The sequence below is a fragment of the Borostomias antarcticus genome (assembly GCF_949987555.1).
Source record: "Borostomias antarcticus genome assembly, chromosome: 12".
Classification (NCBI taxonomy): domain Eukaryota; kingdom Metazoa; phylum Chordata; class Actinopteri; order Stomiiformes; family Stomiidae; genus Borostomias; species Borostomias antarcticus.
The window spans coordinates 20,606,752-20,678,406 of record NC_140245.1 but is presented as its reverse complement, the minus strand read 5'-3'; the positions used below and the strand labels follow the sequence as shown (position 1 = coordinate 20,678,406).

At 48.3% G+C, this 71,655-nt stretch overlaps 2 protein-coding genes across 3 annotated transcripts; one reads left to right on the top strand and one right to left on the bottom strand.

Annotated features, from left to right (window-relative positions):
* Positions 1–14,996: 14,996 nt before the first annotated feature.
* On the bottom strand, positions 14,997–32,825 carry LOC311316571 (adrenodoxin-like). The gene is made up of 4 exons (XM_084447454.1): positions 32,190–32,825; positions 18,436–18,557; positions 17,945–18,074; positions 14,997–16,463 (listed from the first exon to the last, which is right to left on the bottom strand). The coding sequence occupies exons 1-4, from the start codon at positions 32,390–32,392 to the stop codon at positions 16,355–16,357; spliced, it is 564 nt and encodes a 187-aa protein (XP_084303580.1). The 5' UTR covers positions 32,393–32,825; the 3' UTR covers positions 14,997–16,354.
* Positions 32,826–33,372: 547 nt separating this feature from the next.
* LOC311316000 (uncharacterized protein) lies at positions 33,373–37,554 on the top strand. Of its 2 annotated transcripts, none has more exons than XM_084446740.1 (12): positions 33,373–33,742; positions 34,417–34,535; positions 34,632–34,713; positions 34,960–35,031; positions 35,457–35,639; positions 35,729–35,818; positions 35,951–36,059; positions 36,169–36,240; positions 36,354–36,568; positions 36,661–36,820; positions 36,909–37,003; positions 37,106–37,554. In XM_084446740.1, exons 7-12 carry the CDS (start codon positions 36,032–36,034, stop codon positions 37,229–37,231), a joined length of 696 nt encoding a protein of 231 aa, XP_084302866.1. In that variant the 5' UTR covers positions 33,373–33,742; positions 34,417–34,535; positions 34,632–34,713; positions 34,960–35,031; positions 35,457–35,639; positions 35,729–35,818; positions 35,951–36,031; the 3' UTR covers positions 37,232–37,554. The 2 variants fall into 2 exon arrangements, with proteins under 2 accessions (XP_084302866.1, XP_084302865.1); XM_084446739.1 differs by having other exon boundaries at positions 35,948–36,059.
* The last annotated feature ends 34,101 nt before the right edge of the window (positions 37,555–71,655 follow it).

Here is a 71,655-nt window from a genome sequence, read left to right as displayed (position 1 = left end):
CTCTCTCTTTCTCTTTCCCCTTCTCTCATCTCCTTCCCTCTCTCTCTTTCTCCCCCCCTCCCTCTCTCCTCTCCTTCCCTCTCTCTCTCTTTTCTCCACAGAGGATGAAGTTCCAGAGCCACCGCAGGCAGTCAGCCCCCTCCCTGGTTCTGACCAAGGCTCTTATCAGGTCCAGGACCGTCTCCAGGTACGCTGCAGCCCAGGAATATCACTGTCAAATTCAAATAAGCTTTATTGGCATGACAGGTGAAAAAACATATGTTGCCAAAGCAGTACAGAAAATGATTAACATTTACAAATAATAGAAAGTGAACATACAATAATCTACAAATATCAACAATACAATTAAAAACCATCTAACAATTATATGTATAATATAACATGGGGAACTGGTAATTGTTTTTTTCTACCGATGTAGTCACTCAGAAAGGGTACAGAACATGTTTCCCTAAATGTACGACAGTCAACCGACCTTTCTCTCCACATAGGTATGCCAGTTTCTGAGGATCAGAGAGAGGAATAAACTCATACATTTTATTAATTTTAGCAAAGAGAGTCTCTCAAATCTATATTTGTCACAGTATAGTAATAAGTGAGATTCTGTCTCTCAACATCTCCCTGATGACAATATCTCTCTCTACAGGCCTCCTCTCTTGGCTCTATAGAACCCCCCCAACACACACACACATACACACGCAAACTCAAACCATACACACAAACACAAAACAAACACACATGCTCACAGGCAAATGCACACGCACAGAAACCATACACAAACAGACCTGGAGTGACTGTCCCTCTCGAGGCGCTGCTAATCTTCTCACATAGCTAATCTGCTGTCCGATCTGAGATCTAGGAATAGCCCTAGCTTCTCTCACTTGGTCAGACGAAGTGAATAACCTTATTAAAGAGGCACTACAGGACTGTACAATACGATACAGCACCTTCTCTATCCACTGCATCTCACACATTTCTTTTTTTTTTGTTTCATTTGTTTTCTTTACTAGCAAGAGAATGCAAAGTTACAGAATACAGCTTTAGTTGAGGTCATCTGTAGTTCACTGGTTTGTGCACAGGGAGAACTACAGTAGAGCTGTCGTCTAGTAGAGCTGTCGAATGAGACGACATCTCATCTTCTGTAGTTAATCTCCTCAGAAACACTTCATTTTCATCTTTAAACAACGCTGCCACCAACTGCAACTCTTGGAATATGAAACAACTGGTTAAGGTCGGGGCTATAGTGGATAGTTAGTTGAATGTTTGTTGAATGTTATTTGTTGGTCTGTCGGAGGACACACAAACCCAGTTGTTGTTGTTGTTGTCTTTTCTCTCAGAGACAGCTTCCTGTTCCCGGTGTTCCCAGAGACGCTGCCATTGGTCCAGTCCTTCCTGGGTCCTGGGAGAGCGTTTCTCCTGCATGGCCACGCCCAGCTGAAGACCGGCCTCCAGACTCAGGACAGACACCTCTTCCTCTTCACCGACCTCCTCATCCTCGCTAAGTCCAAGTAAAGCCTGGTCCCGACTTCTCACCAACAGAGAATAGGATTCTGGAAGAGAATCAAACATTAGTGTTGTTGTTGTGGCTGTTGTGCCACACTGCGTCTGGAGTTTGACTAGAGCAAGGCTCCCCTTGATGATTGGTGAAGAAAGAACACCAAAAACAAAATGGAGAAATATCTCTTGATGATAACAGTGTGTCTTTATGGACATGAGAGAAATGAATGCAGAGAACATAAAGGCACTGACGTCTGTATCTCTGTCTCTTTATCGTTCTTTGACGTTGTCTGGCGTGCTTCACCTTCAGGTCCCCCACAAACTTCAAGCTGAAGACGCAGGCATATGTGTGTGAGATGTGGACGGCGGGGTGTATCGGGGAGGTCTGTGAGGGGAGCACTAATCCTGACTGGAGCTTTGTCATGGGCTGGCCCACCTACAACTGTGTGGCCACATTCAGGTACCACTGCATCACATTACATTACTGTACATTTACATTACAGTCATTTAGCCAAAGCGACTAACAATAATTGCATTTAACGTAGGAAGTCGGTGTACTACTACTCACCAGAACTCACAAGTGCATCTCCTTTCTAAACAAGTGATCAAGAGCATAATCTAATACTGAAGGCAAAGTGCAAGAGTAGCAAACTAAAAATACAATAGATGCTTAAGAGAGAGGATCGTGGTTGTACTTCTTGAAGAGGTGAGTTTTGAGCCTGGGCATCGACTCTTCTGTCCTGAGGTCAGTGGGCAGTTCATTCCGGAAAAGAGACATCCCTTTCAAGTAAAATGGGCACTGCACAGCTGGAGGATGCATGTATAGTTTCCGTGACGTGCTGTAAGATGTGTTTACATTTTTTAAATCTGTTTATGTTGCCTGTGACGTTATTGTGACGTGTTTCTCTCTCCCTCTCTCTCTCTCCCCCCCCTCTCCCTCTCTCTCCCTCTCTCTCTCTCCCCCCCCCTCTCCCTCTCTCCCTGTCTCTGTCTCTCCCTCTCTCCCCCTTCTCTCTCTCTCTCTCTCTCTCTCTCCCCAGCTCCACAGATCAGAAAGAAAGATGGCTCTCCTTCCTCAAAAGGTAAACAACAAAAGCATCCGGTTGGACTCATTCTTCCCTGAAGATCAGGTTAATAGAATAACACTCCCACAACATGATTATAGCTGATTTACAGGGTTTCTTCCTCCTTCCCAGTCGAATAAAAGAAGAGAAAGAAAAGAATGATCCTAAAACCATCCCGCTGAAGGTGCTTGGAAAGGACATTGGTAGTTTGATTCCCGTGAGTTCACTTTTCTTTTGGTCCTTTTGATTTTGTGTGCACGTGTGTGTGTGTGTGTGTGTGTGTTTGTGTGTGTGGGTGGGTGGGTGTGTGAATGTGTGTGTGTACAGTATGTGTGTGTCCGTGTGTGTGACTGTGTGATCTTGTGTCACAATATAAAGATCTTGGCCGGGTTTCCCGAAAAAGAACCTTCTTAAGGAACCCTTTTAAAGCAACCCTTTGTATGGGAGTTAAGAAGTACTTTGGAGTTAAAGGAGTAGTAAAGGGAAAATGCATGTTTAGCCCTGTTTTAAGGTCACTTATGATCATATACAATGGTTCAGATCAAATAATAATAATAATAATGATAATTGCTCTACCACCGTTTAGGTCATACAATGGATGTGGGTGGGCACCTTGAAAAATCATTCAAAAACATGTTAAACTCTCGATTTCAAAGACAAGAAGCTCACCGAGGGGGTAATTGGTGTCCGTTGGTGTTCTGACATCAAATTCGCCGCAAAGTATGAATCCTGTAGGGTTTTATTGATCATTTTATGAAATCCATTGACTTGTATTGAAGTGACCATTGTAGATGTGTAGACCAATCCGCAGAGGGGATTCAGGAAGCGGAACTACTTACGGTAGCTATTGTTATTGTTTATGTTGCTAGGCTACCTAGTTTGCGGAAGTTTACACACGTATGTGCTGCGACTAAATAATTATATGCTAAATATTTAAAAAAGCCTTTCCAAATGAACTAGAATCTTACTTTATGGCGAATTATATGTCAGAACGCCAACTAACACCTCGGTGAGTTTCTTGTCTTTGAAATTGAGAGTTTAACATGTTTTTTGAATGATTTTTCACGGTGCCCACCCACATCCATTGTATGAACAAAACGGTGGTAGAGCAATTATCAGACATTCTCAAAAGTGCTAGTTTTGTCAACGTTTTGATCTGAACCATTGTATATGATCATAAGTAACCTTAAAACAGGGCTAAACATGCATTTTCCCTTTACTACTCCTTTAAGTGCTTCTTAACTCGTTCAGGAAACCCGGCCCTTGTCTTTTCGAGGTCTGACAGATTGACCTTTGGTTGTGCTGTATATTCATTCTAGACTAAGACCATAGCAGTCAGCAACTCGGATTCCACCAATGAGGTTGTCCGACTAGCTCTTCAGCAGTTTGGAATCGCGGTGAGTAACTGGATGACATCACGTCACACGTCACAGTTACGAGCGTCATAGTTGTGTTCTCGGATTGTAGAGTCATATCTCTCTCCTGAGCGTTTGGGTGTGCACGGCCATCTTAGTGTCCAGCGTGTGTTTGTGTCCCTGCGTGTCTCAGGGCTCTGTGAAGGACTACCAGCTGTGGGTGACCTCCAAGAGAGAACACGCCCCCTATCCTCTCATAGGTTAGAACCACCAAAACCACCTTTGTAGCACTGCACCAGGATTGGTCAGCTCTTGGTCAGCTCCTAGCTCTAACCCCTTGACCCCTCTCCTAGGTCACGAGTGTCCGTTCAGCATCCACATGAGCCACATGCGGGAGCCCCTGTCCCAGGGCGGAGTGGGGAGGGACGCAGTTACGCCTCCAGACAGGCAGGGGGCGCCGCACCCCGACCACCTGCTGCAGGACAAGGAGTGCCAGTTCATCCTGAAGCTGCGACGCGTCACCGCGGGAACACAGCAGCCTACGGCCGGTGAGGAGACCATCTCTAGGGGTCACGGCGCCGCCAGCACTCAGCGTTGAGTCACTGGATCACCGGTCTAAGATGGAGAGTTCGGTCAGCTGTCGGATCCGTTTCTCATATTCACCGTGCTTTTCTTCTATGCTTCATCTCTTTCCTCCTCTCTCTCCTTTTCTCTTCTGCTCTCCCTCCTCTCTTCTCTTCTTCTCTCCTCTTCCTCATCTCCTCCTCCTCTCCTCTCCTCTCTGCAGACTCAGCCCAGAAGCCCTTCAGAAGGAGGCGCTCCCTCATCAACTGGGCCTTCTGGCGAGGCTCCGCCTCTCAGCTCCATGATTGGGCCAGCCTGTCCTCACCCGCCACTGGCTGTCTTTTCGGCCAACCGCTGAGTGCCGTGTGTCGGGAAGTGACCCTGCCAAAGCCAGTCATGGTGAGGGAAGCACCTTCATAAGGCCCCTCCGAGAAGTCATCTGAGAACTAGCTAGCCCAAGGCTCACAAGTCACCAGGGGTCCATTTCCATAACCTGACACGTACAGTATGGCAAGCCGTTTTAACATTTATTAAGTAGACTGGATATTCGTTGCTGATATATGCAACATAATTTTGCCTAGTCAAAACTCTAATTCAGGATATCTTTAATTATGTTTTGACTAGGCAAAACTCTAATTTTAAATATCTGCAACGTAATTTTGCCGTAATTTCGTAATTTCATAATTGCAGTTCAAGATATCTTTAATTCCCTTTAATTCAAGATATCTACAATGTCATTTTAAGATATCTTAAATGAAGTTTAAGATATCTTGAATTAAGTTGTAGATATCTTGATCCATCTGTCTGTCACCGTCTATCACACGCTAACTTCAACCACTCCTCACTGTCGTCACATTTAAACCCGCTCAGCGTAGCTGTTTGTATTTCCTCATAGAACGCTGATTGGCAAGATCATATTCTGATCTTTCAAACTAGTCTGGGGTCTTTCTCGTTCGCAGTTGTTTCGCCGGTCTAGAGCGGAAGCGCGATGACGCATCGCATAATCATCCGGTCTGGACCGGAAGACGAACAGTTGATGTAATGTTTTTACTGAAGGCTGCACATGGTGAAGTTTCGAGTAGATAACATTCGCGATGGCATCACCAGGCATAACACCGACGAAAATTGTAAAAGAAGATGCAAGGAGAACTACCGGTTAAGGAAAAATAAAGCAAGCGGATGTTGGAGGCGGGCTCTACAGGCTCGAGCCGGATGATGGGGCGGGCTTAAGGCAGTGAAGTAAAAAGATACCAGGCTCTTCTCCCCGAGGAGAGACTGGTGACGCGAGGCTATTTCAATCTGATCTCTATGGAGAGTGTCCAGGCTGATTTGCTGCTACCGTTTCCAGGCCACAGATTAAGTCTAATCTAAGAACCACTTTTCCCAAAATAATAATCTCCATTGACTGTTTTGTAGTCCAGTCTAGGGATGAAAAGCCAGTCCTCTCCCTCTCTCTCTGCCTGTTACTCTCTCTTCCTCTCTCTGCCTGTTTCTCTCTCTCCCTCTCTCTCTCTGCCTGTTTCTCTCTCTTTATCTCACTCTCTCCCTCTCTCTCTCTCTCTGCCTGTTACTCTCTCTCTCCCTCTCTCTCTCTCCCTCTCCCTCCCTCTCTCTCTCTGCCTGTTTCTCTCTCTCCCTCTCTCTCTCCCTCTCTGCCTGTTTCTCTCCCTCTCTCTTTCTCCCCTCTCTCTCTCTGCCTGTTTCTCTCTCTCCCTCTCTCTCTCTTTATCTCACTCTCTTTTTACTCCCCCCCCCCTACTCCCCCCCCCCTCTCTCTCTCTCCAGGACATGGTGGTGTTCCTGTACCACGAGGGGGCGTTCACCCGGGGGATATTCCGGCGGTCTGCTGGTGCCAAGGCGTGCCGGGAGCTGAGAGACACGCTGGACGCCGGCGCCCGCGAGATCCCGCTCGTCCGGGAGCACGTCTTCATCATCGCTGGCGTGTTCAAGGTACCGCCCACGCCCGTCTGCCGGACCAGACCCGGGTAAGACGGGCGACTTGGTTCACCTGCCTGAGCGCGCCCGGAGCGCCAGATGGGTGGGGTCGGTTTGCAGCATCTCTCTGCTTGACCTCTAACCAAGGGCTTCGTGACAGATGTGGTGTGTGTGTGTCTGATGGGCATATTATGTGACCTATATTTGAAACATACTTAAGCTTATCCGAGCCTATCTTATCCATTTAATCATCATATGAGTGACACACATATCCATGGCAACCCGGAACAGGCTATACGAAAAAAAACCAGCTTTTTATTATTTATTTATTTATTCTGGCTCATAATCTGTTAATCTGCCTCAGGGATCTACAGAATGACAAGAGGCTATTCTGAGCATACAGTTAAAGTTGATCAGCAGCTCATGACAACTCATTTATAGGTTTTTAAATGAACCATCTCCTTTCAAGCTCATGTCCTGGTCTCCCTGACACATAATATCTGGTCTAGAATGAAGAGATCCTTTGACGCTGCTCTGACAGATAAATCATATAACGATAGCTATCATAGTATAGTTAGTATAACATACAGTATAGGTATCTATCTATCTATCTATCTATCTATCTATCTATCTATCTACTGTATCTATCTGTACCTACCTATCTACCCACCCATCCATCCACCCACCCATCCACCCACCCATCCATCCATCCATCCATCCATCCATCCATCCATCCATCCATCCATCCATCCATCCATCCATCCATCCATCCATCCATCCAATAGATGATAGTTATTCCTGGCGGTGCCTGGCCTGTGTTCTGTGTCTGTGTGGACCCCAGGACTTCCTGCGGAACATTCCGGGCGGCCTGCTGTGCTGTGACCTGTACGACCAGTGGATGGAGGTGATGGAGGAGGACGGGAAGGAGGAGGTGGAGCAGGCGCGGGCCGTTCAGAGGTCAGAGGTCGTTTGAGGGGGAAACGGGTTTCTGGTTTTATTATTCAGAAAAAATGTGACAGAGTCAGATAAGTGAAGGCAGAATAAAGTCAGATTATGATGTAACTTTCAGTCAACATTTAAAAAATAAAGTAGAAGAAAAAAATAATGACATAATTTATTTGTTCACAAATCAAATCTCGCCCTTATCTCTCGGCAGGCTGATTGGTCAGCTGCCCATAGAGCATGCCCTCTTGCTACGGTATGTGGTCGCCATGCTGCACGGTATCCAGGGAAACGCCCATGACAACCAGATGAATGCTTTCAACCTGTCGGTGTGCATCGCTCCCAGCATGCTCTGGGCTCCGGGACCCGGCAGCCGCGAAGCGGAGGGAGAGGGGGCCAAGAAGGTGAGGCGCCGCTAAACACCCACAATGCCTTGCGGTCATCCTGTCCAGGGGGTGTACTTGTACACCAAGCTGACTCACACTATAGTACGCAGAGAGAGATTTCGTCCTGCAAACTGTCCTATGGGTCATTCTGGACATGGTTTACAAGGTTTTTATGATTTTGGTTGTCAAGTCAAAAGTTAGTTTGGGAAGTTTCAGTGGAGGGTGAGAGTTTCCATGTTTACCTGTGAGCAGTGGTGACGGGGAAACACATCCAGCGGGTATCGTCATAGGTTCCCGCGACGCCCCAAACAAACGCCCTCTCACACCCCTCGAAGTGAGGGCAGGAATCAGCTGCTAATTCTGCATTCTGTATTAGCTTGTCTTACTAGCAGCTCAGCCCCTAGAAATGTATTGTTGCAACATTATAATATGGCCTCAGCCAGGTCATATATAGTTCAGATGCAAAATTTCAGCATTTCACAAGCATTGCATTGTACACGGTATCTTATACATATGACCGATAAACATTCTTGAAAACGTGCAGAAAAAAAACAGCAGAGGCATTGGCTTGCGAAAAGCATAACTTCAAAGATTCCAAAAAACACTGTTGTGTTGCAGCTGGCTCTTAGAGAAGCTCTGAGAGAAGACGGAATATAGTGTCCATTTTTCCTTCAGCGTCCTGTTTGTGTGTCCTCTGAGCCTCGGTTCACGGCCATGTCCTTAGTGTTCTTCTCTCGGTATGCGACGTTCTCTCCGTTATCTCACACAGCCACACCCTCACGCTGCCGTAGGTCAAAAAGCTGCAATGTTCCAGAAATAGACAAACTGTACCTCTCATTCCTGGAAGCTCATTGGGCTGATTCTATTGCGGGGTAAAAAAAAAAAATTGCTAGGGCTTAGGTTTGCTACAGTAACATCTACGTTCACCGAATGACACATGATATGGTATCTCTTCTCACACAGAATCCATTGTAAGCCAGCTGTCTACATAGTGACATTAGTCACTAGGCATTGATCAGGTATCAGCTCACCCTAGACAAGACAAGATAGATAGATACTTTATTGATTTCCCCAGGGGGAAATGTGGCGTTTCAGCAGTTGAAACTACAGCAAGGTTGGAACGAAAAGGACACTAGATACAGAGTAATGAAAAAAGACACTAGATAAGAATAAAAAGAGGACTAACAGGGACTATATATATCCATATGTACAGTAACTGTGCATTATAGAATAGAATAAAATAAGATACATATGTACTTACATACATTGAGTCAGTATAAATCTAACTGTACAAGTATATAAGTCTAGGAGTACACAATATATACATACAACTGTCACCTAAAGTCAGGGTATGCCTACGGTACCTCCGGGTGTGATTTTTTATTTATTTATTATAGTATTCAGACATTTTAGTATTTCAAACAGAGCTCCACTCTACCTTCCTGAGGTCAGCGGCTGGTAGGTGTGTGTGTGTGTGTGTGCCATCTAAAGTGGCTGTTCCTGCCTGGCTCCATGCAGGTGTGTGACCTGGTGCGCTTCATGATCGAGCACTGCCAGCAGGTCCTGGGAGAGGACGTCACCTCCCTGTTTGGAGGACCACCGCTCTGGGGCCGGTACAGCCAGCAAGGACCAGGTACACACACACACACACACACACACCTACTGTACACACACACACACGCTCACACACACCTCCACACACACACCTACTGTAGGCTACACACACACACACACACACACACACACCTATTGTACACACACACACACACACCTACTGTACACACACACAGACACACCTTCTATACCCATACACACACACCTTCTGTACCCACACAAACACACACCTACTGTACACACACACGCTCACACACACCTACACACCCACACACACACACACACACACACACACACACACACACACACACACATACATACACACATACATACGTGTGACACACAAACAAGAATACATTTTTCGTCATTGACTCTTTATCAGTCACTCCCGTTCTCTCTCACCCTGACATCCTCTGTTCCTCCAGGCGCGTCTTCCTTCCAGCTGGAGGACTCGTCCTACGACAGCCTGGAGAACGAGCTGAACGAGGACGGCGGCGAGTCCCCGGGCCTCCGCGCCAGGCGGGGGCGCTGTGTGGTCAAACCCCGCCAGCGGAGCCTGGACAGCGTCCTCACCCTCAGCGACTACGAGCCCGACCAGCCCGGTGACGCAGACGACGACCGCGACACCGCGTGCGCACCCGACGGCCAACCTGGCGACGCCAACCACCGCCGCCGCCCCCTCCAGCCGTCCCCCGCGGCCCCGCCCAGCAGTAGGAGGCTCTTCCCAGCCGAGGCTGCCCCCCTCCACGCCCCCCCTGCCCCAGACGGGGGGCCGCCGCGCAGCCCCGACCCACTCTCCATGGGGGGTCCGTGGAGGCAGAGGAGGAGCTCGGAGCCGGCGATGGGCCAGAGCATGCTGGGACGCAGCAGAGGGCTGACGGGTAGCATGGAGACCCTCAGTGATGAAGACGATGATGAAGAGGAAGAGGAAGAGGGGGGCCAGGGTGCAGGACGGCGCGGCGGCGTGGCGCTGATCCAGCGGGCGAGCTGCTCCAGCCTCTCCTCCATCCCCAACCGCTCCTCGGCCGACTCCCTGGACAGCCTCCTCTCCCCCTCCGCCGCCTGCCCTCCTGCCACCTGCGACACCTGGCGACCCGTAACCGGGGCCGGCCGCGCCGCTGAGCGGCCGCCCGCCTCTGCCGCGCCCCTCCACTCCGCCCCCGGCCCCCCTGTCGTCCCCTCCCCTGCACCCTCCTCCTCCTCCCCGTCCTCAGGCCCCGCCTCCCCTCCCTCCCACGCCCCGGTCCCAGCACCACCTCCACCTCCACCCCTGTGCCCGGTCCGGTGTACTAGTCTCAAAAGCTCCCCGCCTAAGGAGGCCGTTTCCTGGGGTGCCCTGAAGTGCGGCAGGGGGCTGCACCCCAGCACCTGGTTGAAGAGGGCTCGGAGGCTGTCTCTGCAGAAGCAGGAGGAGGAAGAGAAGAAGGTTGCAGTGAGGCCCGCGGTACCGACCTGGTGTTGTTGTTGTTGTTGTTGTCACACAGGCCCACATCATGGCACTGGTAACGTGAAAATGCGGTACTTTCTCTCTTCGTTCTCCCTCTAATCTGTTCCTTCCTCAACCCTCTTCTCTTCTGGTCAGGAGCGAGCGGCGAGACAGACGTGGGTGGACTTGCCCAGGTCCAGCCTGCCCAGTGGGCCCTCTAAGGGAGGGAGGGGCGCCCAGGACCCAGGTCCTCACTCCCCCAGGCAGGACCCAGAGAGCGCCCCCTCACTGGGGCAGACCAACCACTGCGGGTCCCCCTGTTACCAACCCTCCGACAGGCCGCTCACGGTCCGAGAGCTGAGAGAACTACACAGCCAAGCCTGCCTGCTGCACCAGCACAGCAGCACAGGCAGTGATGTCATCAACAAGCGCCAGCCAACAAGAAGAGATGCCATCAAGAAGGGCCCGGCAACAGGAAGTGATGTCATGAAGAAGGGGCAGGCAACTGGAAGTGATGTCATCAACAAGGGCCAAGCAACAGGAAGTGATGTCATCAATGAGGACCACGCAACAGGAAGTGATGCCATCAACAAGGGCCAGGCAAAAGGAAGTGATGCCATTAACAAGGGCCAGGCAACAGGAAGTGATGCCATCAACAAGGACCAGGCAACAGGAAGTGATGCAATCAACAAGTGCCAGGCAACAGGAAGTGATGCCATCAACAAGTGCCAGGCAACAGGAAGTGATGCCGGCACGTCCCAATGTCCGCCACAGGGTGTATTATTCTATGGTCAGAGTGGGCCCTGCCTGTCCCTGGACAGACAGAAGTCCAACTCCCTCACCCCGTCCACGGAGGGCTACCAGGGGGGCAGGCTCTTCCAGAGAAGGGCCTCTGCACCCGGAGCGCCGTGTCTAGACGAGGCCCTGGGTCTGAACCGAGCCTCGACCTTACACCTGGAGAGGCTCCACCGAGAGGCCCGGCTGGACCAGAAGCTGAAGGCGGACCCGGGTCTGAGGGTGTCTGAGGTGGATTCGCAGAGCAGCCGGAGCTCGGAGTCCCGCTTCTGTCTGTCCCCCTCTGCCACCAGAGTGGTGAGGGACTATTTCACCTCTCACAGGCGTAGCAATCCCCAGAGCAGCCAGCAGGTGGCGCTCGCTCTTGTCCAGGGGAAGAGGCACTGGCTGAGAAGGTGCAGTGACCCCATGTTTGAGCCGGACTTTGACCAGCTGCTGTTCGCTGAGGAGTCCTACGTGTGAGACAAGTCAAACAAGCGTGACCGTCGCTATGAAGCTGTCAGACTAGACAAGGCCACGCCAGAACGGAAGAAAAATACTATTTTGCCAAGGCTCATAACCAAGTGCATAAGCTATAATTTATAAGTCGTAGATGACCATATTCATGCTCTTAATGACCACTGTATAATACTCATAAAAGAATCAATTGCATATAATGGTCAATAATAATGCATCTTTTTTGTAAAGAAACAATTGGTTATTTGACTCGATTAGTCAAGGTTTAAGTGTGGTCTCTGACAGGGGTGTAGTGATTACTAAAGAAGTGGGTATACTGTAGCAGAAATGTTAGTTTTTATATTAGTGGTGTTTAAAGAAGTGGGTATACTGTGGGCCCATGGATAAAGAAGTGTGTATACTCTGTATACTGTCCACTATACCCCTGCTCTAAGAGGAGTTCACTGTAGTGACTGGGAAAGAGAGGTGCAGTAGATCTGTCTCTAAGCCTGGACAGAAGACTGTCAACACATCAAACACACTGTGAACCTGAGGCTTGAGAGAAAGCTGACATGCAGCAGTACGTTATGCAGTAGATCACAGAAGCTTACTCAACTTTCCTTGTTATTTTAGTCAGTTCAATTCTAAGGACAATTACTTGCATGCCCTCCCGTTAGTAAAGTTTTAACTCTCGTCTGACACTAGTATCACATCCACTTTTGAAGTATAAAAGAGACTATAGCCAGATTAGCAACCGTTTGCACTTAGACATTTTACTGCAAATGGCAGAGAAGATAAAATGTTGACTGGCAGTTAGATGAGGATTAAATTGTCTGCTTGCAGCTTACCAGCTTGTAGAACCTTTCTCTTAATAGATCACCCTTCTGTCTCTCTGAGATGTGATGTGTTATGTCATCAAAGTGCTTGTTCAGCTTGTGTTTGTCTGCACTTGACAGAAGCTCATTTATCTCTGGATTCCACAAATACCTACAGTACCGCACAGTTGATATGTAGCTCAGAATAGGCAGTATAAGACAGAGCTATTTGTTTTTTATTCTCTACTTAAATTGCTGCCAATGTGTGCATTCATTTATATATTAAGAAGCTTTCTAAAACTATATTTCTCTGTGTAATTCTGATGGCATCGCTCTGTATTTGTGTAAATAAGAAATGATTTGAGCATGAAGCGCTTTATGGCGTTTGTACAAGATACAGCTGCTGCTCTCTGCCATTCCCTCCTTCCACCATACTGTGTGTATGAGTGATATGTAATGCTTAAGGCTATAAGATATAGTTATCCTGATAATAAAATGAAACCACCAGTGGATTTTGCTGTTTGTTTACTGCTGAGGCTGACCTCCCCTCACGACCCCCAGAGCAAATGCTTCCTGCCACTGCCTCAACCAGTGACCTACAGTAGAGGAATGACTGGGACCTACAGTAGAGGAATGACTGGGACCTACAGTAGAGAGGACATGGACCTACAGGAGAGAGAGGACAGGGACCTACAGTAGAGAGAGGACTGGGACCTACAGTAGAGGAAGGATAGGGACCTACAGTAGAGAGGACATGGACCTACAGGAGAGAGAGGACAGGGACCTACAGTAGAGAGAGGACAGTGACCTACAGTAGAGAGGACAGGGACCTACAGTAGAGGAAGGATAGGGACCTACAGTAGAGAGAGGACTGGGACCTACAGTAGAGAGAGGACAGGGACCTACAGTAGAGAGAGGACAGGGACCTACAGTAGAGAGAGGACTGGGACCTACAGTAGAGAGAGGACTGGGACCTACAGTAGAGAGAGGACTGGGACCTACAGTAGAGAGAGGACTGGGACCTACAGTAGAGAGGACTGGGACCTACAGTAGAGAGAGGACAGGGACCTACAGTAGAGAGAGGACATGGACCTACAGGAGAGAGAGGACTGGGACCTACAGTAGAGAGAGGACTGGGACCTACAGTAGAGAGGACTGGGACCTACAGTAGAGAGAGGACATGGACCTACAGTAGAGAGAGGACAGGGACCTACAGTAGAGAGGACTGGGACCTACAGTAGAGAGAGGACTGGGACCTACAGTAGAGGACTGGGACCTACAGTAGAGAGGACTGGGACCTACAGTAGAGAGAGGACTGGGACCTACAGTAGAGAGGACTGGGACCTACAGTAGAGAGAGGACTGGGACCTACAGTAGAGGACTGGGACCTACAGTAGAGAGGACATGGACCTACAGTAGAGAGAGGACAGGGACCTACAGTAGAGAGGACTGGGACCTACAGTAGAGAGGACTGGGACCTACAGTAGAGAGAGGACTGGGACCTACAGTAGAGAGGACTGGGACCTACAGTAATAGGAAGACTGGGACCTACAGTAGAGAGGACTGGGACCTACAGTAGAGAGGACTGGGACCTACAGTAGAGAGAGGACTGGGACCTACAGTAGAGGACTGGGACCTACAGTAGAGAGAGGACTGGGACCTACAGTAGAGAGAGGACAGGGACCTACAGTAGAGGAAGGATAGGGACCTACAGTAGAGGGAAGACTGGGACCTACAGTAATAGGAAGACTGGGACCTACAGTAATAGGAAGACTGGGACCTACAGTAATAGGAAGACTGGGACCTACAGTAATAGGAAGACTGGGACCTACAGTAATAGGAAGACTGGGACATACTGTACAGTAATAAGAAGACTGGGACCTACAGTAATAGGAAGACTGGGACCTGGCCATGTGCTCTGGATTTCCTAGGTCCGTAAGCAACAGTGGCAACACGGTGTGGAGAACCATTCATTTTCTCATAGGTTTTTGCAATGTTTCTTTCTCTTTTTAAGGCCACAATCATTGTAACAGGCAAAAAAAGAAACTCAACATGTGAATCGCGTGGACCTTCCTAGTACATCTGAGTCTCTCTGTTCAGATACAACAGAGGCAGAAAGTCATTAGAAGGATGTTTTATTACAGCTTTTCTCACACTATAAACGGGTGTGTGCTATATACAATCATCTGTAAAACTAGATTACTATTTGGTTATGTGGAGACTGGTATACTAGATAAAAAGTAAGGATATGATTGCTTCACAAAACCAAACAATAAGGTATTTTATTATTATTATTTATGTTATTTATATGCTCAAACTCATACTACTGGTCTTAGTAATAATAGCACTTTCTTCTACAGTCCTGATTCCTCTGGTATGTATGTAGGTAGTGTGTAGGCATGTTCTGTGCATACTACTGTTAAAATATACCGCCTGGCTAAATCCGGTACTTTTACAGAAACGTTAATTAATGTGCACTGTCCCTGTAAAAATAAATACAATTCAACTACACTGAGAACTTGAGATAACAACAAGCAGCTAATTCAAGGTATTGCTTTCATGACATTCAGTAAAGAAGTGGAACACAGTGGTTTACCATGAGGGTCAATGGACTGTAGAAGTAAGCTAGACTCAGTAGAGACAAGAGCAGAGTAGTATTTGCATTGCACACAAAACATTCCCGTAAAATTCTGGAATTCTGACCATCATGATCATGAGACAGACGCAGCAGATATAATCACTCTTCTTTGTTTTCTCATGCAGCTCCTCTCACTCCCTCAAATACAACGTGTGTATGAATGGACCCTTGCACTGGTGAATGCCATTATGATGAGGGAGAGACTTTTGTGTAGAGGGACGGTTGTGTAGAGGGACAGTTTGGGACAGGGGAGACCGGGAGTATGACCAACTTGCCCCCATGATGGGTAGCCTTCAGAATCAAGCCAGCTCCAGCTGAGTTTACCTGAATAAGCAGGGTCTCAAATCAGCCCTATACTCTGTGCCCCTGTGGAGATTTGAGTAGATTGGGGAAGTGAAAGGAACATGCAGTCTGTAGAAGTCATTACCACATCTAGTAGGCCTATCAAATGCATAGGGGTAAGGGTCTATGCGTTGATCTGGGGCGGAGCCTAACAGCTCAATTCCACTGACTCAGGTTGTGGTGCGTTCCGGTTACCGTATGGCAGACGGACTTTACCGTAGCCGGTCTAGACCATGCTTGTGATTCCACCAGGAGCATCCCAGAACCGGCTCTCCGCAGAGCTCAGGTAGAAATACACAGCAGGTCTATTTGTTGACAGATGCCGCATCGGAGACGCATCAAGTAGTAGTAGAGGAAATGGGTAGTTAGGTCCCGCCCTCTGTCGGCCTGGCAGAATATCAAACAAAACGCTGAAGCCGTGTGGAGGACGGAATAACACCTGAGCGCATTCGGAACACCACGCAAACGAGTCAGTGGGATTGAGGCCCGGCTTTAGGTATGTGGCTCTGAGAGGGGGTAACTGGGGGGAGGGGGGGGTAGGGTGGGGCATTAAGAGGATCCGTCTCCGCTCTGTCGGATGTCCGCCACACTCTCAGGCACCCTGGCCGTCATGCCGTCCAGGGCTCTGGTCAGGCAGATCTGGCAGCCCAGACGGGACCTGTGAGAGAGGAGAATCAGGAGACTTAGAGCAGGCTGGCGCGGCGTCTACTTGGAGTGCAGCGTGATTGACATGGTTATTGCGTTAAAGACCTGGCTTATGGCCGTACCGCTACGTTTCCCGCTCCCTTCCCCGAGTCAGCAGGAATGAATTTCAGGAATTTCTGGATGTCTGGGGAGCCCCGGTAGCGCAGTGGGCTGGGGCGCTCACCATGTAAACGCTAGTCCTTACCGCAGCGGCGTGGGTTCGAATCCAGCCCACGCCCTTTGCTGCCTGTCTTCCCCTCTCTCTCCCGCCTCACCTACAGTACACTGTCCAGTCGTAATAAAGCAGAAATGCCTTAAAAATATATATTTAAAGGTGCTCTGTTCGATTTACTGCACTTTTTGTAAAAATAATACAAAAAAAAAAAAAATCCAATATATGCAATAAATAGGTCCAGGGGAGTCATAACTATCTGTACAGAAAATATAGCCAACAGTGTAGTGCCTGTGGAGCAAATGCAGAATTTCTTTTTATTATGAGCGAAGCCAGCCCGGCGCTGTGCCCCACCCCCTGAACTGCACCTTATGGAGTGAAACCGCCCACTTGTGTATATCTGATATGCTGCCCTACTGCCCCATCTAGTGGCCGAAAAAAATCGAACTGAGCACCTTTAAAGAATTTCAAGACGTCTACTGAGGTTTTTTTAACACCTCATTACTAAGTTAACATTTTCATGAAGATTGAGTTTTGATGACAGCCATTTTGCATGCCAGAAGCTTAATTTGAGATTATTGGTGGTCACAGTGTCCAATGCTAAGAGAGCGCCCACCTGATGAGAGGTGCTGGCTAGGGCAACATAACATTCAAATGAAGAAGAATAGCCCAACACTCTTCAGTGAATATCGTAGGTATTTATTTAACCATCATCTAGTAATACCCTGGTGAAGGCTGATGAAATGTCAGTCAAATAAATACCTAATTATATTCACTGAAAATACATGTGGGTGTGTGGCTATTCTTCTTCATCTGCACCGTGTCCAATGCAAACATTCTCAAGAATGCTTTATTTAATTATTTACCAGTAATTAACATATTTCTTTTCCCTGCTCCTCCTCCCGACCCATGAACTTCTGCGCCTCTTTTGACGCAAACTTCTCACGATCCTGGTAAACGATCCTCGGATACACGCCCACTGGGCAGAGAAGCGCAAACCCCCTTTCACCTGCTCTCTGCGCCTGACTCGCTCCTGGGTGTTTCACTTCCTGCACGTCCACTAGGACACTCAACGCGTGATGACAATCTCAAGCCGATAAACTGACCACACATTAAGAATCTACATTCTTACTTTCTTGCCTGAAATGACATTAAAACCTAATAAAGTGTCATATTAAAAATCCTACAGACACATAGGAGTCGCGGGGGGCACTCGAAAATGCCTACCACAGATCATTTCTTCAAATGGGATGTGTGTGTGTGTGTGTGTGTGTGAGACTCACGTGTCAGTGAGTCCGTAGGCCAGGTCCAGCATGTCCATTTCCTCGTCTGAGACTGGGCCCAGCTGCTTAAACACGTCCTCGTCAAAGATTAGGTGACAGGTGGAGCAGGCGAGAGTTCCCTCACACGCACCTGAGGAGAGGAGAAAGAGGAGAGAGACAGGAGGGTCAAACATATTGTCCCTTTGTGATTAGATAGATAGAGAGAGAGAGAGAGAGAGAGAGAGAGAGAGAGAGAGAGAGAGAGAGAGAGAGAGAGAGAGAGAGAGAGAGAGAGAGAGAGAGAGAGAGAGAGAGAGAGAGAGAGAGAGAGAGAGAGAGAGAGAGAGAGAGAGAGAGAGAGAGAGAGAGATAGATAGATAGATAGATAGATAGATAGATAGATAGATAGATAGATAGATAGATAGATAGATAGATAGATGGATAGATAGATAGATGGATGAAGCGTAAGTGTCCTGTGTGTTCCCAGCATGTGACTAGCCTGTCATACTGACCGAAGCCGTCAATGTCGAGCTCCTGGTCGATGATGACGTCTAGGAGACTGTCTCCTGGTGAGCCTTTCACTGTGATCTTCTCCCCATCACGGTTGATGAAGTGGACCGTCACCTTGTTGGATCTGCCAGAGAAAACACACATATGAATGAAGACGCAGGCACACGTGAACACCACACACGCATACGCACACACATACAACACATAAAAAACACACACACACTTGGAACACGACAAACACATAGACACACATACATAGAGAGGGAGAAGTTAACAGTGGTTACATCACTATTAATATTTATTTCCAGATCTTACCAAGAGGGGGGCATGGGATTTATTGTCATTTTTGGAGAGACAGTGCCCCTAGTGGTTATGCATGGTTTTATTTGTTCACAGGGAACCTTAACCCTGTCACATCTACTGTATACCTGCCTAAGTTGCACAATATGTTATGCCTATTTGCAAGTTCAACACACATGAACTGGCTTTCTGGAATGAAACCTGACCATACACAATTCAGAACTGTTGTTCTGACGGGTTATGAAAACAAGTCCTTGCGCAGGTGGCTGGCTGCAGGTGTCACTTTACTGACATGTAAACATGACATGATGTACAGTAGGTGGGATGTACAGTAGCTGGGATGAACAGTAGGTTCACTTACTCTGGACAAAATGTACTTATTGTACAGTAGGCACTATGACTAAATGTAAATGTATAGAACAGCTCTCGTAGGTTTAGGCTTAGAGTGAACCCACGAGGCTAGGTTTAGTCTAGGCCCATTTGCCTCTCAGGTAAATGGCAATGGTTAGGCTAGCACTTGTAAATGATTTGATTTGCAACTGATTTAAAGTCACAGTTCCTTATGTAGAGAAGATCAGCCATTGCAAATAGGATGACTTCATTCAGCCACGTCAGCATATTGTGAAATAATATGTAAAAAAAAGTCTGATAGGTCTTGTCGCCTGGACACATCAGTTCCAATGCTAATCCAGCACAATAAGAGCGGGATAGCCAGTTAGCTCATGAGCTCACAACAACTAGCAGCAGCTTCCATAACATTAATGGTAGCGGTCAGTGGCTAAAGCAGTTACACTGATGCAGGCCATAAAATTTCGTGCGGGATTGCGGGTATCACGCATAATTTTAAGAGATCCCGCAAATCTGACATTTTGGTGCGCGACCATTCCGCACTTCCCATTTCCCAACGTTCGCTACTTATTGTAGGTCAAATGTGTCTCGTGTCCTCGAGAGGATATGCGCCTAGTTGACTGCACATTTGTTTAGTCTCCTGTAGTGATCCTGACCACCAGTCAGGAACGAGGTGGACTGTCAAGTGCACCAAGGGCTGACACATTAGGCCCAAGAGTCAGACATGAGAGACGAGAGGCCTACGGTGGCAGATCCGGCCCAAGAACCTGGGACAGACCGGACAGATAGTAATAAATATTATAAGCGGATCCCTCTAAAAAACGGATGAATGAATAATGAATGGTCCACACACACATGGAACTGACAAAGGCCCGGCTAGCACTGGGAAAGTGATAAGAAACCCCCCCCCCCCCCCCCATCCGGCTCAGGCCTGGCGCTTATCAGAAGTGCAGGAATCAAAGGAGCTGTGTTGGAAGGACTGCCTGAGAAACAACAACAGCATTTAGTGTGTAAAGATGCGAATAACAGGCTTAAAAGAAGAAGATGTCATCAATTAGTAACACTGCTTAGAGTTGAATATCATTTATTGGAAATGATAAACTGGAATGATAAGCTGTTGAATGCAGGGATTGTTAATCTGCCAGGGAGGAGAGAAGAACTGTGATCATCCGAAGAGGTGATGTAAGCACCCTGCCCTCCTGGAAGGAGGTTCAAAAAACAGCTCGCGAGGAGGGAGAGGCCCTTCTTTCCATCAACAGAGGAATGGAGGAAGTCAGACTTCTTTCCATCAACAGAGGAATGGAGGAAGTCAGACTTCTTTCCATCAACAGAGGAATGGAGGAAGTCAGAATTCTTTCCATCAACAGAGGAATGGAGGAAGTCAGAATTCTTTCCATCAACAGAGGAATGGAGGAAGTCAGACTTCTTTCCATCAACAGAGGAATGGAGGAAGTCAGACTTCTTTCCATCAACAGAGGCGTGGAAGAAGTCAGAGGCTGGAGACCTGGGAGCTATTCTCTTTCATGTTGTTCTTTGTAACCTGTATTTTTCATGTAACTGGATTATCTGTAATTTATGTATAACATCAACTTTTATATAAAGATTTTTACCCTTGCATCAGATATTTTCTCCTCGCCTTTATTGGTTTGGTGAGTATTGAATTGATATATCTTGCTTGAGTCATTGAATTGATGATTGAGATTTAGCTTAAAGGTCTTACAGCAGGGCGATTAGGCCCGTCCGCCCAGGTCGACTAAAGAGCATCTAACCTGGGCCTTTCCTCCGGAGAGGGAGGTTGAAGAGGAATGCGTGTGTGTGAGTTGACACTGAGGAGTTGACCTTTGAGCTGTGAGCACGAACAGAGGTCTAAATCAAGTGGCACCGCTCTGATAGAGAGAGCGCATTGGAGCACACCCATATTTGGGAGAGAGAGGAGGTGGAGAGGAGGAGGAGATGCATTTTAAGAGAAGCTGTGACTGATTGACCCATGTGATGGTAGTTTAAGCAAGAACATATTAGATTCATGAGCCACGGATAACAATAAAAACCTGGTGGTGAGGTGGTAAGCCGTGGTAGGGACTTCACATAATAAGCCATCACCTTGAGGTCAATAGGTCAGTAGCCTACTCTTCAACATCTCCTTTTTTTTTATTTTTTACTATTTATGATGAGTAAAATCAAATCAGATTCTTTATTCGTCACATGTAGTGTACAGTAAAATGTTGCTCGTATTTCATTGTAGAACTGCGCACAGCGCATTGATGCGCTCAGCCCCTCTGTCCCTCTCTCCCTCGCACACACGCTGGCCCCGTCTGTAAACAGCCCCTCCTCCGCTCCTCTCCGTGCGCTCACATGTCGAAGACAGCTGAGTAGAATCAATCCGGAGTAGCCCCACACGAATGGTTAGTGATATCATGAGCACCTCTGCACAAATTTGTCCAAAACCGATGCAGTTAGTTAACTCTGATAAATTAGTATGTTAAAGGACAATGCTCGTTTTTGACAACCTGGACCTTATTTACGACATATTATAAGACGTTTGACTCACCGAGATCACTTTGGTGTAGTTCGGAGGCATGTAGAAGAAATTAAAAATCCAGCGCGAGCCAGTATATCCATGTAATGGCGGTGGTCGGGGCACTTTGAATGCAGTTTCTAAAAATCTATTTTCTGCCGCGAAACGGTTGTTTTCATCAATCTGTCTTGATAATTCGCTAGTTGTGCTTACATAGAGAGCATAGGCCTGTTGTGAATAACTCTGAATAACTGCAGCAACAGCCGCCTGTTGTTCAGATGCGCGGCAGACCATATCATAGGTGCTATTCCAGCGAGTTGGACAGTCGTTGATGAGTTTGTGTTGTGGGAGTCCCAGCAGGGCCTGCTTGGACCGTAGGAGGCAGCCATCAGTGGGAGACTTCGCGAAATGGGCCGCAGTTTGTTTTAGTCTGGTGAGTGGGACATCGATTGCCCTGATGTCAAGCCCCTTGCGCACGGCCAGATTTATTGTATGAGCCACACAGGGGATGTGTGTGGTTCCCATATGGGTTTTGATGGCATTTATGTAGTTTAGCGCATTATCTGTTGTAACTGAAAGCACTGATTCACGTTTAACGCCAAAGCTAGCCAGGGACTCACAGATTGCATCACTGACGTGTGACGCATCGTGCCGGCCTCTCAACTCGCGCGTTGACAGCACATAGTCCTGCATTTCCCATTCATCGGACAGTACATGAGCTGTCACTGTCACATAAGCATCAGTGGCAACCGAGGTCCAGCCATCCGTGGTTAGGGCCACATGCTGGTCATTAAGAATAGTTTTTAGGTTTGCGCATGTGGTGTCGTACAGTTTCACTATCCTATTGGTCACCGTCCCCCGAGAAGGAACTTTATAGCGCGGTTCCATTTCCTTACATAAATTGGCAAATCCCTCACCATCAACAACACTTATAGGACGCATGTCCTTGCAGATAAACTCGGCTATTTTGTTGGTTATCGCCTCTTGCTTTACTGGGGGGAGGTTGGCAGTTGGAGGGAAGAATGTTGTCATCTTCGGTTGTTCGCCAGTGGCTCCTCGTTCGTTTTCTTACTCCAGTCCCGCGGGTGGTGTTACGGCGGCACCACCGCGCGCATTCCCCTCCGCTCCTCCGAGCTTGCCGGTGGCCCGACGCAACGTGCGTCGGTCCGGCTCTACCCCGCGGCGTTCGGGGTCTCCTGAATTCCCGCCTCCTGAGAGTATCCCTGAGACGCCCAGCACCTCAGCACGCGCACAGCGCGCGCTCCAACGCCACAGGTGAAGGCAATCGTGGTGATTAGTGAACGCGCTTACGGCTGAGTGCTGCGCACCGGGTCCCAATCATCATCATCGCCTGCCTACAAGAACCCTGGTTTTCTCCATGCTCATCGCCAGAACTTCCCATAGAATTCCTGTGGCAAGTACCCTAGCCAGCGTAGCCTACCTTGTTGATTGCTGTCCGTATCTCTGTTTTTGCTTATCCATTTTTTCTCGTTCCGTTTTACTTTCCCTCCAGACCCAGTGTGCAGTGCTCGGCTTGCCTGCTATCACCACCCCTGGACTGAAACACGGATTCCCTGACCCCCCTTCTGGATATGGACTTTGACTACGGATTACGGATATTGGACATTGTTTGCTGATCGCCTGACCCCTGCCTGTTTATCGTTTTTGACCTTGCCTACTGGACTTATTAATTTATTATTAAACCGCCCTTTGGGCTTTGCATTTTTCTCTGCCTCCGGTGTCGTGCGTTTGGGTCCAAATCCAACCCAGTCATAACAGAAGATCTGGCCAGTATGGACCCAGCCGACACTGGAGAGCAGTGGACCCAGCCCCAGCGTGAACCTCACCTAGCTAACCCCAAGCCATATGATGGGACCTTCTCTGAGTGTAGGGGCTTCCTCATGCAGTGTGGATACATTTTCCAACATCAACCCAGCATGTATTGGTCTGACGCTGCACGGGTGGGCTACATTGCTACACTCACCACTGGGGAGGCTCTGAAGTGGGTCCAGGCAGCCCTGGGTCCGGGCAGTCACCTCCGCGATGACTATGCTGCTTTTGAGGCCGAGTTAAGGCTAGTTTTTGATCATGCGGCTGATGGTCAGGACGTTAATGCCCGTCTCACCACCATCCAGCAGGGTGGCCGCTCCGTGGCTGCCTACGCTACCGAGTTCCGCACCCTGGCTATGGGTAGCGGGTGGAACGACGTCGGTCTGCGCAGCGAGTTCCGACGAGGCCTGAGCGAGACTCTCAAGGACGCGCTGGTCAGGGACCGCCCCACCTCCCTTAACCAACTCATCTTTCTCGCTATGGAAATCGACGAACGCAACCAGGAGAGGAAGCGTGAGAAGGCGCTGCGTCATCCCGCCCCCTCTGGTCGCTCTCCGGGCAACTCCTCCACCGTTCCACTTACCCTGACCATGCCTGCTCTCACCAGCGAAGAGCCCATGCAAGTGGGTAGGGCTCGCCTCACGGCTGTTGAGAAGGACCGAAGGAGGGCACTGGGATTATGTCTCTACTGTGGAGCTAAGGGCCATCTGAGGGACAACTGTCCCACTCTGCCAAGAAGAGTAGGCTCACCAGCCAGGAGGGGATTTCTGGTGAGCCGTGTTACCCATTCCCCACCATCTGTCAGCCCTGCCCGGTTCGAAGTTACCCTCGCCTGGCACGGGCAGACGCTTACCATCGGTGCGCTCATTGACTCTGGGGCTGATGACAACTTTGTGGATGCGCACCTTGCCGCCTCAGCGGCTTTCCCCCTCGCCGCCCTGGAAACCCCTCTCACCGTCTCGGCCTTGGATGGACACGACCTAGGCCCCCTCACACACCGGACCGAGCCACTGACCATGACAATTTCCGGAAATCACGTGGAGGAGATCCGGTTCTACATTCTTGAGACCCCCCGGGCTCCTCTCATTCTGGGCCGACCATGGCTGGAGCTCCATGTGCCGCATGTCAGCTACGGCCCCGGCCGCATTCTGAGCTGGAGCACGGCCTGTTACGCGCGGTGCCTCCGTGCTGCTCAGACTCCCTCCCTGTCGTCTCGGCCGCCCCCTGCTCCCCCCGACCTCTCCACCGTGCCAGAGGTTTACCACGACCTGGGAGAGGCCTTCAGCAAGGAGCGCGCCCGCACCCTTCCCCCGCACCGGCCCTACGACTGCGGCATTGAGCTCCGCCCCGGCGCCCAGCTCCCAGTTAGTCGCCTGTACAACCTCTCCCTCCCTGAGAAGGCGGCTATGGACAGCTACATCTCTGAGTGTCTGGCTGAGGGCCTCATCCGACCCACTCTCTCCCCGGTGGCGGCGGGGTTCTTCTTCGTGAAGAAGAAGGGTGGGGACCTCAGGCCATGCATTGACTACCGGGAGCTGAACGCCATCACCATCAGGAACACGTACCCTCTCCCCCTCATGAGTTCCAACTTCGAACCCCTCCTGGAGGCCACCATCTTCACGAAATTGGACCTCCGGAACGCCTACCACCTGGTTCGAATCCATGAGGGGGATGAGTGGAAGACCGCGTTCAAAACTCCCCGAGGCCATTACGAATACCTAGTCATGCCGTTTGGCCTCACCAACGCCCCCTCCGTGTTCCAGGCTATGATGAATGACATCCTCCGGGACATGCTGGATATCTTTGTTGTGCTCTACCTCGACGACATCCTGGTGTTCTCCAGGAGCGCTGAGGAACACGTCCAGCACGTCCGCCTTGTCATCCAGCGTCTCCTGGAGAACCGCCTCTTCATCAAGGCCGAGAAGTGCACCTTCCACACTCCCTCTGTGGAGTTCCTGGGACTTATTGTGGAAGGTGGACAAACTCGGCCTGATCCCAAGAAGATCCAGGCTGTCGTCGAGTGGAGCCAACCCACCACCCGTAAGCAGCTGCAGTCCTTCCTTGGCTTCGCCAACTTCTACCGGCGATTCATACGGGACTACAGCCGGGTGGCCGCTCCCCTCACTGCCCTCACCTCCTCTCTGCGTCCTTATACCTGGACACCTGCAGCCAGTGCCGCCTTCACCGACCTCAAGAGGCGGTTCACCTCCGCGCCGGTCCTGCTTCATCCCGACCCCTCGAGGCCCTTCACCGTGGAGGTGGACGCTTCAGACACGGGTCTCGGCGGGGTTCTCTCACAACAGTCAGCGGCCGACCAGAAGATGCATCCCTGCGCCTTCTTCTCCCGCCGCTTCACACCTGCAGAGGAGAACTACGACATCGGCAACAGGGAGCTGCTGGCTGTTGTGGAGGCCTTCCAGGAGTGGCGGCACTAGCTAGAGGGCGCGGAGCACCCCGTCACCGTCTGGTCGGACCACAAGAACCTGACCTACCTCAGGTCGGCCAGGCGGCTGACCTCCCGTCAGGCGCGCTGGGCCCTGTACCTCGGACGGTTTAATTTCCACATCACTTACCGTCCGGGGTCCAAGAACACCAAGGCTGACGCACTGTCTCGGCTTTATGCGGCAGGGGAGGATCTTACCACTCCGGACACTATTCTTCCCGCCTCCCGGGTGATCGGGGTGGTCACCATGAACGTCGAGGCAGTGGTCAGGAGGGCCCAGCGCACCCAACCCGACCCCCGGACTGGCCCGCCCAACCGGCTGTTCGTCCCGGCTGCCGTCCGGACCCGTTTCCTCCAGTGGGGACATGCGAGCCGGTTTGCCTGCCACCCGGGTTCCCACCGTACGCTGTCTTTCCTACGCCGGCGGTTCTGGTGGCCCACCATGGCAGCGGACGTCAGAGAGTTCGTCTCCGCCTGCACCACCTGCGTCCGCAGCAAGGCATCCCACCAGCCGCCGGCTGGCCTGTTGCGACCCCTTCCTGTGCCCAGTCGTCCGTGGTCACACATCGCTCTGGACTTCGTGACCGGTCTCCCTCCCTCCCGGGGAAACACCACCATCCTCACCATTGTGGACCGGTTTTCGAAGTCTGTGCGCCTCGTGGCCCTACCCAAGCTCCCCACCTCGATGGAGACGGCGGAGCTGCTGACTGAGCACGTCTTTCGGCTCTACGGTCTGCCCCAGGATGTGGTGTCTGACCGTGGACCCCAGTTCACGTCTCAGGTATGGAGGGCATTCTGTGCGGGGATTGGGGCCACGGTCAGTCTCTCTTCTGGTTACCATCCACAGACCAACGGCCAGGCGGAGAGAGCCAACCAGAGCCTGGAGTCAGCCCTCCGGTGCATGTCCTCCCTTCACGCTTCCTCCTGGAGTCAGGACCTGCCCTGGGTCGAGTACTCACTGAACGCCATGGTCAGCGAGTCCACCGGCATGTCCCCCTTCGAGTGCTCCCTGGGGTTCCAACCTCCCCTGTTCCTGCTCCAGGAGGCCGAGGCGTCGGTGCCGTCAGTCCAGGCTCATCTCCGCCGGTGCCAGGGGGTCTGGTCCGCAGTGCGGTCCGCCCTGCTCCGCGCTACGGCGCGCGCCTCCCGCGGTGCCAACCGGCGGCGTGTCCCGGCCCCGGTGTACCAGGTCGGTCAACGGGTTTACCTCTCCACTGCTGACCTGCCCCTCCACGTCTCCTCCAGGAAGCTGGCGTCGAGGTTCATCGGGCCCTACCTCATCGACCGGGTCGTCAACCCCGCCGCTGTCCGGTTGGTTCTCCCCACCTCCCTTCGCCGGGTCCATCCGGTTTTCCATGTGTCTCGGGTCAAGCCCGTCGTCACCAGCGCCCTCGTGCCACCGGCTCCCGCGCCGCCCCCTCCGCAGCTGGTGGATGGCCACCCTCAGTGGGCGGTGAGGCGGCTGCTGAAGGTCCGCCGCCAAGGCCGCGGGTTCCAATACCTGGTCGACTGGGTGGGGTATGGCCCGGAGGAACGGAGCTGGGTTCCTCGGTCCCAGATCATGACCCCTGTTCTCCTCCGCGACTTCTACCGGGCCCATCCTGATGCCCCCGGTCGGTCGCCAGGTGGCTCCCGCTTGGGGGGGGGTCCTGTTACGGCGGCACCACCGCGCGCATTCCCCTCCGCTCCTCCGAGCTTGCCGGTGGCCCGACGCAACGTGCGTCGGTCCGGCTCTACCCCGCGGCGTTCGGGGTCTCCCGAATTCCCGCCTCCTGAGAGTATCCCTGAGACGCCCAGCACCTCAGCACGCGCACAGCGCGCGCTCCAACGCCACAGGTGAAGGCAATCGTGGTGATTAGTGAACGCGCTTACGGCTGAGTGCTGCGCACCGGGTCCCAATCATCATCATCGCCTGCCTACAAGAACCCTGGTTTTCTCCATGCTCATCGCCAGAACTTCCCATAGAATTCCTGTGGCAAGTACCCTAGCCAGCGTAGCCTACCTTGTTGATTGCTGTCCGTATCTCTGTTTTTGCTTATCCATTTTTTCTCGTTCCGTTTTACTTTCCCTCCAGACCCAGTGTGCAGTGCTCGGCTTGCCTGCTATCACCACCCCTGGACTGAAACACGGATTCCCTGACCCCCCTTCTGGATATGGACTTTGACTACGGATTACGGATATTGGACATTGTTTGCTGATCGCCTGACCCCTGCCTGTTTATCGTTTTTGACCTTGCCTACTGGACTTATTAATTTATTATTAAACCGCCCTTTGGGCTTTGCCTTTTTCTCTGCCTCCGGTGTCGTGCGTTTGGGTCCAAATCCAACCCAGTCATAACAGGTGGGACACCGTCATATGGCTCCTCAGGTTGCTTGTGGTATTGGAATATACCACGCTTGCTCTGCAGAGCTTGCATATAACCCGTTTCTTATCTTTGACCTCGCCATTGATGGCCACAAATCCAAAAAAATCCCAAACAGGGCTCCTACTGCTAGCTAATGGGACCAGCTCTTCCTCCATTTTCACTTTTCTCACTAACAAATGTATTTTTGGCGCGCAGGAAATGAACTTTTCATGCATGAACATGATTCGCTGCATACAATTTATATATAGTATTAATTATTAATAATATTCGAATTCTCAAATTTAGGTTCAAACTTTTTTTTTTTTTAAATAAATTCGAATATATTTCGAACTTCGAATTTTTTTTGACAGCCCTACTGTACAGTAGTGCAGAGTAAGTTCTCTATTGTATAGACAATGTGTTCAATTGCTCAAGTGTTGTCAGGTGTTGATTCAAGTGATAGTGTACAGTAGTGCAGAGTCAATTGTCTATTGTATAGACGAGGTGTTCAATTGCTCAAGTGTTGTCAGGTGTTGGTTCGAGTGTACAGTGGCGCAGAGTCAGTTGTTTATAGTACTCTGGTTGTACTATACATAGGCCCTCACTCTAATTATAACAATGGCACACATGCCACCCCCTGGACCAACAAGTGAACACGTGACACCTTGCACCTTGTCTATACAATAGACAACTGACTATGCACCACTGTACACTCGAACACTCGAACCAACAACTGACAACACTTGAGCAATTGAACACCTTGTCTATACAATAGACCAGTGGTTCTCAAACGGTGTGCCGCGGCACACCCGTGTGCCGTGAGGCAAGTCCGGGTGTGCCATGCAATTTTGTGACAATTTATGTAAAGTAATAATAATAATAATAAATAAATAAATATTATAATGGTTATTTTATTATTAGTTCATGGCCTGGGTAAATATTCGATTCGGATTGGCTGGAATAGTTCATAATCGAATTCGAAATGTTCCCACTGACATCAGCCGCGCCCCAGGCAGACAGAGAGCGCGCTGTATTTGCTGCGCACCTTGATTCATAGTCGACATAAACAACGCAAGCTACGTTGTGAACGCAAGCTCCAACATGAATCGAGAGCTTGCGTTCTGTGTTTTGTTTTGTGGAAACGCAAGGAATTGCACTTTTGCTTGCGTCAAGTGACAAATTTCGGCATGACACACGCAAGGACGCAACGAGATCTTGCGAAGCTTGCGCTTATGTAGTTTGCGTCAACTATGAATCCGGCCTAAAAGAGAGGTTTGAGCGCTACTTCCCACGTGTGGACAACATCGAGGACTATGACTGGATTCGAGACCCATTCAACCAGGAAGCATCAACAGAAAATCTCACTTTGAGAGAGAGAGAGGAATGTGCAGAGCTCCGTATGGACCGCACACTGAAACTCAAATTGAGAGAGCTCCCTCTGGATCAGTTTTGGTTGGCTTCTGCATCAGAGTACCCGACCATCTCCAGCCACGCTATTGAGCAACTTCTTCAGTTCCCCACTACCTAACTGTGTGAGCTGGCGTTCTCTACTCTGGTGTATAAGAACAAGAGCAGGTCGCGCCTCTCTGTTGAACAGGACTTGCGAGTGGCCCTCTCTTCAGTACCACCAAGGATTTAGAAAATCTGCGGCCAGTGACAGGCACATGTGTCTCTAGCTTGTAAGTAGATAAAACCTATTGATATTAGTAAATGTTACTGATTCAATTTTAAATTACACTTATAATTTCTTTAACACATTATAGGCTAATTAGGCCTACAATTTGGCAACACATTATAATAAGGATCTGTTAGCCTCATTTCAATAACTATTCATTCATAATTAAATAATCATCAAGTTGTATATACATATAAATGATGAATAGATAATAAGATATTATATTTCTGAAACTTTCTAAAATATGAATAGTCTTTTTTCTGTGCTTTTGTGCTGTGCTTCCAGGATCCCATTCCAGTTCATCCTGCTTGCCTCACCTGCACACTCACAGCACAATTTTAGACTAAAGTTTTTTGTTTTTTTAACTGTATGCATACTCAGTTTAATTGTGTTTAGTAGTTCCTGTTATACAAATTAGTTTTCATTCTCAGGCCTTCTCTCTGTAAAGAGTGATTACTGTACACCAGGGATAAGCCTACTGCTGTCTCAGGCCAGATCTACCCCTCCTCTCTCTCTCTCCTCTCTCTCTCTTTCTCTCCTCTCTCTCTCCTTCTCTCCTCTCTCTCTCTCTCTCGCTCTCACACACACACACACACACACACACACACACACACACACACACACACACACACACACACACACACACACACACACACACGCACTTCTGTCTCTTCCTCTTAAGTTCCATGACCTCACATTAATGTTGTGACCTGTCTGGTTTAATGGGTGTATTGCTGCTTTGATTTAAATCTATAAAGCTTTAAATTAATTCTTCAATTATTTTGTTAATAAATATTTTGAGTTATAGGCTATAGATGTTTGTATTGTTTGGCATTAGCAAATAGGCATTAAATAAAAATTAACAGTGAGTCATAAGAGTAATAGCACGTGTTATATGGGCTATTTTGCATGGATATGAACATAGGTGTGCCTTGAGCTTTTGGCTTGCCCTTTGGTGTGCCTTGGGCAGAAAAAGTTTGAGAACCACTGCAATAGACAACTAACACTGTACTACTGTATACATGTGCATTACATGCCTCTCTTCTTTACAAAGATGGTCACAACAACAACATGTCCTGAGAGCACTTGCAAAATAACAACTTATGGCTACTTTTAATGTGCATGTCTGTATGTTTAATAAAGCATTTAGGAAAAGTTCAATAAAGACTTAAGTATTACCTATTCTATTGAGTACTATGTTTACAATTGTTAATTCAGGATATTATTACAATTGACCTTTCAAGTCTGCTTACACTTAGATTACTTAGCTAAGAACCATTTTAATTACAATTTACTTCTAAGGGCAAATACTTTGCTTTCATATCTTCATATCAATATAATATCAAGATCCTAGTAAATGTCCAAATAACCCACTGTGTCCTGGGTCTACTTATTCAGCACCTAAAGGGAAGTGCAAAACAGCAAGACCTTTATCCAGAAACAAAAGTTGAACCCATTGCAGCAAAATAGCTAACATTACAGGAATCATCAGTGTAACTGCTTTAGCCACTGACCGCTACCATTAATGTTATGGAAGTTGCTGCTAGTTGTTGTGAGCCCATGAGCTTACTGGCTATCCCGCTCTCATTGTGCTGGATTAGCATTGGAAGCATTGGAACTGATGTGTCCAGGTGACAAGACCCATTTTTATTTATCAGACATTACCGTTCTACCAGTCCCGCACAGAAACAAGCCAGCCAACACACATAAGCCAGGCTTGACCTGGCCTGGTTGGGTGGTATTTGCACTTTGGCATGGAATATGTGTACTTCTACCACCTTTGGGGACAATTAAGACTTCGCAAAACGTGTGATTAAACTCAAGTAAGTAAGAAAGTCTCCAAATCCCCCCCATCTGAGAAACATAGGGGGGAATATCCCCCCAGTTTGAAAAATGAATTTTAAGCACTGCTAATGATTCCTGTAACGTTAGCTATGCTGCAATTGGTTCAGCTTCTGTTTATGGACAAAGGTAAGAGATAAAAAGATTGGAGTGAAAGGATGAACGTGTGAATGCCAGCCCGATGTTATTAAAATGAAGGTAAAGGGTTAAGATTCTCTGACTAGCCTAACGTCACTCAGCTAGGATGCTAGAGGATGCCACTGGTTGTGTGATTCTACAATCTTGACATGCTTCAAAATGAGAGATCAGAAAGCTGCTTGTATTGGTAAAGTCCCACACTGCTCCACAACTTTTCGGCATTTTCGATACACCAGATTTGACAGTCAGGCTACAAACGTCGTATTCCAGACCTTCTGTTAAAACGTTACTCCTGATCAAAGGAGCAGCCGTGTACTGTACCTGAGGGGTCGTGTGGAGGTGCTGAAGTCCCTCGGTCCTGGCTGGCCTGTCCTGCTCCTGGGACGGGTCAATAACAGACTCTCAAGGGACGACGTTGAGTACTTAACATTTGTAGTCGATGAAACTGCAGCGCCAGTTCGTAGTAGGGAACTTTCTAGCAACGAAATCTGGAATAATCTTTTTGTTGCTGTCACCAGGGCCATTGCTTGTTAACTGTTGTTGGTAGAAATTTGTAGCTAGCGAAATTAATAAAAAACGGTTGAAGGAAAATGACTTTGTCCGTCTACTGAATCTAGCAAGCTAACGTTAGCTATCACCCCGCACACGGACAAGCAAGCAGGCTAGCTAGCAAACTTCTAGTATTAATTCAGCTGCCTAAAGTTAATTAGCTTTAGCAAGCTAGCTGGCTAGTCCTCTCTGCTCTCTCTGCCTGTGTCACTTACATTGCATAACACAGTTACATAGCTAGTGCATATATAACCGATCGTTTTAAAGACTATAGGTAACGTTATTGTAAACATGCGGCCAAACAAACTATGTCCAGTTCCGGGATTTTTCCAAATCGCAAATTTGCTGCCTATGGTTATTATATCGATATTACTAGCTACAGAGGTTAGCTAGCCTGCTCTCCGATTTCCTGACAGTCTCTCACGTGCGAGCAGGGTTGCCAGATTGGTGTGATGTTTTCCAGCCCAATGAGTGCTCAAAATCCGCCGAATGTGATAAAAAACCGCCCAAATATTATAGTATATAATATATAGCAGTGCATGCTAAGAAAAATGCCTTTCAGTTGAAATACCGAAAATAATAATAACTCGTGGTAAACTGCAACACACGCCTACACATATGTCACACGCACAGCCTACAACCCTACTAACACAGTACGTAAAACTGACGGGACACATTGGTGTAATTGTGGTAACTTTGCGACGTCACCAGCAGCGGACCTAGCTGACACCTAGCTGACACTTGCCTTTTCAGTCGCAAAATAACCAAAATAGCCGTCCTCAAGTACACTGTAAGGGAACGTAGCCGCCACTGCTGCTTAAATCCGTAACTACGATGTAATTAAATAACGTGACAATGTGGTTAGATCACAGTCCCAATCTGACTTTATTGGAAATGTGTCACAGTGGGTCAGAACATTTGTAAATTACTTAGGTTTTAAAATAAATTTTGAAGTCATACAGTTACAGAATTGTAATAATGAGGAGAAATCCTGCATGTCTGTTTTGTGTGTAATTTCTCATTTACAGTTAATATTAACACTAAAGATTTGCAGTCTAGGCCTAATAAAAATAATGATAAAAAATATGCCTATAAATAAAGTCCTAATTTTGCAACCTAAATGTGAGCAATGAACGCTGAGCAGTGAACGTAGAATGCAAGGCATTGGGCTACTTTGTTAGGTGAAGTTACACACTCTGTGCCAGTAGGTGGCTGTATGCACATCCGCCACTAAACCCAGCGAAGGAGAAGAAGAACGAGAACGGGTTCCGTTCTGAACAGAAGCGATTGAGAAAGACCAACACGCCCGCGACAACACAGATCTTGTAAGTATCTCAATTTCAATGTATACATTAGTATGTATACATACTATGTATTTTGGTATCGTCCCAGATAAAACACCAACGTTATGTGCAAGCTACCCTATTGTAATGATTATCTATATGCAGATGCTTTCCAATGTTAGCTAACTAGCTAGCCAGCTAACGTGATTAGCCTTTTTCTGTACATGGCTAGCTAAGTAGCCTACGTAAAATTACTCTCGCAATTATTGTTAAAACGTTCGCTTTTGTGTAATTGTAGCTTAAATTATAATGTTGGCTTGGCAACGTGAGAATATTTCAGTTGTGTACACTATAACTTTTATGAAGTGTTGTTGTGGGCCATTGTTTCCTAATTACAGGCTCGCGCGAGCTCCTGCACGTTCGTACTGTTTCATTGCTTGGAATAAAATGTGATAATTAGCTTACTCATTGATTTCGCATTAACCCACGACACCGTTAGTATGTGTTTGTTTTTAGGCATTCATTTTTCCGATTTTAACGTTAACAGAATACAAGAAGCCCCAACAACGGAGCTAGGCTAGCTAGCAGGATTGTTATAGCAGCCATCTTGGCTTTTGGCACGTGGTCCTGTGGAGTGTGCATGTCAGCCAACGAGAGGGTCACCCACCCACTTTCTCTCTCTCTCTCCCTCCCTCTCTCCCCTCCCATGCTCTCAGTTGCCAACCTCCCAGTTCTTGTTTGAACTGAGCAAGAAGCAGGTGAGCGGGGCAGGAAGAGGCGCTAAGACGGGGCCAGGCGTGGCCAGGGGCAGTCCTGGGACAGCACCACAGGCTCTGTGAGTCTTGTTCAGTTGAATGCCCTCATGAGTATTAACAGAAGAGCACCATATCCATATGCACACATACACTCTAACATGTCGCTCTCTCCTCAGCTCAGCCCAATGGTCTCTGATGGTTCTGTCTGGCCAGCCCTGAGGTGGAGAAACACCTGATCATCAATAAAGGCAGGCACACGTAAGTACAAATGCACATACGTTTCCATAGACGGGATAAACAAATGGGAATATTGATATTGAGTTAAATGTTAGCGGTAGACATGTGAGATTCATAAGACGCATCACTGACGCCAGTGACGCCACAATATCAGGGAAATTGAGCAATTGCTTCCCTGTAGTGCAAACTTGCAAGATTCGCTCAGTTATTAACCCTTCTTGCCTTTTTTGTTGTTGGTTTTCTCTCTCCTCCTTCCTCTCTGTGCAGTTCTCCTGTGTGCTGAGCCGCTATCCCATGTATTGCCACTGATGACAGGGTAGAGCTCAGCCCCATGCAGAAGTGAGTGATGAGGAGAGGGAAGATCATTTTCCCGTTTTTTTTCCCTCCAGTTTTAGGAACCGTCTCAAGAATGTGTTCCCCACTTTTATGCCTTTAAATCAGGGTTGGAGTATTCCAGGTGTTTGGCCATGGCCATGAACACCAGTAGAGGAGGGAACCAAGTGTCTCATTCTCTCTCCACAGTTGTGTGGTTGTAACCCCCCACTAGCTACATATTCATTCAATCTTTATTTAACCTCGTGAATCAATTGAGAGTAAGCTCTCATTTACAATGACGTATAATCACTCTATATTTGAACTTGTACTACAGGTGAGATAATCCTTTTTAATGGTCTCTCTCATTCGCTCTCCTAGCTGTGATGTTAGAGTTGTGCAAGACTTGGGTGTTCTCCTGCTCTGAGTGCCCATTCTCCTATACCTCCCAGATCTACCTCCACAAGCACATCAAGAGGAGCCATGACAACCTCTGTCTCTGCTGAGGAACACACAGAGCATTATGAAGTAGCCAGTGCCTTGGCGAAGGTGTTTGAGCAGCAGTCATCAATGGATTAACTCCCAAGACACAAGGGAGAGACAGCGCAACACACGCTATGACTCCAGTGACGAAGGTAATATAATAAAGTGCATTCAACAGTCCCAAAAGAGTACTACTTGAGTTGACTAATCTGAGCTAATTTACCTCTACTATATGTTCCAGTGCCCAGGCAGCCGGTCGGCAGAACTCAGACCAGACCAGCTATGCCAGGTGCCAGAGCCGGAAGGCCTGCTCTGCCAGTTTTCAATGCAGGTATCCATGCATGTTTGTGTTGGTGAAATGTCTATGCATATTTGCACACTTACAGTTAACTCAGGACTTTCGGAAGACTCATGTACTCTGTTCACTAATTCGCTCATCTCACATCTCACTACTCGGCAGTAGATGTTCATCGCCCGGGTCCTTTGAGCCAAGGCGCTGTGAGCCCAGGCCCTTCAGCCCTTCAGACGTCCAGGCACGAGCAGCATGCATCAGCGATTAGCACCCAGACCAGGTCAGGGTCTGACATGTCTCATGTCGAGTTGATTCTTCCCCTTATGCCAGAATCACTACGCCGCCAGCACCATAGTTTCCTGCTCATCCCTTTATCCTCTGGTTTTCAGGTAGTTCTCTGATGCCATCGCCTGTGAGACCAACAGCTCCAGCTGTGTTGCCATCAAGCTCTGCAGATGCTGGTATGCTGAATTTTGTGAACTACTTCATGCTGCATGTAGGGATATACTTTGAGCTGAATATCCATTATGGGACCGTACAATTACTTATAGCCACATCTGTGTTTAATATCCAGACTTCCAGAGGATGATGTGTCAGCAGTTCTCCAGCGTCATGCAGAGTCTGAGGGAGATGGCACAGACAATGATGAGGCTGGAGCAGAGACTGTCCGGCGAGTCTGCAGACAGCTATGGGGGAGCAGTACTGGATGACCTGCACCCTGCTAAAACGGAGGAGGAGCTGCTGGTCTTGGAGGAGCAGCTGAAGGACAAGGATCATCAAAGGAAGATGGTGAGTAACTTCAGGGCAGAACTTTGTTCCTTATTTTTGCAGGGAAGTGTTAAGGTAATGTAAAAGTAAATGATTGTCTTTATGTTTTGCAGACACGATATCTGAGTTCCATTGGCGGCAAAGATCTGCCAGATGTGGTCCGGCGGGTGCTGTCAGCCATTGCCATACACAGAGTGTGGTGTGTCTACAGCGTCCATGGGAAGAGGGGGAAGAAGCCTCTGAAGAATATGACCCTCTACAATGTCATATTACGTAAGGGATTGTTCATATTTTCGCAAAATAATACATTGTCTTTGCTTCATGCCATGTGCATTGAAACCATTCCCTTTTTGGTTAAAAGGTGCAGTTATGGCCTGTAAGCCAAGCACCACTGTGACGGAGGTGTCTGCCCAGCTGCAGGAGATGCTGAAACATGCCCCTGCTCGATGCAAAAAGGTATGTGATGTCAGGCAGTTAATTTTCTCGTATCCAGTGACATGGCACGCTTCCAATGAACGTATGCGACTTGCTTTTACAGCCATTTCATTATGTCCTTAGGCATCTGATCCAGCCCAGCTGACCTCCCCAGCCCAGCCCCTGACCGCAGCTCCAGCCCTGACCACAGTGGAGTATTCAGATGAGGATGACCTCTTCTGCCCAGACCCTCGATTCAGATGTGGGTGACCCCCAGCTCGTCTCCCTAAACCTGCCTTTCCAGCCTGCCAGGATGGATGCCTTTTTTGTAAATAGATTTTGTAAATTTTAACCTTTTTTTGTGGGATACAACGGTCTGTTCCCGGTCTGCCTGCCACAGAATGCGCACTGTTTCATTTTTGTTTTTAGAACTTTTGCAATTGTCAGATAATGGGTTGCTAGCCAGAGCTTGTACATGCTTTTTTTTGCTTTTCTGGCTATGCGTAATGTGACAGACCGTAAACCTCATCCTTGTAAATATGTATACTTTTAATTTGTAATGTACTTTGTGTAATAAAATGTTCTAAACTGTTAATGGTGTTCAGTCTTATATTGGTTTGTATCATAATGCTTGCTGCTATATCCCCATATAGCATTAATTCGTTTTTGAACTGGTAAATGCTAAATATAGCCAGTGGTACTGCAAATGCTAAATGTAGCCAGTGGTCAGTAAGTGACCATATTTGCACCGTGCGAAAAAGACGTGCAGACCAAGTCATATAAATACCTGTAAATCTAGTGTCAGCCAGGTGAGTTTATGACGGAGGTTCCTGCCCACGTGATCACGTGCGTTCTTTGCACGCGGCCGCAACTTCGGAATGACGTGTCGTTCTTACGTAGCGTCTACGAAACGGCAGATCTCGCGTTTCCGTAAATGGCCGCGTAATTTCCGCACGCGGTGCACACGAATCGTCACCTATAGCGGCCGTATGTCGAACGTTCGCGCAACCTGCGTGTGTTAGTAGGGAACCAGTGGCGATTCTAGACCTTTTTGACTGGGGTGGCACAAGGGGGGACAGAGATATGCCAGGGTGGCAGTTACGTTTTTTTTTTTTTTTCTGCATGCATTTTAAGAAGCAAAACACACGTTCCCAAAGCACAAGTTATACCTACAAGCTATATTGTTAAGAATTAAACTTTTTTGTAAACTGCATATCTCCACCCACTACAGGAATCACAATAATTAAAATGGTTTCAATAAACTTGACTGGATAAGCGCCTACCATAATGTTTTACTCACCCTGGTTCCCCAGCCTCCTCAGCACACACATCACAGGAATGCTCCACATTTGTCATGTTTTGTGATTTAAATGTTTCTGGCTGCTGTCTTATATTTGAAAGCTCTGATTTATTTTATTTTACTTTTACTGTAAATAGCATGACACACATCACTTTATAACACTCACTCACACACTCACTATCATTCTCAATGAGTTCAATTCTAGTCCCACTCCCATGAAAGGAAAGCAGATCACCTTAAATTTAGCCTAGCAATCAGAAAAACTGTCGTTTTTTGTAACTTGTTTTTCATGAAGGCTAATGTGCATTTCAGCTAGCTAGCTATCATAGCTAGCTAGCTGACTTTAGATTTACAAACAAGTGGAGAGACGATGATGACACTAGCTAGCTTTCATTAAATCGTGTTACAAAGATAACTATGTTAAAATAACTATGTTAAAACGTTTTAACTACTGACACACTAAAAAATACATCTTTCTGAGGGGGGGAGTTAAAGAATATGTGAGAAGACCAAGTTCAAATACTCTAGTAAAGTTAGCTAACTGCTTGCTGCAGAGTGCAGAATGCTGTGTCCGCGAGCGTCTGGGGTGGACTAAACCATTTTGTTAAGGGGTGTATAGGAGGCTCAACTATTTGGTGGATTAAAGATCAGTCTCTCAAACTATATTTTCAACTCATTTCATTTAGTTATGACACTGACTCATTCATTAGAATTGACAAAAATACAGACAAAATCACAGGGGTGGCTCCTGGGGTGGCCGGTCAGATTCCAAGGGTGGCAAGTGCCACCCTTGGCCACCCCCTAGAATCGCCCCTGCCTACAACAGAGAGAAAGTTGCGTAATCCCATCAAATAGTCAAAGAAATGATAATGCAGGCAACTAATTATAACACATGAGAAGCATGGCTATATCATGAACAGAGGAACGGCGGTGCTGCGGTCATAGACAAGAGAGCAACTCAAGATGACAAGCTAGATAACAAGCTTTAGTGGTGACAAGAAACCGCAGAATGTGACAAGTGGACTAGGCTACACAACTTCCAATAGTAGGCCTATATAACCACCTGTATAACCACCCATGAATACCCTGCCTGCTCACCTACAATAACCGAGTCAGGAGTGTGACACTCAGGCAGGCAAGCAGGCAGAGACACAAGTAGGAATCACTCAATGATGCGACATCCAGAAACACCTGCTTAGTATTAAGTAAAAATGTCTTACCTTCAAGCCGAACAGGCCAGGAGTCCATTCCAACTTCTAACGTAACTCGTCAATGTAAAACTATGTACATGTGGTGAACTTGCTAATTAGCAAGTATTAATAGATGGTTGAGTCAAAGCTCCCCAACTGTCGGGGAGGGTGGAGCAGACGTCAAACCGCTCCGTGTTAGACCAGAGCGCGTCCATGTGAGCAGAAAGCAGCAGTAATCAGAAAGCAGCAGTAATCACATGAGATTTCTGCCATCATCTTTAGCGTCACTTGGGAAAATGCTCTCTCCACATGAGCATTTGATATGGGCAGAGTGAGCATTTGATATGGGCAGAGTGAGCAATATGATTGCACCAAGTGCCACATCCTGAAAGCACAGATTTCCTCCGGCATCTTTAAAGGCCTCTACCTCCAGCCAAAAGGCATCGATGCGGTGATCATGACAGAAACCTGCTGATCCCACATCCCCACGTTGGCATCTTTAGGTTTCTTCAGGGGGTAGCTAGCTAGATTTGACCTCGACCTTCTCCTTGACCGTGTGAATCAAATGCAATGAACAGGGAGAGCTCCCTCGCCCCTATTGGACAGGTGCACATCTCCCACCCTATTAACATCATTAGATACAATTGAACCGTCTGTCCCGCCAGTTTAAATTTTTTTTTTTTTTTAAACGCCCGCCCAATGCTATTTTTTCCAGCCCAACCGCCCAATGCTATTTTTTCCAGCCAAACGTGATCAAAAGAAGCCCAATTGGGCGTGAACCCGCCCAATCTGGCAACACTGCGTGCGAGGCTCCTCTGTAAGCGAGGCAACTGTTGGCTCTCCCAAAAGTGAACTAGTGACGCAATCAGCTAATTTGCATAATAATAGCAATCGTGAAAGAGGGGAAATGAATAGGAAAGGCAGACCGGGTAGTACACTACAAACTAACTCTTTAGTCCAGGGACCAATCCAGATTTTGGTACTACCTAAGGTGACTAAACAGGTATTTTTTGTCTTCCCACATGTCTCTAGTTTATATTTTGGTATGCCCTGCCTGTTGAGGAAGAAGCGTCCAGGAGAAAGTGAAGGTCCATTAGGCAACTTCCAATGAACCGATTTGACTGTTGGGATTGTGAGCTGCTTGTGTTTTGAAGGACGGGATTGCACATTTTTGTTAGTAGGCTATCTGAAAGGACATCATTTAGACCTACTCTATTGCTCCTATCCAATACTGAGCTGGGGCAAACTGTTCTTATTGCTGGGATCAGCGCATTCTTCAATTTGAACCATTATGTTTTCCATAATGGTTCAAATGTGGCCAAATGAATCATTGATGAACATGACCTTGAGAATGCTATCAGCAACAGATAGGCAAGTAGCCTATAGGCTATGTGTGTATATATTACTTAGAGAGCATAGGCTACAGGGTTAGTATAATAAGAGTGGTCATTAAATATTGTATGTAACAGATTAGTCTTTGTCTGCCTACATGGACATACTGACTCAATCTAATTGATAGCTTGAATCTTGAACAACCTAGGCATGCTTGCACAATCTAGGCATTCTACGAAATCTACTGTCACACACTCCTGTATACAGTATGTTTAGATTGTGCTTCTTTGTTGTCCTTTGTATTCTGCTGTAACACTGCAATTTCCCCCGGGGATCAATAAAGTGCATTACCAACTTACCCACCTACCTACCTACCTACCTACCTACCTACCTACCTACCTACCTACCTACCTACCTACCTACCTACCTACCTACCTACCTACCTACCTACCAACCAACCTACCTACCTACCTACCTACCTACTTACCTACCTACCTACCTACCTACCTACCTACCTACCTACCTACCCACCCACCCACCTACCTACCTACCTACCCACCCACCCACCTACCTACCTACCTACCCACCCACCCACCTACCTACCTACCTACCTACCCACCCACATACCTACCTACCTACCCACCCACCTACCTACCTACCCACCCACCCACCTACCTACGTACCTACCTACCTACCTACCCACCCACCTACCTACCTACCCACCTATCTACCTATCTACCTACCTACCTACTCAATTACCTACCTACCTACCTACCCACCCACCTACCTACCTACTTACCTACCTACCTACCTACCTACCCACCCACCCACCCACCCACCTACCTACCTACTGTACCTACCTACCTACTAGTGCTGCTGGGAGTGTCCACGCCCCTCTCTTTATTACTGTGACTGAAGCAGTTGGAAGAGTGAAGCACTTTCAGACTGCCTCCGAGTCTCCCGAGTGTTAAGACCGCTGCTAAGAACCCGATTTCAGGTGAGTAACACACACACGCATACACATAAACTTGAATGAATTATCTAGTAGCCTAGCAAATGAGGAACTAGGGAATGATAAGCATGATTGGGTATAGGAACACTGCAACATTACAGAAGACAATTTAGACAAGGTGTATGTGTGTGTTCAAGTTGCTTGCTGACACATTTTGCACAGGATACATTACGTTTGAGCCTGTTTCTTCGTCTCTGTGTGGATTTGTACTGTATGTGTCAATCTGTTATTTACTTCATCCAGACCAATTCTTCTGATCACAGGATGCTGAAGTTTATGCTATTGAGCCTGGCATTGTCAGGTAAGAATGCAAACGTCTTCATCATTTGTCAGTAAAGTTACCAAATCTAGCTATACTCTGTGTAAACCAAATAGTAAACTGTATCAGTACTACAGACACAGATATATAATACATACAGTAGTTCAAATGATCAGTACCCTATACCCAGGGACCTGGACTCTGACTCTGCTGTCTGATGAACTTTGCTTCAACAACGTATCATTATTTCGATGAGATAGTTGTTCTCTGGACAGGAGTTAATAATCATACAAATAGGATCCTTCTCACTCTACATAACTATCTGATATACTTCAGGCTACTTAAGGTTTATGCCTTAATTGGATCCTAAGTTCAAGGTCTGTGTGTGTGTGTGTGTGTGTGTGTGTGCATGTGTGTGTGTGTGTGTGCTCATTATGAATATATTTGTTCAAGGTATTGCAGGAGGATTTGTTATCATGGGTGTATAGTTAACTACCTAATAAACACACACAGTATATCTTTAAACTGATTATATGTGTCGTGTCCCCTAGGCCTCCATGCTGCCCCCCTGAGAGATGATGTTGTAGTGCCACTTAGAAGTGTAAATGGAAGACGTCTGAGTCTGCCTCTCAGTGTCCCAGTGGAGGAGCGCAGACAGGGCACAGAGCCCTCCAGACACTTCCTGGTCGACCCAAACACACTGCTGGAGGAGCCCATCAGTGAGATGGACAGGATGGTGGGATCTGGTGGGTATAAAATTCTGGTTTTGGAGGTAAACCACTTTGTGTGTGTGTGTGTGTGTGTGTGTGTGTGTGTGTGTGTGTGTGTGTGTGTATTTGGCCTAACAGCTTATGTCCCTACAGAAGAGCAGCTGGTGAGGTCTGAGGCTGATGTTGAGGTCCTCAGTGTCCCAGTGGAGGAGCGCAGACAGGGCACAGAGCCCTCCAGACGCTTCCTGGTTGACCTCAACACCGGCCTGCTGAAGGAGCCCATCAGTGAGATGGACAGGATGGTGGGATCTGGTGGGTGTAATATATATAGTTTCTTGTTTTGGAGGTAAACCACTTTGCGTGTGTGTGTGAGTGTGTGTGTGTGAGAGAGAGAGAGAGAGAGAGAAAGAGACAGATATAAATTGCCAGCAAAAGAGGCAGAAAGCAAAGGTATGTGTTTATACAGTATTTGTGTTTATGTGTCTGTGTATTTGGTCTAACAGCTCATGTCTTCTGATCCTGTCCCTACAGAAGAGCAGCAGGTGAGGTTTGAAGCTGATGTTGAGGTCCTCAGTGTCCCAGTGGAGGAGCGCAGACAGGGCACAGAGCCCTCCAGACGCTTCCTGGTCGACCTCAACACCGGCCTGCTGAAGGAGCCCATCAGTGAGATGGACAGGATGGTGGGATTTGGTATGAACAAATATAATCTAACATACTGTATAAAAGAGCTGCCCTCGGCCAGCCTGTCCGCTGTCCGTCCATCCCTCTGTCCAAACATTCCTCGGACACCGTCGGCCTGACAGCGTTCATATTTGGCATGCAAATCCGCAGGGGTCCCAGACAGACCATGACAGGCCGGATTTAATTAATTTACATTTGGCTAATTTTAACATAAAATACTGATCTGAGCCTCCAGCCAATAGAAATACTGCCCCCAGCGTTCCAGCTGCCAACTCTAGAATTATCTACCTGCTCATCAGCTGCACAGAGCTGCAGTTTGCCCCAAATTAGTACAGATGCCCTGATAAATACTGAACTATTACCTCACACCAGCCCTGATAAATACTGAACTATTACCTCACACCAGCCCTGATAAACACTGAACTATTACCTCACACCAGCCCTGATACAAACACTGAACTATTACCTCACGCCAGCTTACTCTAGAATTATTTTGCTGTCGCTCAGCTTTGCTCAACATTAGTGCATTCTCTTGTCCACCCAATAGTACTAGCTACCTAACTTGCAAACAATAGCCATTCAGACAGGACTTGCCAAACACAACATGTCCACTATGGTCTTGGGGGGAGACTGGCATATAATGGACTACATGAACAGTTACTGATTGCTCCAACAGGTATCAGAACTAGCAGATAAGTTAATTGGATGGGCTAAGCTGGAGTGATAGCAGATGTACAGTATTTGATTGGTGTCCATATATAGTGCTCCAACAGGTATCAGAACTAATGTTTTAAATACCTATAACCACATCTTACCTCAGTTTACTGTACATTTCCAATTGCCTTCAACATCAGTATCTTACACATAATACACTATTGTTGAATACATCAGGGTTTAACTCCCCTCTCCCTTTTAAGAGGGTGAATATAAAGGAACCATTAATTCTTCCCTTCCCAGCCTCTGTGGATATCCCAGTCCAGAGGAGAGCGGGAGGCTGGGTGAGGGAAAGCCTGAGTCTGCCCCTCAGTGTCCCAGTGGAGGAGCGCAGACAGGGCACAGAGCCCTCCAGACGCTTCCTGGTCGACCCAATCACACTGCTGGAGGAGCCCATCAGTGAGATGGACACGATGGTGGGATCTGGTGGGTATTTCTGGTTTTGGAGGCAATGAAGCTTTGTGCATGATGCTTTGTATGTGTGTGAGAGTTAGAGTGTGTCTGTGTATTTGGTATAACAACTCATATCCCCTAACCTGGCACATAGATCAGGAGGTAGGTTGCTGTATTTATTTAAACCAATCAATTGACTGTTTATCTTTTAATTGTAATCTTTCATTTATTTTAAGGCGACCTCAGGTCTCCCGAATGGCATCCTCAAATAAAATATATTATTTATTATTACAATTGTCTTTGTGGGAGCGGTTGCTAGGTTGTTGTTGCTGTTTCATATAGTGTGGGAGAATCTCCCATCGCCTGATTGATCGACCACATAAATCGGCGCCACTGATTGGGCAGTAATTAACAAATGACAAGGCTTATCGCCAAAACCTACACCTGGAGGCACATAGCTCGGTAGGTATAATGTCCGATTGGGAATCGTAAGGTCCCTGGTTCAATCCTAGTGTGCCGAAGTATCCTTGAGGAAGACGATGAACCCCAAAATCGCTCACGTACCTAGCACTGTCGCCTCACAGCAAGACGGTCTCCCGGGCCTTTCTGTGCAGATGTTCTCCCCGTGTTCGCAAGGGTTTCCCCCATGAAGATGCCAATACAAAAAACATACAGAAGAACAGATCACTAATACTGTCCGTCCCTGATGAAGACGGACAGGAGCACTTGGATTGGTCCCCGGGCACGGCTCATGCACGCGCCCTTGTCTGCTCCCAGCTGCCCTTTGGGGAAGGGCCAAGGGATGGGTTAAGCACAGAGAACATTTCATCGGCGGCAGCCTACTGCATGTGTGTGTGTGTGTGTGTTCATGTCGCCCATTGCACGTGTGTGTTGGAGTGTCAAGTTATATGACAAATAAAGCCTTCTTCTTCTTCTTCTTCTTCTTCTTCTTCTTCTTCTTCTTCTTCTTCTTCTTCTTCCCTGTCCTTACAGAAGAGCAGTCTGAGGCTGATGTTGAGGTCCTCAGTGTCCCAGTGGAGGAGCGCAGACAGGGCACAGAGCCCTCCAGACGCTTCCTGGTCGACCCAATCACACTGCTGGAGGAGCCCATCAGTGAGATGGACAGGATGGTGGGATCTGGTGGGTATTTCTGGTTTTGGAGGCAAACCGCTTTGTATGTGTGTGAGAGTTAGAGTGTGTCTGTGTATTTGGTATAACAGCTCATATCCCCTATCCTGGCACATAGCTCGGGAGGTAGATTGCTGTATTTATTTAAACCAATCAATTGACTGTTTAGCTTTTAATTGTAATCTTTTATTTATTTTAAGGTGACCTCGGGTCTCCTGAATGGCATCCTCAAATAAAATATATTATTTATTATTACAATTGTCTTTGGCGGAGCGGTTGCTAGGTTGTTGTTGCTGTTTCATATAGTGTGGGAGAATCTCCCATCGCCTGTTTGGTCGACCACATAAATCGGCGTCACTGATTGGGCAGTAATTAACTCATGACAAGGCTTATCCCCAAAACCTACACCTGGAGGCACATAGCTCGGTAGGTATAATGTCCGATTGGGAATCGTAAAGTCCCTGGTTCAATCCTAGTGTGCCGAAGTATCCTTGAGGAATACACTGAACCCCAAAATCGCTCACGTGCGGCACGGTGGCACAGTACCTAGCACTGTCGCCTCACAGCTAGACGGTCTCTTGGGCCTTTCTGTGTGGATGTTCTCCCCGTGTTCGCAAGGGTGTCCCCCATGAAGAACCCAATACAAAAAACATAGAGAAGAACAGATCACTAATACTGTCCATCCCTGACGAAGACGGACAGGAGCACTTGGATTGGTCCCCGGGCACGGCTCATGCACGCGCCCTTGTCTGCTCCCAGCTGCCCTTTGGGGAAGGGCCAAGGGATGGGTTAAGCACAGAGAACAGTTCACCGGCGGCAGCCTAGTGCATGTGTGTGTTCATGTCGCCCATTGCACGTGTGTGTTGGAGTGTCAAGTTATATGTCAAATAAAGCCTTCTTCTTCTTCTTCTTCCGTTTCTTCTTCTTCTTCTTCTTCATCTTCTTCTTCTTCTTCCCTGTCCTTAGTCCTCAGTGTCCCAGTGGAGGAGCGCAGACAGGGCACAGAGCCCTCCAGACGCTTCCTGGTCGACCCAATCACACTGCTGGAGGAGCCCATCAGTGAGATGGACACGATGGTGGGATCTGGTGGGTATTTCTGGTTTTGGAGGCAAACCGCTTTGTATGTGTGTGAGAGTTAGAGTGTGTCTGTGTATTTGGTATAACAGCTCATATCCCCTAACCTGGCACGTAGCTCGGGAAGTAGGTTGCTGTATTTATTTAATGCACGCGCCCTTGTCTGCTCCCGGCTGCCCTTTTGGGGAAGGGCCAAGGGATGGGTTAAGCACAGAGAACATTTCACCGGCGGCAGCCTACTGCATGTGTACTGTCGCCTAACAGCAAGACGGTCTCTTGGGCCTTTCTGTGTGGATGTTCTCCTCATGTTCGCAAGGGTTTCCCCCATGAAGAACCCAATACAAAAAACATACAGAAGAACAGATTGTTAATCTGATGTCCCTGATGAGGACGGACAGGAGCACTTGGATTGGTCCCCGGGCGCGGTCATGCATGCGCCCTTGTCTGCTCCCAGCTGCCCTTTGGGGAAGGGCCAAGGGATGGGTTAAGCACAGAGAACATTTTATCGGCGGCAGCCTAGTGCATGTGTGTGTTCATGTCGCCCATTGCACGTGTGTGTTGGAGTGTCAAGTTATATGACAAATAAAGCCTTCTTCTTCTTCTTCTTCTTCTTCTTCTTCTTCTTCTTCTTCTTCTTCCCTGTCCTTACAGAAGAGCAGTCTGAGGCTGATGTTGAGGTCCTCAGTGTCCCAGTGGAGGAGCGCAGACAGGGCACAGAGCCCTCCAGACGCTTCCTGGTCGACCTCAACACCGGCCTGCTGAAGGAGCCCATCAGTGAGATGGACAGGATGGTGGGATCTGGTGGGTGTAACATATATAGTTTCTTGTTTTGGAGGTAAACCACTTTGCGTGTGTGTGTGAGTGTGTGTGTGTGTGAGAGAGAGAGAGAGAAAGAGACAGATATAAATTGCCAGCAAAAGAGACAGAAAGCAAAGGTATGTGTTTGTATGAAGATACTGTACAGTATGTGTGTTTATGTGTCTGTGTATTTGGTCTAACAGCTCATGTCTTCTGATCCTGTCCCTACAGAAGAGCAGCAGGTGAGGTCTGAGGCTGATGTTGAGGTCCTCAGTGTCCCAGTGGAGGAGCGCAGACAGGGCACAGAGCCCTCCAGACGCTTCCTGGTTGACCTCAACACCGGCCTGCTGAAGGAGCCCAACAGTGAGATGGACAGGATGGTGGGGCAGGGTACGTATAGAATCTGGTTTCAGGCAAACTGATTTTTTATTTTTATTTTTTATGTCTGCATTTTTCATGTGTGTGTGTGTATTTGTGTGTCTGCATTATCAACATTGTAGAGAGTAATTTAAAGTGTAAAATAAAGTAAGGTCACTCTCTGTTACAGCCTCCAGACAAGTGCAAGGCCAGTTAGAGACAGAGTGTGTTGGAGAGATCATTAGCGGCCGTTGCTACCACTTCAATCCTACACCCATGACCTTCAGCCAGGCAGAGGTCAGTCATTCCCACACAGACATCAGCACAACATCAATGGCCTTCATGAAGTTGTCTGGAAAATGTGTAGATTTGTCACGAAGGGTCCAAGTGCAACCCAGGTTTAGGAATGTTTTTCTTTGGAACAACAGTCCAAACCTGTGTGTGTGTGTGTGTGTGTGCGTGTTTGTGTGTGTGTTTGTGTGTATGTGTGTGTGTGTGTGTGTGTCAGGCCTCCTGCAGAGCTGTCAACCCCCTTGGAGACCTGGCCTCTGTAACCAACAGTGACCTGCACTCCCGGCTGGTCTCCATGGTGACCAGGGCCAGTAACAGCCCTGTTCTAACCTGGTTAGGCGGAGTTGGAAAGGTCAGTACTGCACCCACCCCTTACTTCTAGCCAATCAGATCATCTAGCATTAACAGAAATTTGATTGGTGCTTACACCAAAACGTTGTTGCAGCTCAGTCTCAGCTTTGAGTTTGCTATTCTCGGCCAAAGTTCTTGAACATCATCGTTATCGTCTGTTTCCATAGTGCTGTAATTTTCTCTGAGGGTGTGTGACCGCGGACACTGTAGTCAGATTTCTTATCACAGTTGGGCCAGATTGTACTGTATGTACCGGAACACTGACCTCTGATCGTCTATGGTGTGTGTGTGTGTGTGTGTGTGTGTGCGTGCGCATGTGTGTGTTCCCACTCAGGGTCAGCGGTATGAGTGGACCGATGGGTCTGCCTGGGGCTACAGTGACTGGATGCCTGGACACCCAAAGACACAGAGTGACAGGCAGGCTTGTCTGGAGATGTTCAGAATTGGTGAGAATCCTTTTCCAGTTTGAAAGTTTATTATCTTACCTTACGATAAGGGATTGGGTCCTGTTCTGTTGTGCTGGGAGACCTTGACCTTTTTATCACATAATTATAGTATGAGGTGAATTGTATATTCTTTATTAGGCCTATACTGTATATTATATAGCTGTGTACTAATATAAATCAGGATTGTGAAATGCAACCACAGCCTTTCTAAAATCACGAATCACAGATTACCTGGAAGAGCCTTTATGTGGTAGATAAGAATACAACCAATCAACTGTATCCTGATTGGATTTCTTGTATTAGAAGTCAGATATTTTTCTATTTACTACAAAGCACAATAACCCATTTTCCCTCTTTCTCTCTCTCTCAATCTCTTCTGACATCTCTCTCTCTCTCCCTCTCTCACACACACACACACACACACACACTCACACACACACACATACGTAAACACACACACAAACACACACAGATGAGAGCTGGTGGACGTCTGTGGACTGTCGGCTGAAGAGAGCCTCCATCTGCTCCTTCCCCCTGGCAGCATGAGGACCTTCTGAAGAGCTCCTACAGAAATTCAAGACAGAAAACTGACTCTTCTTTTCAAATCAATGTTTTAAAGCCACTGAAATGTGGACCTAGTTTTAACTTTTGGTTATTATATACAGTATATCTAAGAATTCTGTGACCCGTACCATCACTGTGGATGAGCAATTTGTTCCGTATGACCTGATATTCCCAATCTGAAGTCTGAATTCTGACTTAATTTAAACAAAACATATCCCTTGAAATAAAACCATGAATAGCACATATTGTCTTCTCTTACTGACAGATAGTTTAATCAACATCATTGAATCAAACACATGTTGTACAGGTATAGGCCTACTACACTTTATCATAACATTAGGCTACCAGCACCATTGTCTAGAATTAGAGTAGTATCTGAGCCTCCATCCTATTGAAATACTGTCATATTATGACATATAATATTATAGTTGTCTATAAAGCATGCTTTGGCTTGTGCTGGGGGTCTAAAGTCACCGGAACTTATAAGCATTGCTCCTCAAAAGGAAATAAAGCCATTAGACACTTTTAGTAGGCCTATGATATAGCCTGGGGTCAGACCCGCACTAAAGGTTTGCTTTTGAAGCAATGTCAGACTGAAGTTATTAACAGAGTGTAATGAGTTGACAATTCTGTCTGATATCAGGCTACCTATTGTAGACCAAATAACATAAGAGGACCATCAACGCCCCTAGGCAACTGGGGCCGCATTACAGAAACACGTCCTATCTTAAAGGAGTAGTAAAGGGAAAATGCATGTTTAGTCCTGTTTTAAGGTTACTTATGATCATATACAATGGTTCAGATCAAAACGTTAACAAAACTAGCACTTTTGTGAAAGTGATAATTGCTCTACCACCGTTTTGGTCATACAATGGATGTGGGTGGGCATCTTGAAAAATCTTTCAAAAACATGTGTTACGGCTCGCATGCCCTCGCCTCCACAACCGCCTCCCTCTCTCCCCTCTGGGCCCGCTGCGCGCTCGGGGCGTCCTACGCGCTCTTCCGCACGTCGCATCGGCCCAGGCATGCAACGCTCTGACTCTCCGGAGTTTCCCCTCACTACCGGGCGTTCCCCGTCTCCGGCCAGCTCCGCGGACTCGGCAGTCTCCTCCCACTCCGGTGACGAAGAGTCGGATCCCGACATGCCCAGCACATCGGGCCGTGCGCAACGACAAGAACGGCGCGCTCGTCTCCGACGATGACATCACCACACCTGTCCCTCGTTCTGCAAATCACCTTCAACCCCTACAAGAACCTGGTCTACACTCCACTCATCGCCAGATCTTACCATAACATATGTGGTAAAGTATAGCCTAGCCTACGATATTACTTACCTGTATTTTGTAGTGCTTTTTTTCTCGTTTCCTGCTCGTGATTACTATCACTCACCCTTCCTCTCCTCCTCGTCTCTCCAGTATCCCGGACCCCCTCTGCTGAGTGTACCAGCTAGCAGAGCCCTCACCCTGCTCCACCTCCCGATCCCTCCGGCTCCCTTGAGCCAAGGACATTTATTATTATTTAGTGGCAGTTTGGTGGCTCCTATTATTTCCATCCTATTATATTTTTGTGGCATCCTTTTGTGGCTCCCCCTTTGTGTTATCTTATTAAATCGCCCCTCCGGGCTTTACCGTCCCTTGCCTCCTCCTTTCCTGTTGCGCCTGGGTCCCTAACCAAACCATCACAGTAAGATCTGGCCAGTTTGGACCCAGCCAACATGGAGGAGAGACCTGCACCTCCCGGACTACTCCAAGCCCTCCAACAGACCCAAGCTGAGCAACTGCAGCAGGTATCCGCCCAACAGCAACTGCGACTGAGGGGCCTCGCTACTCTGGTCTGCACCCTGTCCGACCAGGTCACCGCGCTAAGTGCCCGCCTGGCTCCGTTCCTGAACCCCACCGCTCCACCAAACCGGGAGCCCCATCTCGCCTCCCCGGCCCCCTACGACGGGACGTTCACCCTCTGCCGGGAGTTCCTCATGCAGTGTGAGTACGTGTTTGATCTCCAGCCAAGTATGTACTCCACTGCGTCTGCTCGTATAGCCTACATCACCAACCTCACCACGGGACGGGCTCGCCGTTGGGTCATGGCGGGTCGCGAGGGCGCAGCTGCCTACATGCAGGACTACACTGCCTTCGTGACAGAATTCAGGACCGTGTTTGCCCACGACGTCCACGGACAGGACGCGGACGCTGCTCTCTCCGCCCTCACCCAGGGTTCCAGCTCAGTAGCGGACTACGCCACGGAGTTCCGCATCATCGCTGCCCGTTGCTCCTGGAACGAGTCTGCACTGTACAGCGCCTTCCGACGGGGCCTGGGGGACGCCATGAAGGACAGCCTGTCTGGAAGAGACAGACCAGCGACCCTGAACCAACTCGTCTTCCTCTCCATAGCCATAGACGAGCGCGACAGGGAACGCAGGCGCGAGCGGGCGCACCAACACCACAGCGCACCCAGACCGTCTCCACCTCCCTCTACCGGTCTCTCTCGGCCTGCCCCGGCCTCCCTCGCCCCCCCAAACACCGCTGGAGAGGAATCCATGCAACTGGGCCGGACCCGACTGACCCCTGCAGAGCGTGAGCACCGGAGTCTGAACGGACTGTGCATATACTGCGCTAGCCCAGCGCACGCCGTCGACTCCTGTCCCTCTGCGCCTCCCAGGGCGGCAAAAAGAGTAGGCTCACTCGCCAGGGGGTACCGAGTAAGCCGGCTCATCCATCCCCAATCCCGGACCCGTGCCGCCAGGTTCACTGTCACCCTCGCCTGGCAGGGGCACACGCTCTCCGTCCCTGTCCTCATCGACTCCGGTGCCGACGAGAACTTCGTGGACGTCCAGTTCGCCCACAAAGCGGCGCTCCCTCTCTCCCCTCTGGAGAGGCCCCTCTCGGCTTTCGCCCTGGATGGCCATCCCATGGGCCCCATCACGCACCGGACCCTGCCCCTCACCCTCACAGTCTCGGGTAACCACGTGGAGAACGTCTGCCCCTTCGTCATCCACTCTCCCGACGCTCCGTTCATCTTAGGGAGGCCCTGGCTGGAACTCCATACCCCTCATGTCTGCTGGAGCTCGGGGCGCATCCTCAGCTGGAGCACCACCTGCCACGCCCGCTGCCTCCGAGCTGCTCAGACCTCCACTCGGGTTGACCGGCCCCGTCCCGCTCCTCCTGACCTCTCCACGGTCCCTTTGATGTACCACGACCTCGGGGAGGCCTTCAGTAAGGAGCGCGCCCGCACACTCCCCCCTCATCGACCCTACGACTGCGCCATCGAGCTCCACCCTGGCGCCCCTCTCCCAGCCAGTCGTCTCTATAACCTCTCCCTCCCGGAGAAAGCAGCCATGGACACCTACATCTCCGAGTGCTTGGCCGAGGGTCTCATCCGACCATCTCGATCCCAGGTGGCAGCGGGGTTCTTCTTCGTTAAGAAGAAGGGAGGAGATCTGAGACCGTGCATCGACTACAGGCTGCTCAACAACATCACGGTGAAAAACAAATACCCACTCCCCCTCATGAGTTCCAACTTTGAACCCCTCATCAGTGCCACCATCTTCACCAAGTTGGACCTCAGGAACGCGTATCATCTGGTGCGTATCCGTGAGGGGGACGAATGGAAGACCGCCTTCAAGACCTCCCGTGGCCACTACGAGTACCTCGTCATGCCCTTCGGCCTCACCAACGCCCCCGCCGTCTTCCAGGCGCTTATGAACGACGTGCTCAGGGACATGCTGGACGTTTTTGTGGTCCTCTACCTGGACGACATCCTGGTATTCTCCAGGAGCGCTGAGGAGCACGTCCAACACGTCCGCATGGTCATCCAGCGTCTCCGGGAGAACCGCCTGTACATTAAGGCGGAGAAGTGCACCTTTCACTCCTCATCAGTGGAGTTCCTGGGGCTCATTGTGGAGGGAGGCCTGACGCGACCCGACCCCCGCAAAATCAAGACCGTGGTCGAATGGCCTCAACCCACGACCCGGAGGCAACTTCAGAGCTTCCTTGGCTTCGCTAACTTTTACCGCCGTTTCATACGGGACTACAGCCGGGTAGTAGCTCCCCTCACCCACCTCACCTCATCCCTGCGTCCGTTCGTCTGGACACCGGCTGCCAGCGCTGCCTTCTCCGCGCTCAAGGAGCGCTTCACCACCGCCCCAGTCCTTCTCCATCCTGACCCCTCCAGGCAGTTCGTGGTCGAGGTGGACGCATCGGACACAGGCATCGGTGCTGTTCTGTCCCAGCGGTCAGTGGAGGACCAGAAGTTGCACCCCTGTGCCTTCCTCTCCCGCCGGTTCACCCCAGCTGAGGTGAATTATGACATCGGGAACAGGGAGTTGTTGGCGGTGGTGGGGGCCTTGGAGGAGTGGCGCCACTGGCTTGAGGGCGCGGAACACACCACCCTCGTCTGGTCAGACCACAAGAACCTGACCTTCATCCGGGCGGCCAAGCGCCTCAACTCCCGCCAGGCGCGGTGGTCACAGTTCCTCGGGAGGTTCGACTTTACCCTCACCTTCCGGCCCGGCTCCCGCAACGCCAAGGCCGACGCGCTGTCCCGCCTCCACGCGCCCGAGGCGCCCCCCCCGGAGCCTGAGACCATCCTGCCGGCCTCGCGTGTCATAGGGGTGGTCACCATGAACATCGAGGCAGTGGTGAGGCAGGCCCAACGTGCCCAACCCAGTCCGGCCAACGTCCCTCCTCGCCGGCTCTTCGTGCCTGACTCGGTCCGGTCCCGGGTGCTCCAGTGGGGCCATGCCAGCCGGTTTGCGTGCCATCCCGGGGTTCACCGCACCCTCTCCTTCCTGAGCCGACGGTTCTGGTGGCCCTCCATGAGGTCCGACGTCCGGGAGTTTGTTGTCGCCTGTCCCGTCTGCTCCCGCAGCAAGGCGTCCCACCAGCCCCCGGCTGGCCTCCTGCGTCCTCTCCCGGTCCCCAGCCGTCCCTGGTCCCACATCGCCCTGGACTTCATCACCGGTGCTTTTAATTTGTCCTGCCTTTTGTTTTAAATGTCTTTAATGTCTTGCTTTTTGTTTTAATGCTTTTAATGTCTCATGTAAAGCACCTTGAATTGCCCTGTGGCGGAAATGTGCTATATAAATAAACTGTGGTGGACCGGTTCTCCAAGGCGGTCCATCTGGTGGCGCTCCCCAAGCTCCCGTCCTCTGCGGAGACAGCTGGGCTCCTCGTCCAGCATGTCTACCGGCTCCACGGTCTCCCCGGCGACATTGTCTCAGACCGTGGGCCTCAATTCACCTCCCAGGTCTGGAGGGCCTTCTGCAGGGAGATAGGCGCCACCATCAGCCTCTCCTCTGGCTACCACCCGCAGACCAACGGCCAGGCCGAACGGGCCAACCAGAGCCTGGAGTCCGCTCTCCGCTGTGTGTCGGCTCTCCACCCCACCTCCTGGAGCAAGGACCTGCCCTGGGTCGAATACTCCCTCAATGCCCTGACCAGCGCTGCCACTGGCAGGTCTCCGTTCGAGTCGTCCCTCGGGTACCAGCCCCCGCTGTTCTCTCTCCAGGAGTCGGAGGCCTCCGTCCCCTCCGTCCAGGCCCACCTCCGCCGCTGTCGCCGTGTCTGGAGGGAGGTCCGCAGGGCCCTGCTCCGCTCCAACGAGCGCTCCTGCCGCGGGGCCAACCGCCGCCGCACTCCTGCTCCGGTGTACCGGCCCGGTCAACGAGTCTACCTCTCCACCGCTGACCTTCCGCTCCAGGTCCCCTCCAGGAAGCTGGCTCCGCGCTTCGTTGGGCCCTTCGAGATCGACCGTGTCCTGAACCCGGCTGCGGTACGTCTTAAGCTCCCTGCTTCCATGCGGGTACACCCTGTATTCCATGTATCCAAGATCAAACCTGTCTCCTCGAGTCCCCTCATGCCTTCTGCCCCAGCTCCTCCGCCTCCCCAGATGGTCGACGGGCATCCCCAGTGGACGGTTCGGCGGCTGCTGAAGGTGCGCCGCCGGGGTCGGGGGTTCCAATACCTGGTGGATTGGGAGGGGTACGGCCCCAAGGAGTGCAGCTGGATCTCCAGGCAGCTCATTATGGACCCGTCTCTCCTCCGGGACTTCTACAGGGCACATCCTGACGCCCCCGGTCGGTCGCCAGGTGGCTCCCCTCGGGGGGGGGGGTCCTGTTACGGCTCGCATGCCCTCGCCTCCACAACCGCCTCCCTCTCTCCCCTCTGGGCCCGCTGCGCGCTCGGGGCGTCCTACGCGCTCTACCCCTACAAGAACCTGGTCTACACTCCACTCATCACCAGATCTTACCATAACATATGTGGTAAAGTATAGCCTAGCCTACGATATTACTTACCTGTATTTTGTAGTGCTTTTTTTCTCGTTTCCTGCTCGTGATAACTATCACTCACACTGCCTCTCCTCCTCGTCTCTCCAGTATCCCGGACCCCCTCTGCTGAGTGTACCAGCTAGCAGAGCCCTCACCCTGCTCCACCTCCCGATCCCTCCGGCTCCCTTGAGCCAAGGACATTTATTATTATTTAGTGGCAGTTTGGTGGCTCCTATTATTTCCATCCTATTATATTTTTGTGGCATCCTTTTGTGGCTCCCCCTTGTGTTATCTTATTAAATCGCCCCTCCAGGCTTTACCGTCCCTTGCCTCCTCCTTTCCTGTTGCGCCTGGGTCCCTAACCAAACCATCACAACATGTTAAACTCTCAATTTCTCTTTCTCAAAAGTGCTAGTTTTGTCAACGTTTTGATCTGAACCATATGATCATAAGTAGCCTAACCTTGAAACAGGGCTAAACATGCATTTTCCCTTTACTACTCCTTTAAGATTTGAGATAGGATAGGATAGTTCAGATAAGATTTTCCCTGATTTGGTATTACAGAAGCAAATCCTGAATAATTTAGGCATCCTATCTTATCTTGCTTCGTCCTATCCTATCTTGAAGTTGGAACTTGGGAAATCCTAACTACTCAATCGGTTATCAATGTTTATTGTCTGTTACCAAGCAACCGATGCTTCTTTTCTTTTCTGCGCTGCTCGTGCGCTTGTCGCGTGCCGTATATATACTTTGTAATACTTTGTAACGGTTAGTACTGTACATAGCATAATTTGTAACTCGGGAGATAGCGGGCTGAGATACCTTGGCTAAAACACGGAGCGCGTTTGTCAGTTACACCACAACCGGGAGAGCCCCATGACGACGGGTTGGCCTCTCCAAAGCTGGGCGCAGTTCCTCGGCTAGCTGCAGGATCATCGCCCGGGATAGTCTGTATCTACAGATGAGCGTTTTGTCTTCAAAACACATCGTTGGGGTCTGCCATCCGCCTCTCAATAAATAAATTATTGTAACTATTGACATTTTGGTTGACTGTGTAGCATTAGGCTACCTAGTTAGGACAGGGTTAGGACAGTAGTGGTCGTCCTAAAGTTAGGACGATTTATTTAGGATTTTGTGAAGTTATGCTGCTTCTGTAATACACTTTCCCTATCTGGAGATAGGATAGGACTTTTTACTTAAGAACAGTTGTTCTGTAATGGCTTTTCGGTCCTAATCCAAACTACCATGGTAACCAGCCAGTTAGGATAGGATCTGCGAGTTAGGCTGTTTCTGTAATGCGGCCCCTGGGTCCCATCCTGTTCTACATCGTGGAGATACGCCCCATAGGGGGGCGCTAGCGCTCCTATTGGTAACCCATGTTGGCATGCCAACAACCAATCTGAAGATAAAAATGTACTCCTTATCGCCTTAACCAATCACAAACCCCCCACCTTACTATAAAGGTAACCCAAGCAGGCTACATTGTGGCTGTTTTGTTCATCGCAGAAGCTAGCCTAGGCTACACATAAAATAAAATAAAAATTATATAGAAGGAATCAGAATACAGTAGGACTCCACTTATCTGAACCCAACGGGACCGCAGGTCGTTCGTATCTCTGAAATGTCCGGATGACTGAAACTTATGTTAAAATGCACCAAATTCAATAAGTGGTATACTTGTTTCATATAGACTCATAATACACCGATAAATACCATTAATTACTTGTGAAAATGCATCAAAATTGCAATCAAATAGCCAACTAAACTCATATATCCTAGCCTATAATAGACCTACAGTAGCCTATAATAAAATAACCGAATTTACAATTGAGTGCGTGCTTTGATCAAATACAGTACTTTATTCTCAAATGAGGCGTACGCTGCATCGATAGGCTACTGTATTCGCAGAAGAAAATGGTATAGCCTAAAAACAACCCAACATTAGAACAATTAGAGCAAATTATAATCAAGAAATAAATAAATGAAATGACAGACAAGTTGTCGTGCCTAAAAGAAAGTCTCTAAAACAACCGATGTAGGCTAACGTGGCCTAGGCTGTAGGCTATTATTTATCAAATACAGTAGGTTAAGTAGGCTAATCAACATGCTCACAACACGTCTGTGTTCCTGAAGTCCATTAACTGGGAACGAAAAAATGACTCGATGCTCCTCTGCTTCAGGTTGCTGACGCGCTTTCTGGCTACCAAGGAATGCAGCTCGCGCAGCAGACTCGTTTGCGTTTTATGCTCGACATTAAAGTAACAAAGAAATGAAACGTTACAGTAGGCTACAGCCTACAGGCAACATGTAGGTCTACATACAGTTCTGTTTTTATTCACAGAAGGATACAGAACTGTAATGAAAATCCCACCAGTAACCAGATAGCAGGCAAAAATTTTTTTTTTAAGCCAGTCCGGTAAACCGGGAGGTTTCGGATCTCTGAAGTTCGGATGAGTGGGGTCCTACTGTATGTGGAAATTTAATGTTAGCCTATTTTAATAGAATTCAAATTGTGCTTAGAGGGAATTATTTTCAACGGACATTATGACCTGAGCATCTATAGATCATGCCAACAGTAGCCTAACTGAAGAAGTCGAGGCCTTCAACTTTGCATGATTTGCATTTGCATTGTTTTTAATGTTACTAAAAGCAACATATGATTTGTATGTGTCTGTAGGCCTATGACGCCTTTCTCATATTTTTTAGAATAAAGCCTAGGCCGCACTTTAACAAGAATATAGTCTACACTTCACAAAAGGAGAAGAATCGATGAAACGGCTACAAGAACAGCATTTTGGCCAAGGATCCAAATAAAACATTAGTCTACTGTACAGATGCAGCATAGAACGTAGATACATAATACTTATCTAATTAATAATTATCTTAGTAAATAGGCCTATGAGAACGCAACGCTTTTTACGGTAGGCTAGGCCTACTCATTATTATCGAATTATCTAGTTGATATATGAATAAAACAATAAGCCGTTTTAATGGCTATGGGCTACTAGTTGTAGCTATACACGAGTAACTCGTGACGAGTTGATGCGCTCTGCTCTTACGCACGGTTGAAGCGGCCGCTCAAATACACTTCGCGCATATCCTCTGCACCTTGGCAGTGCAACTGCCACAGACAGCTATGGTGCACTTCATGCATTGGTAGACAGTTCTGTTCTTGCTGCAGCTTGTCTTCACCATGCAGGTATTTTGGGGGGGGGGTATTCTTCTGTGGACACTGCGAGGGGCGCCGCCGGTGGCTGTTTGGACGCCAGAGCGCGCAGCTCTTCAGCCAACTGGAGGATGTCGCGTCTGGGGAGGCTCTGCGTCTCTCCACCAGTCCCCAGCGAGTCCAAGCTCCCCCAATGAATAATACTTATTTATAATAGCCTACATAGCGTGAAACTGTGCATATAATAGGCTGTAGCCAGCGCGAAACTGCGCATTCCCTATAGCCGTTCATTGAACGGCTGGCGGCCGGTATAAATAAATGAAAACATACACGATATTTTGTTATTTGAGTGATCTTGAATATATATATATATATATTATTATTATTATATATATTCAAGATCATTCAAATAACAAAATATTGTGTATGTTTTTTTTTTATTTTTTTATAATTTAACAATAGGGGGTGCAACAGAACACAATTTTAGGGAAAGTCATTGACAGGCGGACTTCAATGTTTTATTAAAATATAGTTATGTGCAAATGAAAACCCAAAATCATCCAATGGACCTTACCCCGATTTTGGAAATCAGATAAAGGCGTTCACAAGACCATTTCAATAATCGCATTATTACAATTATCGGTTGATCGGCGTATAGTGTGCATGTGAACGCACTCACTGTCAAACCTGCCGCTATGTCCGGATATGATTGGCAATGAGTGATCTTTACTCATGGCGACTATGTCAATTTTGTATGGATCCACAAGTCGATCAAGCTTATTTTTTCTTTGTATCGTGCTGAAGCCATATAGCCTACTGCGCTCAGACATGGCTACATTAGCTGGTGCCCCGTCTTCAAATTTACTTCCGGGGTTTACGAGTAGCCTACCAGTTGAATACGTTCCAGAAACAAAACGCAAAACCCTCACGTTCACCAGATCTTTACTAACAAATATATTTACAATACTGTTATTTTGCGCATTTGACTTAACAGACACCACGTCTTGACCCGACGTCAGTTGCCGAGATAGATAGGCTACTGTAGGCCTAGATATAGGCTATTATAGGTGTTCGTAATAATGAAATTACATCGAGATGGAGAAAACATGTGTTTGAGAACAAGGTAATAATAACGATTAAACGTTATTTGTATAGCACCTTTCATACAGATAAATTCAGCTCAAAGTGCTTTACAACAGAGCATTTAAATTAAAGAATGTGAAATTTAATGATGCTTCATTCGTAGACTATAGGAGAAAAACACTGAGCCCAGCCTGCTAAATCTACTCAAAGACGCCACCTGGCGGTGGTGCATCACTAAAATGAAATAACACCCGTCTGAAATCCCACGAGATTTCCAACGGGATTTCCCTGCCACATACCGTGAAGGTGAAATGCTGCAGCATGTGACATTTCTAACTTCCCACATCTGTAAGAACGTCACGTCGTTCATAAGTCGCGGCAAGAACTTCCGTAATAAACGTACTTGGCTGAGACTTGATCTACACGTGAGCAGCAAGTACCGTCGTAGACTGACTTGGCTAGATCTACTGGTATTTATATGACTTGGTCTGCACGTCTTTTTTGCACGGTGCAGATTTGGTCACTTACTTACTAAACCCTGACCACTGGCTATATTTAGCATTTGCAGTACAAAAACGAATTAATGCTATATGGGTATATGGCAGCAAGCATTATGATACAAACTAAGATGAGACTGAACACCATTAACAGTTTCGAACATTTTATTAGGCAAACAAAAGTACATCATCATCATCATCATCTTCATCCGCTTATCCAGGGTCGGGTCGCGGAGGCAGCAGCTCCAGCAGGGAGCCCCAGACATCCCTTTCCCTAGCAGCATCAACCAGCTCTGCCTGGGGAATCTTTAGCCGCTCACAGGCCAGTGCGGAGATGTAGTCCCGCCACCTGGTCCTGGGTCTACCCCGCGGCCTCCTCCCAGCCGGACACGCCTGGAACACCTCCCTAGGGAGGCGCCCAGGAGGCATCCTCACTAGATGCCCGAACCACCTCAACTGGCTCCTTTCGACGCAAAGGAGCAGCGGCTGTACTCCGAGTCTCTCCCGGATGACTGAACTTCTCACCCGATCTCTCAGGGAGACCCCAGCCACCCTCCGGAGAAAACTCATTTCGGCCGCTTGTATCCGTGATCTCGTTCTTTCGGTCATGACCCATCCTTCATGACCATAGGTGAGGGTGGGGACGAAGATAGACCGGTAGATCGAGAGCTTTGCCTTTTGGCTCAGCTCTCTTTTCGTCACAACAGTGCGGTATAGCGACTGCAGAACCGCACCAGCTGCTCCGATTCTCCGGCCAAACTCCCTCTCCATGGTTCCCTCACTCGTGAACAAGACCCCCAGATACTTGAACTCCTTCACTTGGGGTAAGGACTCATTTCCTACTCGGAGCGGACAGGCCACCGGTTTCCTGCTGAGAACCATGGCCTCAGATTTAGAAGTGCTTATTCTCATCCCAGCCGCTTCACACTCAGTTGCGAACCTATCCAGAGAGTGCTGGAGGTCGCAGGCAGCTGATGCCATCAGGACCACATCATCTGCAAAAAGCAGTGACGTGATCCCCAGCTCACCGAACTGCAAACCCACCTCCCCCCGGCTACGCCTCGATATCCTGTCCATGAAAATCACAAACAGGATTGGTGACAAAGCGCAGCAAAACAAAAGTACATTGCAAAACAAATTAAGGGGAGACACCGCAGGTGAATAGGAAAAAAAAACAGAACAGACCGTTGTATCCCACACAAAAAAGGCTAAAATTTACAAAAACTATTTTAAAAAAAGGCATCCATCCTGACGGGCAGGGAAGGGAGGTCTAGGGAGACGGGCTAGGCTGGAGGTCACCCTCATCTGAATTGAGGGTCTGGGCAGAAGAGGTCATCCTCATCAGAATACTCTGCTGTGGTCAGACGCGCTGTAGTCAGACGGGCTACGGTCAGGGCTGGAGCTACGGTCAGGGCTGGAGCTGCGGTCAGGGCTGGAGCTGCGGTCAGGGCTGGAGCTACGGTCAGGGCTGGAGCTGCGGTCAGGGCTGGAGCTGCGGTCAGGGCTGGAGCTGCGGTCTGGGGCTGGAGCTGCAGTCTGGGGCTGCGGAGGTCAGCTGGGCTGGAACAGATGCCTAAGGACATAATGAAATGGCTGTAAACGCAAGTCGCATAGTAAAAAGTAATAATTTACTTTACACTTCCCTGCAAAGATAAGGAACAAAGTTCTGCCCTGAAGTTACTCACCATCGTCCTTTGATGCTCCTTGTCCTTCAGCTGATCCTTCAAGACCACCTCTGTTTTTGCAGGGTCCAGTGCATCCAGTACTGCTCCCCGTGCAACCCCATCAGACTCCCCGGATAGTCTCTGCGCTAGCTCCCTCAGACTCTGCATGACCTCACCGAGCATGCTGGTCAAGCTGGACAACTGCTGATACACCATCCTCTGGAAATCTGGATATAAACACAGATGTGGCTATAAGTAATTGTACTGTCACATAATGGAAATTTAACTCAAAGTATATCCCTGCATTCAACATGAAGTAGTTCACAAAATTCTGCATACCAGCACATGCAGAGCTTGATGGCAGAGGGGTAAGCGGGGGGCTCCGGAAAGACGTGGAGGGCAATACTGCTGGAGCTGTTGGTTTCACAGGCATGAATCAATGAAGCATGCATCACAGACTAACTGAAAACCAAAAAGGATAAAGGATTAGCAGGAAAATAGGTGCTGGCGGCGTAGGGCTTCTGGCATAAGGGGAAGAATCAACAAGTCATGAAACAGGTAGACATGTCAGACCCTTACCTGGTCTGGCCGGGGCTAATCTCCGATGGATGCTGCTTGTGCCTGGAGGTCAGACGGGCTGAAGGGCCTGGCTCACAGGGCCATCGCTCACAGCGCCTTAGCTCTAAGGGCCTGGGTGATGAACATCTACTGCTAAATAAAGTGAGATGAGTAGATTAGTCACTCTGGTGACTCTGGTGACTGTTCTCTGGTGACTGTTCTCTGGTGACTCTGCTCTCTGGTGACTCTGCTCTCTGGTGACTCTGCTCTCTGGTGACTCTGCTCTCTGGTGACTCTGATCTCTGGTGACTCTGCTCTCTGGTGACTCTGCTCTCTGGTGACTCTGGTGACTCTGTTCTCTGGTGACTCTGTTCTCTGGTGACTCTGCTCTCTGGTGACTCTGTTCTCTGGTGACTCTGCTCTCTGGTGACTCTGATCTCTGGTGACTCTGCTCTCTGGTGACTCTGCTCTCTGGTGACTCTGGTGACTCTGTTCTCTGGTGACTCTGTTCTCTGGTGACTCTGTTCTCTGGTGACTGTTCTCTGGTGACTCTGCTCTCTGGTGACTGTTCTCTGGTGACTCTGCTGTCTGGTGACTCTGTTCTCTAGTGACTCTGTTCTTTGGTGACTCTGCTGTCTGGTGACTGACTGTTTGTGTAACTGTGTAATATCAGCGATGATCAGTGATGTACTATACTGTGCAGGCTGTGACCGGGCGAGTCACCAGTGATGTTGCAGCGCCGAGCCCTTCAGCACCACCAATTATGATGACAGTGTAGCCCACTGCGGAGTGGTGCTGTGGTCTGGCAGCCTGCCGTGCAGAGCGCAGTGAAAGCGTCGCAGCTTTGCAGCCAGAGAGCGGTGGGCCATGAGCAGCTGTTGGTGCTCAGACCGATGGACACATCCCTCGTGGGCCGACCTCAGATCCCTCAGAGCTGCGCTGCTCCTCTCCAGCTCTGCGGTTCGCCTCCTCAGCTGCAGGGCCGTGTCTCTGAGGCGTCTGGAGCTGCTCTCCAGCGCCTCCCCCTGCTTGTTCACCGTGTCCTCCAGCACCTGCCGGACCTCCCGTGCCCTCCGCAACGCCACGGCCAGATGGTCGCACTCCTCGTCGGCGCTCCACTGCCCTGCATCGGCGGCCTCCAGGTCCCGCTGCAGCATCGCGCTCTCCTTCCGCTCCTCCTTCAGGTCAGAGGTCACCTGGTTGGCGGCCTCCAGGTCCCGCTGCAGCATCGCGCTCTTCTTCCGCTCCTCCTTCAGGTCAGAGGTCACCTGGTTGGCTTTCATTTGTGCTTTGAAGCGAATGCACTGCTCGTTTTTCAGGACTTTGTCAAACTCCGCCTGTCGGGCCTTGTGTTCAGACAGCTGCTTGTCTGAGGCGCTCTGGATCTGCAGATGGGAAGCCTGGTGCTCCTTGAAGGTGGTGGTCAGGTGGTCGTGGTGGGAGAGGAGGTCCTTGTGTTCGGTCTCTAGCGCCTGGTACCTGGCCTGCTTCTCTGACACTGACCTCTCCAAACCTCTGTTCTGAAACTGTTGTTCAATGAGGCACTTCTCCTGGACCAGAATCTTCTCAGAGAGGTCGTCATTCCACTTATTGAGTTGACTAAATTCTCTCTCCGATTCAGCCATCTCTTCATAAACAGCCTCCTGGAGCATGTTGCATGTGTCTTTTGTGTCCTGGAGCTCCGCAAGAAGCCGGTCACGCTCCTCCCGTGCCTCCAGCTCCTCCCCGACCCTCCTGCTCTGGGCTTGTTGCTCCGAGAGCTCAAAGGCCTTCTGGTTGGCTCTCTGCTCTGAGGCGGCCGAGGTGTTCACCTCCAGCAAGGCCTTCACTTGAGAGCTCAGGCCTTGGTTGTTGATGGTCTCCTCATTGAGTCTCTCCATGAGCTGGGCAGCGTTGGCTCTCTCCACACCCAGAGCTATGGTGAGCTCTTGCATGTCTTAAGCCCGAGCTTGACCCTCCAAGATCAGTTTCTCGTGCCTCGCCAGCGCCTTCTGCAGGTTGGAGAGGGCGGAAGACAACTGGTTCTTGAGCGTCTGGCTCGTGGCCTGCTCCTCCCTCAGCTCAGAGGCCAGCTGGTCAGCTCTCAGGTTAGCCGTGCATAGGAGACGGTCCTTGGCCTCGTTCTCGCTCTGCAGAGCTTGGGTTTGGGAGTCAAAGGCCTGTTTTTGAGCGGTCTCCTCCTTCAGGCTGAGGTGCAGCTTGGTGAGGCTCTGCTGAAGGTTCGCCACCTTGGCCTCGTTCTCCGCAGCCATGTGCTCGTGGCCGTCCTGGGCCCGGCGGTGCTCGGCGATGGCCGCCCCATAGCCCCTCTCCAGCTTCTTGATCATATTCTGATCTGCTTTGAGCGCGGAGGCCATGGCGTTCCCTCTCATCCTCAGCTTCAGGTAGCTGCGTTCCTCCTGGTCCAAGGAGGCCTGAACAGCGGCCTTCTCTGCTCTCTCCCTAGCCAGGGTCTCCTCGAGGGCAGCCCTCTTGGCTCTCTCCCTAGCCAGGGTCTCTCTCAACGCATCCTCCCTATGATCATGTCTCTTACTAGAGGTTTTAGGGCTCACAGCCGACTGTAACAGAGGTGTATATATGTTTAGCTCCTCCTTATATCATAGGGTTCATAGAAACATGTCTAATTACTATTGTTAATTACTGTTCAATTACTCTTGAGATACACAGCAGCAAGGGATCCCTAACCCTACTGTACACCTGTCCCTAACCATAACACCTGAGTGAGGTTTAAGAAGTAACTTTTAATAGCATTACACTGTTCTTACTTAATAGTAATTGACCCAGGACTGGTTCACACATAGAACCCTGTGTAGTAAAAACAGGCCCGTTAAACCTCACCTGTTTGCTCGTGGAGGTTGTTCCACTCCTGGAGGACTCTGGTGTTCGGCTTCTGGCAGAGCAGCTCTCCATGGCACTGGAGATGTACACAGAGGAACGCCCCTCCTGGATGGAGGAGTCAGCAGAGGCCTGGTCCTGGATGTCCTCCTGGATGGAGGACTCAACAGAGGCCTGGTCCCGGATGTCCTCCTGGATGGAGGACTCAACAGAGGCCTGGTCCTGGATGTCCTCCTGGATGGAGAACTCAACAGAGGCCTGGTCCTGGATGTCCTCCTGGATGGAGGACTCAGCAGAGGCCTGGTCCTGGATGTCCTCCTGGATGGAGGACTTAACAGAGGCCTGGTCCTGGAATTCCTCCTGGATGGAGGACTCAACAGAGGCCAGGTCCTGGATGTCCTCCTTGATGGAGGACTCAAAAGAGGCCTGGTCCTGGATGTCCTCCTGGACGGAGGACTCAGCAGAGGCCAGGTCCTGGATGTCCTCCTGGATGGAGGACTCAGCAGAGGCCAGGTCCTGGATGTCCTCCTTGATGGAGGACTCAACAGAGGCCTGGTCCTGGATGTCCTCCTGGACGGACGACTCAGCAGAGGCCAGGTCCTTGATGTCCTCCTTGATGGAGGACTCAACAGAGGCCTGGTCCTGGATGTCCACGCCAACGGAGGACCCAGATCCTACACTGCAGAGCAATATAGAACCCTGTAGCAGGGGGTTCTACTGTTAGTTTGGAGTATTCTTAGACCATTATAACCTAGAGTCCTACTATAACATCACAATCCCCAGTTTAGAGAGGGAGACGTGTTCTACCTGGTACTCTTCTGCCTGGAAGAGTCCCTGATAAAGAGTAGCCAGGTCACCAGGGTCAGGACCGCTAGCAGCACCAGAGACAGGCTGCTTCATGGCACCATGTTGCGCTGGAATGAACATTCAATTGTAATTTTGTTGAGAAGTAATGCATTCGTTTGATGGATGTTTTCTGTCTGCACTAACCCCAAAACATATATTATAGAACATTTACAGAGACATTAAATACATATAAAATATGAATATAAACCATAAAACATGCTGAATGACAGTCTCATAGACAGTTGGGTTTCATAATTGTGTTCATGCTTCATCTTGTGAGAGATCCTCAATGCCCTCAAAATCTGAATCCACTTTGATGCCAGAGCTTAATTACCTCTGACATGGACCAAGTCTGGGGGAGGAGGTTTTGTTTTCAGTGGTGTGTGTACGTAGTCAACAGGATTACGCAAAAACAACCACACTGATTTCCATGCAACTTGGTGGAGGGGTGTAGCATGAGCCAAGGAAGACCCATTACATTTTGGAGCAGATCCAAATCATGGGGCAGATCAACAAATTATTTTTCCCCTTTGTTAGTATGTTGTTTGTTTGTTGTATGTTGTTTGCAACATTCCTGCAACAATTCTGTGTTAGTAGTTAGACTCTGTATTGGTAGTTAGACTGTGTGTTAGTAGCTAGACCCTGTTAGTAGTTCGATTCTGTGTTAGTCAGACTGTGTTAGTAGTTAGACTCTGAATTAGTAGTTAGACTGTGTTAGTAGTTAAATTCTGTTAGTCAGACTCTGTGTTAGTAGTTAGACTGTGTGTTAAGAGTAAGACTATTAGTTAGACTGTGTAAGTACGTAGTTAGACTATGTTAGTAGTTATACTGTTAGTAGTTAGGCTGCGTTAGTAAGATTCTATGTTAGTAGTTAGACACTGTATTAGTAGTTAGACTCTGTGTTAGTAGTTAGACTCTGTGTTGGTAGCTAGACTCTGTGTTAGTAGTTAGACTCTGTTAGTAGTTAGACTGTGTGTTAGTAGTTAGACTCTGTATTAGTAGTTAGACTCTGTGTTAGTAGTTAAACTGTGTTAGTAGGTTGACTGTGTGCTAGTAGTTAGACTGTGTTAGTAGTTAGACTGTGTGTTAGACTCTGTGTTGGAGTAGTTAGACTGTGTGTCTAGTTAGACCCTGTGTTAGTAGTTAGGCTCTGTATTGATAGTTAGACTCTGTGTTAGTATTTAACTTCAAACATAAGTGAACGGTCTGAAAAGGTATTTGCGGTCAAAAATAGATGCTGGACTGAGGGAAATGTGTTCCCAGGTGGTGATTTCTATTCACTTACAACTAATGTTAGGTTGCAGCATGGTAGATATACTATTACAGTACGTTGCAGCAATGTTCATGCAACGATTCTGTTAGTAGTTAAACTCTGTTAGTAGTTAGACTACGTGTTAGTAGTTACAGTATACTCTGTATTAGTAGTTAGATTCTGTGTTAGTGGTTGAACTGTGTGTTAGTTAGACTTTGTATCAGTAGTTAGACTAAGTGTTCGTAGTTAGACTCTGTTTTAGTAGTTAGATTCTGTGTTAGTAGTTAGACTGTGTTAGTAGTTAGACTGTATTTAGTTAGACTGTGTTGGTGGTTTGACTGTGTGTTAGTAGTTAGACTCTTAGTAGTTAGACTGTTTTAGTAGTTAGGCTTAGTATTTAGACTGTTAGTAATTAGACTGTTGGTAGTTAGACTCTGTGTTTGATTAGACTGTGTGTTAGTAGTTTGACTGTTTAGATAGACTGTGTTAGTCCAAGTCAAAGTGAATTTTATTTATATAGCACATGTTCATACAAGCAAATGTAGCACACATTGCTTTACAGAATAAATAAAAACAGTTTATGAGTTGGTATTAAGAAAGGTAAAATAAGAAAATATAACAGGACAGAACATATATGGTAAAAGAGGAATAGAAAATAAACAGTAAAAAAAATAATTAAATAATTGTTTAGTTGGACTGTGTTAGTAGTTAGACCCTGTGTTAGTAGTTAGACCCTGTGTTAGTAGGAAGACTTGTTAGTTAGATTCAAACATAAGTGAACGGTATGAAAAGGTATTTGTGGTCAAAAATAGATGCTGGACTGAGGGAAATGTGTTCCCAGATGGTTATTTCTAATGTTAGGTTGCAACATGGTAGGTATAATATTACAGTACATTGCAGCAACGTTCATGCAACGATTCTGTGTTAGAAATTAGACTTTGTTAGTAGTTAGACTGTGGGTTAGTAGTTAGACTGTGTTTGTAGTTAGACAGATATCCCTTTTCGACTAAGCCAATTCAAGGGCCGGTTCGGAGCCGGTGCTGAATCGCGAACCAGTTCTTTGTGTTTCGATAGATAAGAACCTAGTTCGCAGCTATGAAAACTGGTTCAACTGCGGCCCTAGTATTTTACTGGTCTGGAACGGATGTCAGGGGCATTGTGACATTTGCTACAATGTGCACGATAATAGCACTACTAAATAATGGTATACAAAATAACAGTTATTTAGTCAACAGTCATCTAGCTGTCGACAGCAAGCTTGCAGTTTGAGAAGAAAAGTAATCGGTATTTTTTAATTTTATGTTTGGTAATTATTACGTTTGACGAATTCACAATGTAGCTAGCTAACTAGCATTAGCCCAAGTTGGCAGCTGTTGGTCAGCGATGAGAGACGGAACTCCAGCCCGGCTGATAACCCTCCATCGTGGGAAGGGAGGGTGCATCAGTCAGCTGTGATCCTTGACAGTACCAGCCTACTTTGTCTGAATACAATCCAACGGCTATTTCCCAATAAAGAATCCCTCCTGTGCACAAGCAACTCCCCCAAAGATAATAATGAGAAGCACAAGCTGGCAAGTGGAAAAGTTCAAGCATAGCCCGCTCAGGCAGGCTGCGTGGCGATGTCTTCTACTGCTAAAAAGCTACCACTAGAAAGCGATCGCAAAAAGATGGTATCAAACTGGATTAAAACCAACAAACGTTTTGGCACAGCAACTCACAGCCAAACAGGAAGTCCAGTTAGTAAGTAGTTAGACTGTGTTAGTAGTTAGACTCTGTGTTAGTAGTAAGACTGTGTTAGTAGTTAGACTCTGTGTTAGTAGTTAGACTGTGTTAGTGTAGAATGTGGTCACTGTTATCTCGCTAAATTTGACTACTCACAACTTGTGAGTAGTGTGAAAAGCCCAAGTGTTTTTAGAGGTCAAAAAGGTATACATTAGTATAACAGTATAAATTAGATGTTTACTGAGTTGTACAGTCTTAATATATTAAGCTTTCCACTTCTCTAAGGCCAAGTTCACACTAGACGACCAGCGCCTTTTTTACATGCAACCCTATCGGAAATGGGAAAAGGCAAAAGGCGGATGCCTTTTTAAAAAGCACCTTTTTGAGTTGAATTTCAACTTTTCATTAAAGCGCTGTGATGTCAAGCGCCTTTCTGACTGCTGACCAGTCAGGACGAGGAGAAATGGTAGGTGAGTTATATGACATGAGTCACAAACGATACAACAACATACACATGTACCCTAATGTCACTGTACATGCTGACAACATGCATCATGGGTAGAGGTGTGCGCTCTCTGACTACTCTTCTAGTTAGTAGGCTATAGCTTTGTATTTTCTCAGCAAAGAATATATGTGAAAAAAAAGTAATTCTATCAAAATAAAGTGTGTACCTTCATAAGACGGCGTCTCCTCCACCATGTGCAGGGTGTTGTGGGTGGAATCCTGGTTGCTGTCTAAGTGCTGTAAGGAACAGACAGTATTACTGTATCAATGTTCTGAAAATACGCCACATGAACAAAGATATTTACTCAGGAGAGGATTGTCACATACTACACAATTAGACAAGAGGATGCATGAAGAGGATGTGTTTAATAGAGCCACGCTTCGCCAGGCAACATGGCTGACCTCTTATCTAAGTGAGCGGTATGTAACAATTCTCTCCTCATTGTCTCTGGCTTTATACCCCTGATTCTCTCTGGCTTTATACCCCTGATTCTCTCTGGCTTTATACCCCTGATTGACTCTGGCTTCATACCCCTGATTGACTCTGTCTTTATACCCCTGATTGACTCTGTCTTTATACCCCTGATTGACTCTGGCTTCATACCCCTGATTGACTCTGGCTTTATACCCCTGATTGACTCTGTATTTATACCCCTGATTGACTCTGGCTTCATACCCCTGATTGACTCTGGCTTTATACCCCTGATTGACTCTGTCTTTATACCCCAGATTGACTCTGTCTTTATACCCCTGATTGACTCTGGCTTCATACCCCTGATTGACTCTGGCTTTATACCCCTGATTGACTGTGGCTTTATACCCCTGATTGGCTCTGGCTTTATACCCCTGATTGACTCTGTCTTTATACCCCTGATTGACTCTGTCTTTATACCCCTGATTGACTCTGTCTTTATACCCCTGATTGACTCTGGCTTTATACCCCTGATTGGTTTTTATTTACTGTTTGTAACAAATATAACTGCACTGTCTTTGATCTTGAATCTTTACAAGATGTTTTCTTTGCCACCATGACCAGGTCCTGTTTACATACATCCATGTATGGGTCATGGATGTAATCACAGATTAGATAGATAGGTAGGTAGGTAGGTAGGTAGGTAGGTAGGTAGGTAGGTAGGTAGGTAGGTAGGTAGGTAGGTAGGTAGGTGGGTAGATAGATAGATAGATAGATAGATAGATAGATAGATATATAGATAGATAGATAGATAGATAGATAGATAGATAGATAGATAGATAGATAGATAGATAGATAGATAGATAGATAGATAGATAGATAGATAGGTAGGTAGGTAGGTAGGTGGGTGGGTGTCTTTGTTAGGGTAGAGTAGGTAAGTAAGGTAAGTAAGGTAAGTCTTCTTTGTTAGGGTAGAGTAGCCTACTCAGCCCTAAGTCTTCTTTGTTAGGGTAGAGTAGCCTACTCAGTCCTAAGTCTTCTTTGTTAGGGTAGAGTAGCCTACTCAGCCCTAAGTCTTCTTTGTTAGGGTAGAGTAGCCTACTCAGCCCTAAGTCTTCTTTGTTAGGGTAGAGTAGTCTACTCAGCCCTAAGTCTTCTTTGTTAGGGTAGAGTAGCCTACTCAGCCCTAAGTCTTCTTTGTTAGGGTAGAGTAGCCTACTCAGCCCTAAGTCTTCTTTGTTAGGGTAGAGTAGCCTACTCAGCCCTAAGTCTTCTTTGTTAGGGTAGAGT

What these genes read in the sequence shown, in the direction of transcription:
- LOC311316571 (XM_084447454.1), bottom strand. Translation starts at nt 32,392, where the DNA reads ATGGCCCTGGTGACAGCAACAAAAAGATTATTCCAGATTTCGTTGCTA. An exon ending in GCTCGACATTGACGGCTTCG is followed by an intron (nt 18,075 to 18,435) that starts GTCAGTATGACA and finishes TCCTCTCCTCAG; the next exon opens with GTGCGTGTGAGGGAACTCTC. An exon ending in GCCTACGGACTCACTGACAC is followed by an intron (nt 16,464 to 17,944) that starts GTGAGTCTCACA and finishes CCTCTCTCACAG; the next exon opens with GTCCCGTCTGGGCTGCCAGA.
- LOC311316000 (XM_084446740.1), top strand. Translation starts at nt 36,032, where the DNA reads ATGCATCAGCGATTAGCACCCAGACCAG. An exon ending in ATCAAGCTCTGCAGATGCTG is followed by an intron (nt 36,241 to 36,353) that starts GTATGCTGAATT and finishes TTTAATATCCAG; the next exon opens with ACTTCCAGAGGATGATGTGT. An exon ending in CCTCTACAATGTCATATTAC is followed by an intron (nt 36,821 to 36,908) that starts GTAAGGGATTGT and finishes TTTGGTTAAAAG; the next exon opens with GTGCAGTTATGGCCTGTAAG.